The sequence below is a fragment of the Bos indicus x Bos taurus genome, chromosome 4 (genome assembly GCF_003369695.1).
Source record: "Bos indicus x Bos taurus breed Angus x Brahman F1 hybrid chromosome 4, Bos_hybrid_MaternalHap_v2.0, whole genome shotgun sequence".
Taxonomy (NCBI): domain Eukaryota; kingdom Metazoa; phylum Chordata; class Mammalia; order Artiodactyla; family Bovidae; genus Bos; species Bos indicus x Bos taurus.
The window spans coordinates 13672164-13733111 of record NC_040079.1 but is presented as its reverse complement, the minus strand read 5'-3'; the positions used below and the strand labels follow the sequence as shown (position 1 = coordinate 13733111).

The window sequence follows — 60948 nt, the reverse complement described above, 5'->3', positions numbered from 1 at the left end:
GGGGTGCCATCTCCTTCTCCAAAAAGCTGTTGGGTGCTATACAAATACAGCAGTATTGCCACCTCGAGAGGAGCCTGTCAGGGATTAGAGGGTGTGCAGCTCTGAGGAGTGGGTGTCCTGTCGTGGAGAAGCTGGCTTCCAGCTCTGCCAGGCACCAGACCAGAAGATACCCTGTGGGTCCCTCTCCACCCAAGAGCCCGCCCCCCCCACCATTTCTCCCTGTTCACTCTATTTCCATTTACTCTGTCCTTCCAGCCTACTTCCTGTCTTGCCACCAGACTTCTGAGCTTTTCTGCCTTTGTTCACCACCTTCAGAACATTCACTCATTTTTACCTTTCTGAGAGTACCTATATAGACTCTGCCCATTCCTGCCCAACAGGAGGCCCTGAGTTCAGAGGAGGTGAGCAGGAGAAGCCTCTTCATGGGAAGCTTGTCAACCTGGCTCACAAGGTTAGGTTCCAGCACAGACTCTAGTTACATCTCTATACCCCCCTGGCCAAGTGGTGCCTCATTAAATTACAAGAGTCTGTCTTGACAGGCATGGCAGGTTGCAAAGTGAGATAATTTCCAGGAAGATTCACTCTGCACTGAGCCCAGCAAAAGAGTCTCACTGCATCAAAAAAAAAAAAGAAAAGAAAATTCCAGAATCCCCCCACCTTCAACGTTGTTTTTAATCACTCAGTTTCATGGACAGAGGAGCCTGATGGGTTACGAGGCTGCAGAGTTGGATCGACTGAGCGCATGCGCACACATTCTCAACCTTTATCGCGCACCAGTTTCTCTACCTACCGCTGATTCCCTGATAAGGACTGAGATTTACCATTGTTCAAACCTTTTTTCTAAAATCTGATCCGGAACATATAATTCTGGCTCAGGCTGTCAGTTCCTAGCAGGTGTGGGCAATTTTCATCACCATTAGTGCAGGCTCCCAGGGTGACCAGGAGGCTGCTTAAAGAGAACCCAAGGCTGCGTGAGTGATGAGAAAGACAAGTGTCTTGATAGTGAGGAAGAGGAGGAATACGACACCGGTCTCTTATTACCCCAGTGCATCAGGTAAATGCCTACTTAATCCTTGGCCTCTCCTCCCTCCAAATGCCTCCCCCGACCCAGTCCCTCAAGCTCTGGTAGGAAGGAGAGCTAGCTTGAAGGCCCAGACTCACAAGAAACTCTGCCTCTCCCTTCTCATGACTTCCTGGTGTTGGGGTCCTGGTTGCCTAAGGCTTGGGCTTTGACCTTCTGACCCCGTAGTTTAGACTTGACCAGGTTCTTTTTGTGTACAGGTATGACATAGGCAAGACTTCTTTCCTCTCATGGGACCTCAGGATACCAAGCAGCCAAGTTTGCTACTAATATCAGCCCTTCCTTAAAGTAAGTTGAGTAAATCTCCATGAGGTCAGAGGATCCCCAGGGTCCCGGGTCATTCTGCTTTCCCTTCCTCCTCATTTCCATCATCCGCTCAGTTTAAGAAGGCTCAGCTGTGGGAAGCGGGGTCTTGGCTTCCCCTGTGTGCCTCACCCCAGAACATCCTCCTAAGAGTCAGCTAGTCTTCCTCTGTGTCCTCAGAAAGTAAGTTTCCTTATCACCCGGAGGTCATGAATCCACAGAGTGGCCAAACACAGCAGAACTGATGCAAGAGTCCAGGACAAGGGAAGCTGCAGGTGTGTTTGTCCTGGGAGGGGTGGTCCCCCTCCACCCCCTCCCTCTCCTCGGAAGGTATAAAGGCTCGCCACCAGCCACGCAAGCACACTTCTCCACCATGCATCCCCTGCTGATCCTTGCCTTTGTGGGAGCTGCTGGTGAGTCCCACGCATCGCTTCAGGTTCCACTAGCCCCTCTCCTGGCAGAGATACACGCTTCACCATTCCTCCGGCCTCTCCTGTTCTACCCCTGTGTGTTCTCCCCTCCCTGGCCAGCACCCCTCCTTCCCACTCTGGGGCTCTCTTTAACCTTCACTTCTCTCACCTTCTGCCCGGTTCCACTCCCATCCTCTCGTCCATCCATTTTGGGGCTTTGTTGGGAGAGGCGAGAAAGGCAAACCAGGTGGAGACGGTCTGTGAAATGAGCCAGGCCTTAAGTCTTGGCCGTGACAACCGTAGGTAACTCCACTCGAGCTGTTCCTAGCCTCGGATGCTCCTGGGGAGGCAGAAGGTGACTCACGGTGGAGTCCTGTTTATTGGCCTGAGGCTGTGACCCATGCACTGACTGTTTAAGCTTCCTGAGTAGTTTTAAGATTCCCAGATGTATAGCCACAGCTGCGAATCACTGTTCTATTAGCCAATAACAGTAACCACCTTTATCCTGCGCGAAGGGTACCTAGGCTCCCTGCTCAGGTGTGAGCTATGGGAGGAGCTGGTACAGCAAAGCCAAGGCTTTGTAGCCACATCTCCCCAGTGAGGCCAACCCATCGTGACAAACTTGAGCTGAAACTGCAGCGAGGAGTAGAATGGTGATGAATAAAAGGGAGAGAAGCAGCCAGTGGGTGAGAGGACCGCATTCAGACCCTACGATGCTGAGTGCACCATGACGGGGTTCACTGTCCTTGCCCTGGTGCCCCCAGGGAAGTCTGAGCCGGAGCCCCTGCAGGGTCCCTAGCTCTGTGCCCTGCAGACACACAACGACTCGGGAGAACTACCTGCTGTGAGACCAGCCAGGGATGCTCCCTGGTGGCCTTCCTCCCCTCCCTGTGCTCGGTCAGGAATCCTAATTAGCAGAGTCCAGCCACAGGGCTCCGGGCTCCACCCTCTTCCTGAATCAGCCTCTCCTCCCCTACTTCCACTCAAGTGGCTTTCCCCTCGGACGACGATGACAAGATCGTCGGGGGCTACACCTGCGCGGAGAATTCTGTCCCTTACCAGGTGTCCCTGAATGCTGGCTACCACTTCTGCGGGGGCTCCCTCATCAATGACCAGTGGGTGGTGTCCGCGGCTCACTGCTACCAGTAGTAAGTGCTGGGCCCCTGATGACTAAGCCCACTCCCCAGGGCCCTCTGGAAGAGCTGGGGTCCGTCCAGAGCTCAGAATGATGATGGGGAAGAGAAGAAGAAGTGGGCAATGGCAGCTGACTCGGCAGGAGCTGTGGGTGAAGAGGGGCACCTGCCAGGCTCCTCTGTCTATGGGATTCTCCAGGCAAGAATACTGGAGTGGGTTGCCATGCCCTCCTCCAGGGGATATTCCCAATCCAGAGATCAAACCCGGGGTGTTATGCATTGGCTGGCATAGGTTCTTTACCACTGGTGCCATCTGGAAAGTCCCATAAAAAGTAGGCACAGACTATTTTGAAGGTGGGAATAGCCAGTGGGAAAAGTGGGGAAAGACCTCACACAAATAATCTTTGCCAGTTGGCTGCATGTTAAAACATTGTAAGATATTTTTTTTCATTTAAAAAAATTATTATGATTCCTAGTTCCCATTTAACTCAGAATTTTTAGGGCGAGTCTGAATATTGGTGAGTTTTCAACACTCTCTGCCTCTGGCAATTCTATACTCCTGGGCAGAACTGAGAATCACTCCCAAAAGCAAGGGTTCTCCAACCTGAATGCACACAATAATCACCTGGAGGGCCTGTTACAACACATGCTGCTGGGTCCCTCCTCCAGGGTTTCTGATGCAGAAACCCTGATGCAAGGGTCTGGGCAGAAGAGAGAATTGGAGTTGCTAACTCGTTCCCAGGTGACTGATGGTGCCGGTCCTGTGGCTGTTCTCTGAGAAGTGCTGTATTAGATCACAAATAGAGCTAGTGGTAAAGAACCCAGCTGCCAGTGCGGGAGATATAAGAGACGCAGGTTTGATCCCTGGGTGGGAAAGATCTCCTGGAGGAAGGCATGGACCCCCACTCTAGTATTCTTGCCTGGAGAATCCCATGGAGAGAGGAACCTGGTGGGCTACAGTCCATGAGGTCACAAAGAGTCGGACATGAGTGAAAGACTTAAGATGGACAGACGGACAGACAAATCAGATCACACAGGATGGTGGCCCTTACCAGATCAAGAAAGGAGGGAGAGGTTGCAGAGGTTGAAGGATGTCTGGGGAAGTTGAAATGGTGCATTTGCACCCAGGGCACTGGGCACTGAATGCATGCGGGGTGTGGGAAAGGCGGCTGGAAAAGCAGATGGTCCCTAGCCGGACCCCTTCACTGTATCCCTTCTCCATTGCCAAGGCCCCTGAAGCACAAAGGTTGTTGTCTCACACCTGCACTGACCTACCACCCCTCTACAGCCCTTGACATTCCTACACGCCCTCCTGCAAGCAGGAAGAACCCCTAGGGGACATGGGCCTGTGGACAAAAAGTCCTTAACTGTGCTTACCCTCAACAGCCACATCCAGGTGAGGCTGGGAGAATACAACATTGATGTCTTGGAGGGTGGTGAGCAGTTCATCGATGCGTCCAAGATCATCCGCCACCCCAAGTACAGCAGCTGGACTCTGGACAATGACATCCTGCTGATCAAACTCTCCACGCCTGCGGTCATCAATGCCCGGGTGTCCACCTTGGCTCTGCCCAGTGCCTGTGCTTCCGCAGGCACCGAGTGCCTCATCTCTGGCTGGGGCAACACCCTGAGCAGTGGCGGTGAGTGGGACCCTCACGTCTTCACCCTCTGACCTACCCACACTGCCCAGAACTGAGCATCGCCTGAGCTTGGTTCCAGTCTTTGCTTCCAATCTACAAATTCCCATCAAGTACCTACTACACATACAGGACTCTGTGCTGGGTACGAGAGGGGCAAGTGTCCCGGACTTGAGCCCGAGAATCAAAAGACAGGACAGATGTGGCCCCTGCTCTTAGCACCTTTAGAAAGGGGTCCGCAGCCAGCCTTCCGGGAATTGAAACTCAGTGTTCGTTGGGGACCTCTCCTGGCCGCCCTCAGGGTTCAGCCCTGGGTTGCCATCCCCCTTCCCATCCTAACCCACGTTTTCCTTTCCTTGATCCCTTCCTGTTCCTCAAAGTCAACTACCCGGACCTGCTGCAATGCCTGGAGGCCCCGCTGCTGAGCCACGCCGACTGTGAAGCCTCGTACCCTGGAGAGATCACTAACAACATGATCTGCGCTGGCTTCCTGGAAGGAGGCAAGGATTCCTGCCAGGTGAGACGCCTGCCCAGGTGTGGCAGCCTCCCTGGGGGCAGGATGTGAACGCCCAGGGCTGTGGGCTGATGGTCCCCTGGAGAAACAGGGAGGCTCGGCTGTGGCCTCTCTTGACAGTGAGAAGGGCGTGGGGCCCAGAGCAATGGGAACAGGGTCTTGTGAGGTTCAGACTGTGTGTGGCTCCCGTTCCCTTTTGTTCTCTGTTTATGAAGCTTATCTCATCACTTCCTCCCCAGGGTGACTCTGGCGGCCCTGTGGCTTGCAACGGACAGCTCCAGGGCATTGTGTCCTGGGGCTACGGCTGTGCCCAGAAGGGCAAGCCTGGGGTCTACACCAAGGTCTGCAACTACGTGGACTGGATTCAGGAGACCATCGCCGCCAACAGCTGAAGCCCTGCCCCTCTGCCATCATTATGCTAATAAAGAGACTGCTCTACCTGCCCAGGTGTGCACCTTCTTCGTCAACCCCCACCCCTACTCTGGGAAACACCCTCCCACCTGAGGTCAGACAGGGCACTACCCCTTACAAATGCGCCCCCTTCCCAAATGTGTTCCAGGGCACACTGGTATAACAGCAAAAGTGAAAGTCACCCAGTCGTGTCTGACTCTCTGTGATCCCGTGGACTGTAACCCACCAGGTTTCTCTGTCCATGGGATTTTCCAGGCAAGAATACTGGAGTGGGTAGCCATTTCCTTCTCCAGGGGATCTTCCCGACTCAGAGACTGGGTCTCCCCCGTTGCAGGCAGATTCTTTACCATCTGAGCCCCCAGGGAAGCCCACGTGTAAAGAGAAGGAACGCAGAGAATATCATCAGGGGGAGGGGTCCCTGGAGAAACTTCATTCCAAAAAGGCTGCATTTGCCTTGGTTTGTCTCTGTGTCATGAGTACGGAGCTGATGCGTGTACATGCATGCACACATGTGTGGGGCGTGGTCTGTAAGATCCCACACCTCCGCTCACTGGTCCCCACGCCTAGGGAAGCACCTGCCAATCACCTTGGCCTTTTCTGAGTCCCCTCCGTGTCCCCAGCACGTGTTCCCTCCTGGAAGCAGGAGGCCCCGCTGGCCCCTGTTTCCCCAGGACCAGCTAATGTGTCTGAGGGAGATGAGACCTCCCCGGGTCTCTCTCCCTCCCTCTCCTGAGAAACCTGCCTTCTGTTCTTCCCACGTGATGATATGAACACCCTCCTGAGTCCTTGATAGGCACTTTCACATTTAGTTCCCTCTACCTCTGCAGTGTTTATTATTCCGGAGATACGGACAAGGAAACAGAGGTTCAGACGAGGTTGTCAGTTCACCCACATCCCTCGTCCAGCAAATGACAGATTTGGAGTTGGCCTCTATTTGCCCGGCCCCCAAGCTTAACCCCTGCTTCCTCTACCCTACCTCATGGGCCCTCCAGCTGCCGCCCGTCAGCTCTGCTACTCAACATCTCTCCAGCTCATCCCCTGCCTGCAGCACTTCCTAAGGGGCACTTATCTCCTTGCAGTCTTCTAAGCCTGTGCTCAGGGAGATCCTGTGTGTTGTTCACTTTCTGGTTAATACCTTTCCTGCTGCCCCACAGCTTTCGAAGTAGAAGCCAAGCTCCTCATCACAGAGACACACGGTTTTTCCTGCTCTGGCCCTGCCTGTGTTTCCAGCCTGGGTTTCCTCACCCCTCCCTTCCCCTGCAGTGCCTCAGGGCTCAGAAGTGCTGGGGGTTCTTCCAACATGCCGTGTACCTCTGACCTCCAGCTCTGGACACTACTGCTCCATTTGACACAATGCCCTGCCCACCCACCTGTTCACCCTCTTCAGAAAAGTCCTTGACTCTTCCTGCTCCCCATTCTCTTCCCCACACCTCTGCACTGGCTCCATGACCCCCTGGTCTGAGTAAGGAGTCCTCATTCTCTTCCACGCTTCCTTCTATCACAGTTCTGCTCATGTTGCTTAGTGTGTATGGATGTGCCTACCGTGGCCTTCAACCATGAGCTTCTTATAGAAGATATCTTGTCTTACTCATCCTGGTATGTCTAATGATTAAACAACAGCTGAGATATAATAGGCAGCCAGGGGTTGAATGAATGAAGTATGAGCTAGAAGAGGAAGAAAATATACTGAAGAAAAGGCCTTCCAGAAGAACAGTTCTCAAAGTGTGGTCCCTGGACCAGCAGGACCAGAATCACCTGGGAATTTAGGAGAAAGGCAAATTATTAGGCTCCACCCCAGACCTACTGGGTCAGGAATTCTTAGACGGAGCCCAGCAGCTTGCTTTTAACAAGACTTCCAAGGCATCCTGATGGATGTCAGAGCTTGAGAACCAATGTGACAGAGAAAGCTCTAGACCAGTACTGTCTGTGAAAACAGCAGTCACCAACACCTTGACTAACTATATGCAGGCACGTGACAAACCTTTCTGCATGTGTGCATGCTAACTCACTTCAGTCGTGTGAGTCACTTTTCGACTCCATGGACTATAGCCCGCCAGGCTCCTCTGTCCATGGGATTCTCCAAGCAAGAATACTGGAGTGGGTTGCCATGCCCTCCTCCAGGGGATATTCCCGATCCAGGGATCAAACCCATGTCTCTTACGTTTCCTGCACTGGCAGGCAGGTTCTTTACGACTAGCACCACTGGGAAGCCCAATAAACCTTTTGCTGTTCATTTGCTCAGTCGTGTTCAACACTTTACGACCCCATGGTCTATAGGCCGCCAGGCTGCTCTGTCCATGGGTTTCTCCAGGCAAGAATATTAGAATGGATTGCCATGCCCTCCTTCAGGGGATCTTCCCAACCCAGGGATCGGACCCAAGTCTCTTATGTCTCTTGAATTAGCAGGTGGGTTCTCTACCACTAGCGCCACCTGGGAAGCCATTCAATAAACCTTTAGATGTATTATTTATGTCTCACAAGAGGTCCGTAAGGTAGGTCTTATTTTATCATCATCATTCCCATTTTACACTTAAGTAGTGTTAGTGTTAGTTGCTCAGTCGTGTCTGACTCTTTGCGACACCATGGACTGTAGCCTGCCAGGCTCCTCTGTCCATGGAATTCTCCAGGCAGGATACTGGAGTGGGTAGCCATTCCCTTCTCAAGGGGATCTTCCTTATCCAGGGAACCCGAGTCTCCTTCATTGAAGGCAGTTAAGGAAACTGGAGTTTTTTAAAAATCCAGTAATTTGCCCAAGGTTTGAAGCAGAGGACATGGGAGGGAGCTCTCAGTCTGGCTACTGGAGGTGAGATTGCCTGAGGAGTAGGGCTTCAGGGCTCGAGATCAGCACCTAGGAGAGTCCCAGATTTTAAATGAGGAGGCCGGAGTGCTGGTTCCAGCCCTTTCTCCTTGTCTCCTGCCACTTTGGGGGACCCTTTAGCCTCTCCAGACTTCAGTTACATCTGGGAAATTAGGAGACAAAGTTTGGGTTAAAATGGATCAATTCACGTGCAAAAGTTTTAAAAAATTACATAGATATTATTTGCGGGTCTCCTCCCTACATCCCAACACCCACCTTGAGAAACGTAACCAGCAAGCTTTCCCTTGGGTCCCCTGAGCACTACGGCATTCTTGCCCCCTCAAGTGGCCACACTGAGTGCAGCTGGTTAAGTCGAACCAAAAAATGAGGAAAGGCTGCCCCCTGCTGTCGAAGATGAAGAAAGGCTTCACGTGGCATCTGCCTGACCTGTCTAAACTTTCACCAAACAAAAAGCTTCGTGGGCACTTAACTACTAACAGTGTGACAAAGTTGAGACAATCCCCATGAAAACAAAAGGTGGTTGTGGAACCAAGGCAGGGTGGTATTCTTTGTAAGTTTAAGTTGGCGTGAGAGTCCCCAGGTCAAAAGGAAACTCTAACTTAGGGAGTAAATTACTGAAGTGCAAATACCCAAGGCAATTTTGTGCCTAATTGTTTATTTAAATACGAATTAATAAACCTAGAGACTTGGAACTCTGAACATCCTGGGGATTACTCAGAAATATTGTTTTTCACCAGGCTCCTAGGTGACTGGAGATGCATTCAGCAAATTCAGTACCATGAAACAGCTTCTTATATAAACTGTTCTTCCTTGAAAAAAATGACTTTATAAATGAAACAAGTATTTTTTTTACGGTGGTCGATTTCAAAATATCACTTAAAGTAGTATTTTGTTGTTTTTCTTTTAAAATTTTATTGTTTTACTTTAACATAATATAGATAATAGCTCTATTACCCATTTAAAATAAAATCGCTATCTATGGCTCAAAAACCAACACTATAAAGTTGACACTGAGAAATGTCAATTTTACTTACACTCTGCTTCTGTCTCCTCCATTTATTCTTAACAGGTAATCGCTTTTACCCATCTCTTTTGTAAACTTCCAGTATTTCTTCATGTAGCATGAAACACAGAGAAGTGTAATTCTTATTTTTCTCCTCTGTTAGGCAAAGGTGGCATATAGAAACCTTATTCTACCGCTTGTTTTTAATCCAGTTAACAGTATATATTAGAAAGCTTTCCATAGCAGTATAAAGCGCTTTCATCCATTTTTAGCATTGAATAATATTCTGTTTTGTGAATGTGTCACAATTTATTTACCCAATCCTTTACTGATGGGTACTTGCGTTTTTCACAATCCTTTGCTATTCCAAATAATGCAAATATTTTACACACTTGTTTTCATTTGTATGCAAAAGTAATTACAGGATAAACTCCCAAAGGTGGAATTTCTGGGTGAAAAAGTAAGAACACTTTTTATTATTTATGGTGGTGGTGGTATTAGTCACTAAGTCGTGTCATAATATTTATAGATAGTTACAAATTGCTCCCATTAAGAGTTGCATTATTTAGAATGTCAGAGCGTGCTAAGTTGCTTCAGTTGTGTCCAACTCCTTGCAACCCTATAGACTATAGGCCTGCCAGGCTCCTCTGCCCTTGGGATTCTCCAGGCAAGAATACTGGAGTGGGCTGGCATGCCCTCCTCCAGGGGATCTTCCCCACCCAGGGATCCAACCTGTCTCTTTTGTTTCCTCCAGGGCAGGAGGGTTCTTTTCCCACTAGCGCCACCTGGGAAGCCCAGTGACAGAATGGTCTTCCACTATTCAGGTACTCAAATTGGTGAAAACTGACATTTCAATGCCGTTTTAGTTTGCATTTATCACTGCAAGAGTTTTTTTTCCCTGTGGTTAAGCACCATTTGGATCTTTTCTTTGGAACCTTCTCATTTTTATTGCACTGCTGGATTATTTTCTTATTGATTTCTAGAAGTTCATCATCATGAGATCAGCCCTCATGATGAGAATTGCTAATGCTTTCCCCATATTGTCATTTATCTTTGACTCTGTGTATGTTCCCCCTACAAATGTTATCATTATGTGGTCAAGTTTGTCTTTTTCTGCTCCTAGACATTGAGTCATAGTCTGAAAGGCCACAAAAGAAAGCGCCATCTAGTGAAATGAGATCGAGACTACTCAACTGGAGTTTCAGTTTCAAGGTCATCCTGTGCAGGGAAAATCAAATATCTGGCAAAAGTTTAAAATGTTTGCCCTTTAGGGAAAAAGAGGAAGAAGACCTTGACTACAATTACGTGACCAAGCGATTGCATTTCAATGTTCCCAAGGCTGTATTCACCCAGTTCTCCGCCTCAGTGTCCCGGAAAGCCCTTTACCGAACCCTGCTGTCTGAAGTCCGCAATGAGAAGTGAGGCAGCCGACGACACAGGTGGTTCCCCCCTCACCTCACACTGATTAGAAGTACAGCTCTCCCACCACCCTCATCGCACCCTCAAGGTCATTGCAGTGCACTGAGCTGAGCTATAGCTGATTCACGTTGCTGTACAGCAGACACAACGCAACACTGTCAAGCAATTATCCTCCAATTTAAAAAGAAAAAATGTTTTTAAAGTGAATGCAAAAAAAGAAAAGAAATACAGCTCTCAGCTATGACTTTACGCCTGGGAAAGCTCTACCTCTGTGTACCTGGTGGGTGTTCTCTGGACCACCCTGGAGGTTGAGTTGGGCCGAAGGGGCAGAGTCTGGATTCTGTGGGACCCCATTCTCAGATAAAACGTGTGATCTCTGGGTGCCTGGCGTCAGGGGCAGGCCAGGGATAAAAGGGGCTGCTACTATGAAGACAGCCTACAGAGGGGCGGATCCCGGGGCAACCAGCCCTGACACAAAGGCGCACAGCTCGGAGGATCCGAGAAGGCCCTGAAGAAAGGGCACGAGGTGAGGAGGGAGCCCCCGGCCTTGTCTGTACCCGCCACACACCCCCCACCCCCGCCACCCTTAACACGCACCCAGAGTGCTGATGTCACCCCTCGCCCTCCAATGTCCTCAGGGGGCACCTCTCTGGTGGATCCTCCCAGACTCCCTCTCCGAGGGGCGGGCCCATGGGAGGGGCCGTTTTTGTATAAAGCTGTAACGTTGTGGGGACAGCGGGGCCACGGTGATTCAACCCTATGGGAATCCTTTACAAAAACCTTTCTGCCTGTCCCAGTGCCCATCATCTTTCGCTCTTCTCCTGGGTCACCGGCCCAAGGGTGGCTTGGGTTGGAAGGCCTCCACCTCCCCCCACCATTTACCTGTCACGCCAAAACCATGGAGCAGGACAGGTCTGGATCAGAGCTGAAGCTTCCAGGCAGAAAGGCCAGATGTAAGAAGATGCCTCTGTGGCCTCAAGGATGAAGGACTCAGGGAGACCCTTTATCCCACTCCCACACTACCCGCTCCCTGCCCAGGGCAAGGTCAATGGGAAGGTGCGTGGGAGGTGACCCACTCTATGAAACAAGAAGTCAGCACTATGCCAGCACCCCGCCATGGATGCTCATGGATGTCTGGGACCCTGCCCACATCCCCAGGCCCACATCCCTGTGATGAACCCTCAGGAAGAATCAAAACAGGGGCTCAGGGCCCTGTGGATGGACTCTGTCCATGCTCCGAGGCCCCAAGAGTCAAGAGTCAAAAATATTCTTTCGTGCAATATCCATAAAGCACAGGAGAGGACTCCCAGTCCCAGAGTCCATCAGACACCAACGCAGACCCCGTCTGCTCTGCCCACCTCTAATTGCTTTCCTCCTTGCTCCGCTTCACTGTGTGAACACTGAGGTTTTCTTTGGAAAAGGCACCAGGCTCACGGTTGTAGGTAAGACACAGTCCGGGTCTTTCCTGGCCCTTCGGAGAGGAGGGCGGTCCCAGGTGTGAGTTGTAGGGTGGCTGTGTTCTGATGTGTTATGACTATCACTTCGGCCCAGGGACCAAGCTGACGGTTGTAGGTAAGGCTGGGGTCTCCAGGTGGGTACCATGAGGGAGCACTCCCTCCAGGGGAACATAGGAAGAAAGGGATGACCCAGGTCCCGGGGTCCGGGGGCCCTGGAAAGCTCTGGAAGGCTATGCGGGGTGTTTGAAGGGGGCTGGTGTCTTTGGGAGGGAAGAGATCCTTGAACGCCCCAACCTCTCCTCGAATCCCAGCTGTGCTCAGCAGAGGAGGGGAGGTTTTGAAGTGAATCCTGGAGTCTTGGCTTGGGAGACTTCTACTTTTTTTGGGGTGGGGGGCGGGGAGGGAAGACGGCTCGCTGCGGTAGGTAAGCCAGCAAGGACTGGAGGGCTGGGAACATGCAGGGAGGGGCAGAGTCCAGATGGGGCCTCTGTCTTGGGTGCCTAGGTTAAAGCGCGTGTTTATCAGGAAGATCTGAATTCCTGTCTTGGTGAGTTCTTGTCTTGATGAGGCGGGCAGCCTCCATCTCCAGTAATTTCATGGGCGGGCTCGGCTAAGCCTGGTTTCCCTACTGGGAGGCAAGTAATCTCAGAAAGGGGTCACCTTGTCCATCCCCTGTCTCCTTGGAGGATGACCATCGAAGCCAGGGTAGATGGGAGAGCCTCTGGCCCCGGAGCTGTCAGTCCTTCCATTTTTCTCCCGCCTGCAGAAAGGAGATGGACACAGGAGAGGCGGGTGGGGAGTCCCGCACTGTAGGTTGTAAACCCCCTCCACCCCGGGAGTTAAAGTTCTGCTAAGGAAAGGAACAGGAGAGCCGCAGGTGAATGGGGGGAGGAAGGATTCGGAGGTGCAGGCAAGTTTCCCTACTAGTCTTTAGGGTTGTGTGACTAATGATAGACTCTTATTTCGGCAACGGGACGAAGCTTTCCGTCTTGGGTGAGTACAGGTCTTCCCCGGGGATGGTGTGCTGTGAAGCTGGAGTTCTAGAAGTTCCCCTTAGAGAAGGCCGGGATTGAGAACATGGCAGAGAAAAGGCTGAGGGTAAGGGTGAGTGGAGAAGGTGTGAGAACCCCCAGAAGTTCTTGGGGAAGGTCGTCTCTGGAAGGAAGGACCCCATGTTACCAGCCACTCTGGGATTTGCCACACCCGCATTGTGCTGTGGAGCAACCAGGCACAGAACTTTGGACACGGGACCTGGCTCGCCGTCCTGGGTAAGATGCAGGACCCAGGGCACCAGAGTGTCTGTCTTTCCTCCCTGCCCTGACGGAAGGAGGTCAACTAAACTCTGATCCCCGTGGGGCTTCCGAGGAGCTGGGTCTGCCATCTCTTTATTTTTTTTTTAATATTAATCTTATTTATTTGTGGCTGTTGTTGCTTTGTTGCTATGCGGGCTTTTCTCTAGTTGCAGACAGCAGGGGCTACTTTCTAGCTGTGGTGTGCGGGCTTCTCATTGCGGCGGCTTCTCTCTTTGTGGAGCACCGGCTCTAGGCATTTGGGCTCAGTAGCTGTGGCGCACGGGTTTAGTTGCCCTGCAGCATAGGGGATCTTCCCCAACCAGGGATCAATCTTGTGTCCTCTACATTGGCAGGCGGACTCTTAACCCCTGGACCACCAGGGAAGCCCCCTGCCCTCGCTTTAGAGGCAGCTCGGTTGATGCCTCTGTTTCTCATCTGAGTCTTCTGCCCACAAGCTGCCTCCTCACACCTCTAAGCTCACCCCTCCTTCTTACATGCGTGGATCGGCTCCTCCGAAGTTTCTTCCTCTTTCCGCCCTTTCCCCAGAGTGTGCTTAGGCCTTTCTCCTAGTGGCATCCCTTTGGTCCAGCGCCATGAACCCAGGCAGGGAAAAAAATGGCCATTCCGGCTCTCGAGGACCTAAGACTTTTGCCCTGCCTGAGGTTTCTGGGGGTTTTGCCACAGCCACCTGCAGCTGTGGGCCTATAATTCGCCCCTCCACTTTGGAATCGGCACCAGGCTCATCGTGACAGGTATTGGGTGGGAAGTGGGGTGCAAGGGCGTGCGGGGTCAGAGCCACCTTTCCCTCCCAAGGGAGCACCTCCAGCTTGCTGCACTGCGTCTGATGCGGCTACTTGGCCCAGGGCTCTGAGGAGCTGTGCTTTGTCTCCAGCCTTGTCTCCCTCTTCTTCTTGTTCTCCAGGACTCCTCATCGCTCCTGTTTTGGCAGGTGTGCTGTTTGCTTTCCCTTTCTTATCTGATCGTCTCCATTCCCACCCCCGTTCTAACTCCGATCCTGCACTGTTGAGCCCCTTTTGGCGCATAGCCCTGTCTTCTATGTTAAAACCTACCCCCAGCACCTCCTTCCAGCTCAGAACCTGTCCTTGCTTTCCTCGTGCTTCATCTATCCTTGTCTGTCCTTCATCCTTTCTCTGTCTCCACCAGTCTCCAAGAGCCATGCGTGTCGTCCAGAGCTGGTTTAAGAGACCAGGAGGCAGTGGGGGAGCAGCTTGGTGAGACTGAGCTGGTCTGAGGGGGGCTCCTGAGCCCTGAGGGCAGAGGTCCAGGTCACAGCATCACTTGAGCTTGCAGGAGTGTCCCTGGGGAGCACTGTGCTTGGTGGGGTCAGAGGAGGTAAGCCTGAACAAGTTGTTACAACTGGAAACTTACACCCTTTTAGCAAGAGACAAGGCAGAATGAGGAGTAATAGTTTGGAGGCCCCATAGTGTCAAGCCTCAGAATCTGTGCTGAGATAATGGAGCCAGTGGCTCATGATTAAACACTAACACACCATCACAACCCTCGGGAGGAAGCGGGCAGGGGTGAGGTGGATCTGGGCTGGAGTTGTAGACACAGCCAGAGGAATGGGCCACCGAGCTCCTACCAGACTGGTCAGCTGGAGCAGGCTTTGCCCTGCAGATGGGAGCACATGCCAGGGAACGTGGTGGAGATTGGAAAGTACAGATCATTGGGATTCAAAATGCATGAGTTCTGGGGGAAGAGGGGCTCTCGTGCAATTTGCAAAGTGACCTAAACTGGCTCAGGCCCTCGGAGATGTAAATATAAAACAGAGATGACAATGGTGGTCTCTTGGAGTTCTGAAATTGTAAGGGACTAAATCCTTATGGCAGGAAGAGAAGGGGACGACAGAGGAGGAGATGGTTGGATGGAATCACTGACTGACTCAATGGACACCAGTCTGAGCAAACTCTGGGAGATAGCGAACGACAGGGAAGCCTGGCGTGCTGCAGTCTATGGGGTCACACAGAGTCAGACACGACTGAACAGCAACAACAAATCGTGTGCAAATCCTTTGTAGAGGACTCAGAGGATGCCGCTATCCCTTCCATTCCTCTTGATCCTCACTGTGTCACAGACACAAACCGGGGCTCGATTTTCTCAATAGAAACGTTCCCCGAACTTGGATAAAGTGGAGACATCTGGGTTTGCCACATTTCTGCTCCACAAACTCGCTCCCAGAACAGAGCTAAACACAGGTCTCAGTGCATTTTGGCAACACGGAGGGTGCTTGAAAGGTAGATGTGTTTTTTGGTTTTACTTTACTCCTCCACGTCCTCACACGAGGGCCTGCCTTCCAACAATTTCAGAAATTCTCTCCCATCTGTCAGGCATGTGAAAGGGCCTGGAACCCTCTGATGAACTGGCCTTCAGACTTTGGGGTTTGTTCATTTCAACACTTTTGCTGCTTTGAATATAATGCGTGACTGGAACTAGGATTCCAAAGTCAGTAGGGAGGTTTGGAAATAAGAAATAAGACAGGGTTCAACCTCAGAACAGTTTTTTAATGGGGTTCCAGCCATTCTGGGCAAGCTCCCACACACCCCAGCACCCGTGTAGGAGTCAGTTTGAAACATCAGATAGGATAATAGCCAAAGGCACATAGGCTTCCCAAAGCAGGTTACATGTAAAAGCAAAACAAAAGGTGGGTTCAGTATAATATAGAGAAAAGCATGTCAGCTATAACAGGAAAAGTATCTTTTCTAGGGAAGAATATGTATGCATGCTAAGTCACTTCAGTTGTGTCCGACTCTGTGCAACACTACGGACTGTAGCCTGCCAGGCTCCTCTGCCCATGAGATTTTCCAGGCAAGAATACTGGAGTGGGTTGCCATTTCCTCCTCCAGGGAATCTTCCCCACTCAAGGATCGATTCACGTCTCTTATGTCTCCTGCATTGGCAGGCACGTTCTTTACCACTGAGCCACCTGGGAAATCCCAGGGAAGAATGGCTAATTCTAATTAATATGTGTTATCACTCAAACAGGTAAACACATACACCCTGCAAAAACAGAAAAATAATTATTAGATTCAGTCAGTCTGGTTTCCAGGTCATATTGTTAGGAGGAATCTTCTGTCTCAAAATCCAGGCTTATTCAGCTCTCCTATAATTACTTCCAGGTCTGAAAATTAGATAGTCATGCACCAAAGAGGGATTTGAGCTAGGAAGAAAACAGATATACTCACTTAATGGATTTTCCAACACGGCTGCAAGAATAAGACATTTCAAACAAAGCCAGAAAACTCAGGATATGATGCCACCTTAGGGAGAGCAGGAGGCAGTCAGTAGTGTGTATCCACGAGCAAAGAAGGGGCAAAGTTAAGGGTGACTAATAGCAGAAGATTGGGATGGTGACCCCTAAACAAACAGAACCTCCTGCTATATAATTTTATGATGATGCCGTGTCCCCTTTCCTTGTTGCCCTCAATTCACACACACACAACCCCTGCCACGCCCAGCCAGCTCTCAGGCCGGTCCTGGCCCCCACCCCTGTCCTTCCAGATGATCTGAGCCAGGTCCACCCGCCCAAGGTGGCTGTGTTCGAACCCTCGGAAGCAGAGATCTCCCGGACCCAGAAGGCCACGCTCGTGTGCCTGGCCACGGGCTTCTACCCCGACCACGTGGAGCTGACCTGGTGGGTGAACAGGAAGCAGGTCACGACTGGGGTCAGCACGGACCCTGAACCCTATAAGGAGGACCCTGCACGGGATGACTCCAGATACTGTCTGAGCAGCCGGCTGAGGGTGACTGCGGCCTTCTGGCACAACCCCCGCAACCACTTCCGATGCCAAGTCCAGTTCCACGGGCTCACGGACCAGGACCAGTGGAAGGAGCAGGACAGGGCCAAGCCCGTCACCCAGAACATCAGCGCCGAGGCCTGGGGCAGAGCAGGTGAGCCGGCTGGGAGGGAGTCAGAGCTGACAGAGGAGAGATCCAGGGAGAGGAGAGGGAAGGCTGCACACAGAGTGAAGGGGTGGCAGGGGGGCAGCCCAGCAAGAGGGTGGACAGGGCACCTCCTCGGGCAAACTCCTCCCCCAGATCCAGATCCTCAGCCCAGTTCAGCTGTGCTGGTGGGTCCCCTCCCTGCCTGCCTGCACAGCTCAGGGTCCCAGTGGTGGGTGCCCATCCCCTCCAGTGCTGCCTCCTTCCATGACCCTGAGGATGCTGTGGCCACATTGGCACAGGCAGTGCTGGGACTTCAGAGGCTGCTCTGAGCCTGGGGGTCAGTGCTGACTAAAAGCTAGCTTAGTAGGTCTTTTCGTTTATTTGTTTTAAGCATCTCAAAATACCATGTATTTATTCTTGCATAGTTTTAATGTATCAGGAATCTGGGCATAGCTTAGCTGGCTCTTTTATCTCAAGATGCTACAATCAGATGTCAGCCAAAGCTGAGTCTTATCTGAAGGCTCAGCTGGGGCAGGATCCACTCCCAAGTTCACGTGGTTGTTGCCGAGATTTAGCATCTTGCCAGCTGTTGGACTGAGGAAGGCTGGCTTAGCTTTGAATCGGGTTTAGAAGATGCAGGCTCTCATCCATTTCCCTCCCCTTTTTTTCTTTCAGACTGTGGCGTCACCTCCGGTGAGTGTCCTTCTCCTCCTATGTCCCCATCTCCTATTATCTTTGCTCTGGAATCAGAGAATGCCGAACCCATGGACCCTGGTGGGGGCTATGAGGGCAGGAGGCCACAGATGACCAGCTCACAGGTACCTACCTGCTCTCCCTTCCTGCCAACAGCATCTTATCAGCAAGGCGTCCTGTCTGCCACCCTCCTCTATGAGATCCTGCTGGGGAAGGCCACCCTGTACGCTGTGCTGGTCAGCGCCCTGGTGCTGATGGCCATGGTAAGGAGGGGGCAGGATGGGGCAGGCAGGTTGGAGGGGACACTTGAAATGCAGCAACACAGACCTAGGAATGTAGAGACCCCACCAGGACCAGAGGTGGGCAGAGAGGAAGAGGGGGTTCACCCGCATGCCTCAGAAGACCCCTTGCACCTCTGTGATCAAGTGGAAGAGCCGTGCTGGGCGGGAGAAACTGGGGTCACCAGAAAACCCAATGGCTGGATGTTGGGAGGAGACCTGCTATTTGTCTTGTCAGTGGGACACCTGCTTCCTCTCGGTCCCCAGCACTCCTGGCTCCTTGTAACCCTCACACCTTCTCTTCCTCAGGTCAAGAGAAAAGAGTCCTGAAGCCAGCTTCCAGCCTGTTACTGCCCTGATGGGAATTCTGCTTTTCCCGTTCCTACCCAGTGCTTCTGAAGAGCTGCCCTCATCTCTGGACTCAGCGCAGTGTCCACGGCCATGTGAGGGTGCCCCAAACTCTCAGGACCAGGATCTCCCTAACCCAGGGCAGACCCTAGGGTGACTGAACTTCCTGAACCAATAAAAATGCTCTGTTCTGGCTTGACTCTGCCTTGTGAGGTATCTACCTCTTCTGTCCATCTCTGAAGTCCCATGTGACTCCAGTCAGGGTACAAACTGGAGCTCTTCAAGGACAGTCCCCTGCTGTCCTTTCAGGTAGGAGGTGTCACATGCTCCTCCTTGTCAGGGAAACTTAAGGACGTGTGAAAGGGGGTGACTGGTGAAGAGAGAGGCTTCCTCTGGAGTAGTCTAGAGAAATGCTGATGTTAACTCTAGGAATTTTCTGTCCTACTTAATCAAGATGCTCTGAGGTAGAGCTGACCTACACAGGTGTGTCTACCTGCCAAGTGGTCATGACCTCATGGCCAACAAAGCTCAAAGTCCTTTGTGTCACCTACGCAGCCTCCCCGAGGGCACTCACAACTCAGCTTGCTTCACCACCAAGGAGTGTTTCCAGGAGAGAAGAAAAGTCACTGACTTGGGACTCTGTTCTCAGTACCAAGTGTGTCTGCTAGTTTAAATTATAAAGCCAGTTAGAAATTTCACTCAAGTGAATTAAGCAGATGTGAAAATGTCCCCTGATGAGTCCTCAGAGGATGGAAAATAAAGTTCCCTAAAACCAAGGATCAGCCCTCTTGCTATTTCTAGAAATCCTTCCAAAGCTCTTTATTGTCACATGGTCACCATGGTGACTTAACCCAAAGCCCTCAAAATGGCATAAAAGATCCACTGTTGTCCTCCGTCTGTCTGCACTCACCCTCGCTCCTGTCACCCCGAACCCCCTGAGCCACTGGCTTGCAGGTCATGTTGCACTCCTCTACCTGGAATGGCAAATGTATAAGCTCCTACTGGTCCTTGAAGATTTACCAGTGATATCTTCCCTATAAGAAGCCTCTGTGCCTCTGCACCACCCCCATGATGTTGGAGGAAATGCACCATGCATTTTGATATCACAGTGCCCTGTGCCCACCTCCTTCTTACCACTGACCACACTTGGTGGAAACTACCCTTTTCCTGTCTGACACCCCTACTTGAAGGTCACTCCATGATGGCAGAGTTGTGTTTTATTACAGTAGCCATGGGATGTGGCTTAGTACCTTGGTTCAGTGTGTGTGTGTGAGTTGCTCAGTCTTTGGGACCCCATGGACTGCCACCTGCCAGGCTCCTCTGTCCATGGGATTTTCCAGGCAAGAATACTGGAGTGGCTTGCCATTCCCGTTCCCAGGGGATCTTCCTGACCCAGGGATGGAACCCAGGTCTCCTGCATTGCAGGCAGATTCTTTACCATCTGAGCCACATGGAAAGCCCATGTTCAGTGTACACATCCATTAAATTATCTTGGAATCAATGAATGAATCAGTGAGTTCACCCACAGTGACCCAGTTCAAGAGCAGATATCACCCTAAGGCCTGCCTGAAACAGACAGCGACCCTCCCCCTCCCAATCCCGCAGCACACAGCCTTCTTTATGGCAACACATGCGTGCATTCTAACATGGGTCTCTCATATACAACCACGTGCATATACACATATGTCTCTGTATATGTGTGCATGTGAATAGCCATCCGCTTGCTAAGCACATATCATTGCAATGTTTGCTATTAACCTCCAAGAAAATAAAGATATACAAGTCACAGTCCTCAAGAATCTTCCCTGTTCACTAGGGGATAATTCATGGATAGAAAGAGTTAATATACAAACAATGCGAGTTACTATAATGCAGGCAGAGGCTAGCACTCAGTTTCTGACTGGGACCATCAGGGGAGAGTCTGGGAGGGTGGCAGACTCTTCACAGGAAGAGTTGGTCTCAGTTATCCAAGTGGGAGAGAGGTCATGAGAATCAGGCGTATGAATGAGACAGGAAGGTACAGGGTCAGGGACCTTGCACTCAGCATTCAGGTCCTTGCACTCAGCTGGCTTCGAGGTTCAGAGATGACAGTCATAAGTCTGTAAAGGCAGATTGGGGCTTCCCGCTTGGACAGTGGACTCTATCCTTGTCGCAGCATGAGGCGGGCATAGAGTAGACACGCACTAAACATCTATTGGAGAAAGCAATGGCACCCCACTCCAGTACTCTTGCCTGGAGAATCCCATGGATGGAGGAGCCTGGTGGGCTGTAGTCCATGGGGTCACTGAGGGTTGGACACGACTGAGTGACTTCACTTTCACTTTTCACTTTCATGCATTGGAGAAGGAAATGGCAACCCACTCCAGTGTTCTTGCCTGGAGAATCCCAGGGACAGGGGAGCCTCGTGGGCTGCCATCTATGGGGTCACACAGAGTCAGACATGACTGAAACGACTTAGCAGCAAACATCTGTGCACTAGTGAAGGGAAAGGAGTTGGAGGGCAAGTGCAGAGCTGTGAGTCCTCCTGACCTGAGCTGACATCACCTGCTCTGTGGATGGTCCTCCCACCCACCTCTCTATAAATGCCAGTCTGCACCTGAGCACAGAGAGTCCCAGAGGGGAGCCCTGATGACATAGGAGAGCTCCTCAGGGTGGCATCTGTTCCAGGAGGGGCCTCTCTGCCCCCTCCCCCATCACTAGCACCCTGCCCTTCCCCAAGCCCCTCCCCACTCTCAGTGTACCCTGAGTCTGTCTCCTCTCACCCCACTCAATCAGACCAGCCTCTGCCACCTGCACTTCCTGCCTCTGCCACGCAGTTGGAGGAGGGGCACCAGAGGAGAGGACATTTTTGTATCACAGTGTAACATTGTGGGGACTGGGGGGTGGGCACAATGATTCAGTTAGAGGAAGTACTTTTACAAAAAGCCCTGCCTCAGAAAATAGACCCATGCAGCTCATCAGGAACCTAGCCCCGAGCTTAAGATGGGGAGAGTGACTGGAAGAAGTCCCTGGAGCAGGTCCCTCTGTGGTCTCACAGGGACCTGGACTCTGATCACCTCTGCCTCTCCCTGCTCCACACTCAGCTTCCAAGGAACACGAAGAATCAAGCCATCAGAGTGGGATCTTCACAAAACTTGATCTTGGACAAAGTACTTGCAGTTGTGTTATTTGTTAAGCACTCACAACAACCTCCTGGTGAAGATATTAACCCATTTTTCAGATGGAAAAACTAAGGCCAGAGAGGTTACAGGTCACAGAAATAGTAGGAGGCAGGGTCTAGCCTGAAACACTTCCCAGTCCAGCAAAACCTCCACCCCTAGTGCCTCTTCCAATTTCACAATCATGTCAGCCCCCACGTCAAGCTCATTCTCTGCAAAATTGGGGGTGACCTCATGTCCAGACCACTTCTCCACTAGTTCTGGAGGCAGATCCGGAGAAAGAAGCCAGGGAGGAGAAGGAGGGTGGCCCCAGACTGTTCCAGGGGAGGAGGGGAAGAGGGAGGAATTCTTGCCAGCCCCTTCCCACTGTGCTCCTATGAGGAGCGGCACTTCGGGCCAGGGACCAGGCTCACTGTGCTAGGTAAGAATGCTTCTCCAGGGGGAGGGAGGGTGGAATGCCCAGACTAGATGATTCCCCCAAACCCTGGCTTTGGGGGAGTGGGAGCTGGAGCCTCCCCGGCTGCTCGCCGAGAAGGCAAAGTTTGCGCCTGGGTCCCCAGGGCTGTGTGAACGCCGCGCAGCTGTACTTTGGAGCTGGTTCCAAGCTGACTGTGCTGGGTAAGGAGGGCAGTTGGAGTCCCTAAGCGTTCCCTCGGGTGGGATGCAGAAAGGCAGGCAGCTGCCATCTCCCTTCGGGGCTGCGCTCAGGGTCGGTGGGGACCTGGGCTGAGTCTGGGCATCAGAGAAGGGCAGCGCTGGTTTTTGTCCTGGGTCCCCGGGCTGTGAGCCAAAGCACTCAGTACTTCGGCGCGGGCACCCGGCTGTCGGTGCTAGGTGAGCGGGGACGCCCCCGGGGACCCGGGGGATGAGCGGCGGGTTTTTGCGCGGGGCTGGGGGGCCGTGACTCAGAGACGCTGTACTTCGGGCCGGGCACGCGGCTCCAGGTGCTAGGTGAGTGCGGGCGGCGCGCCTCGATTTTTTGTGGGGCGCCCCGGCATCGCCCTGACCTCTGGGGCCGGCAGCGGGCTGACCGCGGTGGGTGAGTGTCCGTGCGCTGGCCGCGGGCGGCGGGGTCAGGGCGGGTCGGATCCGGGCGCTTGGTCCTCTCCCTGGCTGGTGCCGGGCTCTGGGACCCGGAGGGCGAGCAGCTGTGCTCTGAGGGGTTTGCTTGCGGGACTGGGACTCTGTGAGCCAGTGAGCGGTATTTTGGCGCCGGCACCAGGCTCACGGTCACAGGTGAGATCTGAACGCCTCCCTGCCTTCTCTTCGCGGCCCCTCTTGTCCCCGGAGATGGGTGGGGTGGGCTGGAGCGTGTGGCCACGTTGTCCACCTGTGGAGTCAGCTCTACAAGGGATGAGGGGCCATGATTGGGGTTCTCATAGTCCTGGAACAGAGAGGTAGGGCAAGGGGGGCTTTAGTCTTTTTGTTTTTTCCCTGAGATATTAGGGACCTTGTGAACCATGGCGAAAAAGAGAATTTATTAGGACTCTGAGAGCTGCTTGATTGGAGAAAAAGACTGAGGAGGGCGATCTGGGCTGAGAGGAGAGTAGAAGTGGGTGTAGCAGCTGCAAAGGGGAAAATGAGCTGGGGGTGCGGGGCAGGAACAGGCAGGATTGCGGCCAGGAGGGTGAGCCCCCTGCAGAGCTGGCTCCAGGCAGGAAGAGATGCAAGCTTCCACTGAATCGGCCAGGAGGAAAAGGATGATGGAGGAAAGTGGAACAGAGACTTGAAAGAGACAGACAAACACGAGGCAGTGAGGGAAAGAATTCAAACACGTGAGGGTTCGTTGATTTACTGTTTGGAAGTTTGGATTTAAATTTAGGTTTCGAACCTCTTCCTCTCTTCTTAAGTCCAGACCCCTGCCGGCCAGGCTGTGTGTACAGCACACTCGGGCTGAGTGGGAACCTGGGCTACTGGGGGCATTTACTCATCATATGGAGCCGCCTCACCGCACCCCCGCCAGCCTGAAATTCCCCTCCTCACACCAGGTCTTCTAGGTTAAACAGCCAGATGGTGCAGGACACACAATCAAATAGACATATTTTCCTGCTGAGACCAGGAACATTCCCAAGGGGATCTTAGCGCTGGAAAGGGATCTTCAGTGTCTCTTGGTGATGGAAGCACTGAGCTTCCAGAGGGGAACGACCCCTCAATACTGATGTGTTTACTGGATGATATGGTAACAGCAAGTGTCTGTAGTTAGACTGGTTTGGTTGGAGCCAGTGGGACTCCGTTCGAGGTGTTTGTTCCCAGTGACAGCTGGGTTCCTGTGATCAGCCGGGATGGAGAAGAGCAGGAGACCTCAGAACAGGTACACCTGGGTCCCAAGCCCTGGTCCTTTAATGATCTGATGACCTTGGGCAAGTGAATCTGTGGGAAACTTCCCTTGGATTGAAAATCATCAACAAGACCTACTGCTAACACTGCTCTGAGGCTTACAGGAGTAGCTGTGTGGGGAGTATCTTAGAGTATCTAGCAGACCTGTTGTAATTCAAGGGTCTCCCCCCGACCCTCCCCTAGGCAGTCACTGGGGCAGCAGGGGAACCCAGTGCCAATGGAGGGGCAGGATTAGCATGGGAAAGAAGCCTGGCTATATGTAAGAAGTGAGCTGGGAGCAGGACAGGTAAACTTCAGAGTTCTGTCTGAGGCTGTCCAGCCCGCATCCAAGCACACACCACCAAAGCTCACCAGGACACACACAGGTGCACCCACATGGGTGAGCCCACCCACGGGGACTCACCAACAGGGAGGGGAAACTGACTTACCCCTCATCGTGGGGCCATGTAGTCAGTGCTTCAACGTGTATGGAAGGTCCTGCTTCCTTCTGTGCAGCACATCAACATCACAGGGGGCATCGCACATGGCTCAAAAATGTGTCTAATTTTCCCAGTAAGTGCTGAGTGTTTGCTGGGTGAGGGGGTCAGAGGAGTCAATTCTGTAAGGCCCCTGGAGGGCTGGTAGAACCCCAGAGGCAGGGACTCTGCAGGAGGGTGAAGAACCAGGCCGAGCGGCGCAGAAAGCCTGATGGAGCCAGTGCAACAAGGCAGGACATTTCCATTTCAGCTCCGGTCCGCCAGGAAAGTCCTCGGGACAGAGGGACAGTCACAAGGTGGGAAGTGCAGCACAGGGCCACCGGCCTGATGGAAGGCAGAGAGTGAAGTGAAGCGAAGTCGCTCAGTCGTGTCTGACTCTTTGGAACCCCATGGACTATAGCCCACCAGGCTCCTCTGTCCATGGGATTCTCCAGGCAAGAATAGTGGAGTGGGTTGCCATTTCCTTCTCCAGGGGGTCTCCCTGATCAACGGATCGAACCCAGATCTCCTGCACTGCAGGCAGATTCTTTACTGAATGAGTACCAAAGAAGCCCAGAGCTACCTCAAAACGAACACCTAAGACTTTGTTTAAAAAGTTATTTAGAATTTCACAGTGGTGACACCAGCACATTATATCAAGCAGGGGGGCCTTCTAAGTGTGGGGTCCTGTGTGACTACACAGTTCACACTCCCACGAAGCCAGCTCTGAGGTTAAGTCACGTCCATGGAAATAGCAAGTGTCAGAACTTTTTGTTTTAATCTTCCAGGCTAAACTACATCTCTTTAGAATGAGATGTCTTCCATTTAACAGAATTTCTCAGAAACAAACAAAAACAAATCAATACAAAGCAAAGAACAGGATACAATAAAGGTTTAGAGGGTCCAGAAGCAATAAGATAGTCAGATGAGAAGTCCTCAGGGGCTTTAACTGGAATGCCTTCACCTGGGACCCTCCGGGATGCCACACACCAGAGGCTTAGCTGGATCAAGATTGCTCTGATGACCTCAGATGCATACTTAGGAAGCTAGCCAGTAGGGAAAAGTAGAACATATGGAATCAAAGGGGCAAAGAAAGTTGAAGATGCCTGAATTTAAAACAAGGTGAGACAGCAATTTCTCTGAGCTGAGGCAACTCAGAGGTACCTGGAGGCAGAGGAATGGCTAGGTTGACCTGAAGCACTGGAAACAAAGAAAACCTCCCATTCTGATGAGTATGCCCTAAGACAAATGCTGACTTCACATGAGTATGCAAAAATATAGTATCAGTACATTGCCATCTGAAAAAATAAAAAACATCCATCAAATAACTTCCTTATCCCCAAGTCATCTTACTGGTCAGCCCCTCAGGCTCACTCCCAGCAGAGGGCAGGGCTTTCGGCATCCATGGATCAGGTCATGTCCACCCCCGCTCCAGACAGTCAGTGTTGACTTCTCCCTTCACAAGCAGGAAAAATGATGCAGAGACATCCAGAGACTACTATCTAAAGCCACTTCCAAGCTTCAATTCTATTATTCATGTTCCATCCAGTGCTCTATTTAAATAACTACCATATATTATGGTGAGAAGCAGAGAAATAAACTTCCCATGTTGAATAACAAAACAATAACATAAGAGAAGAGAATTTGCTCAGAGGTTGGATCATGCCATTTGTAAGGCCATCTTTGGGGCTGGAGACACAGGAGACAGGCCTGTGGCAGGGTGAGGACGGGCACAGGCAGGCAGAGGGAGGCTGAGCACACAGGCGTGGGGTGGTGACTCCCAAACAGGCAGGCCATACTGCTTGCGTGCACCCTCAGTCACTCAGTTGTGTCCGACTCTTTTGCGACCCCATGGACTGTAGCCCGCCAGGCTCCTCTATCCATGGGATTTCCCAGGCAAGAACACTGGAGTGGCTTGCCATTTCCTTCTCCAGGGGATCTTCCCAACCCAGGGATCGAACCCACGTTTCCTGAATTGGCAGGTGGATTCCCTCTGAGCCACCGGGGTAGCCATATTGCTACATGATTTTATTTTAGGATGACCCTGTGGCCCCCTTCCCTTCCTTCTCACACTCATGTACTCATACACGAAAACAGAGACACACTCACACACACAGCCCCTACCACGCCCAGCCAGCTCTCAGGCCAGTCCTGGCCCCCACCCCTGTCCTTCCAGATGATCTGAGCCGGGTCCACCCGCCCAAGGTGGCTGTGTTCGAACCCTCGGAAGCAGAGATCTCCCGGACCCAGAAGGCCACGCTCGTGTGCCTGGCCACAGGCTTCTACCCCGACCACGTGGAGCTGACCTGGTGGGTGAACAGGAAGCAGGTCACAACTGGGGTCAGCACGGACCCTGAGCCCTATAAGGAGGACCCTGCACGGGATGACTCCAGATACTGTCTGAGCAGCCGGCTGAGGGTGACCGCGGCCTTCTGGCACAACCCCCGCAACCACTTCCGATGCCAAGTCCAGTTCCACGGGCTCACAGACCAGGACCAGTGGGAGGAGCAGGACAGGGCCAAGCCAGTCACCCAGAACATCAGCGCCGAGGCCTGGGGCAGAGCAGGTGAGCCAGCTGGGAGGGAGTCAGAGCCGACGGAGGACAGATCAGGGAGAGGAGCGGGAAGGCAGAATGAAGAGTGGGGGGAGCCCAGCAAGAGGGGGGACAGGGCACCTCTTGGGGTGAACTCCTCCCCCAGATCCAGATCCTCAACCCAGCTCATCTATGCTGGCGGGTCCCCTCCCTGCCCACCTGCACAGCTCAGGGTCCCAGTGGTGGGTCTCCATCCCCTCCAGTGCTGCCTCCTTCCATGACTCTGAGGATGCTGTGGCCACATTGGCACAGACAGCGCTGGGACTCTGATCAGAGGCTGCTCTGAGCCTGGGGGTCAGTGCTGACTAAGACTGATTTAGTTTTGAATCGGGTTTAGAAGATGCAGTCTCTCATCCATTTCCCTCCCCCTTTTTTCTTTCAGACTGTGGTGTCACCTCTGGTGAGTAGCCCTCTGCTTCTTTGTCTCCATCTCTATGGTCATTGCTCTGGAACCAGAGACAGAGAAGCCATGGACACTGGTTGCGGGGGAGGGTGTAAAGCGGGTGGAGGCCAGAGATACCTGCTCACAGTTACCTACCTGCTCTCCCTTCCTGCCAACAGCATCTTATCAGCAAGGCGTCCTGTCTGCCACCCTCCTCTATGAGATCCTGCTGGGGAAGGCCACCCTGTACGCTGTGCTGGTCAGCGCCCTGGTGCTAATGGCCATGGTAAGGAGAGGGCCAGGATGGGGCAGGCAGGTTGGAGAGGACACTTGAAATGCAACAACACAGACCTAGGAATGTAGAGACCCCACCAGGACCAGAGGTGGGCAGAGAGGAAGAAGGGGTTCACCCACATGCCTCAGAAGACCCCTTGCACCTCTGTGATCAAGTGGAAGAGCCGTGCTGGGCGGGAGAAACTGGGGTCACCAGAAAACCCAATGGCTGGATGTTGGGAGGAGACCTGCTATTTGTCTTGTCAGTGGGACACCCGGCTTCCTCTCGGTCCCCAGCACTCCTGGCTCCTTGTAACCCTCACACTTTCTCTTCCTCAGGTCAAGAGAAAAGAGTCCTGAAGCCAGCTTCCGGCCTGTTACTGCCCTGATGGGAATTCTGCTTTTCCCGTTCCTACCCAGTGCTTCTGAAGAGCTGCCCTCATCTCTGGACTCAGCCCAGCGTCCACGGCCATGTGAGGGTGCCCCAAACTCTCAGGACCAGGATCTCCCTAACCCAGGGCAGACCCTAGGGGGACTGAACTTCTGAACCAATAAAAATGGCCTGTTCTGGCTTGACTCTGCCTTGTGAGTATCTAGATATCTCTTCTGTCCATCTCTGAAGTCCCATGTGACTCCAGTCAGGGCACAAACTGGAGCTCTTCAAGGAGAGTCCCCTGCTGTCCTCTCAGGTAGGAGGTGTCACATGCTCCTCCTTGTCAGGGAAACTTAAGGACGTGTGAAAGGGGGTGACTGGTGAAGAGAGAGGCTTCCTCTGGAGAAGTCTAGAGAAATGGCAATGTTGCCTCTAGGAACTTGCTGTCCTACCTGGACAAAGGTGCTCTGAGGAAGAGCTGAACCACACAGGTGTGCCCACTGCCAAGTGGTCATGACCCCAGAGTGCTCATTTCAGCTCTCTAACCAGGAGCATTACTAGGCTTCCTTCACCACCAAAGAGTGTTACCAGCTGGAAAGAAGAAACATCACTGACTTGGAAATCCCTTCTCAGTAGCAGATGTGTCTCCAGGTTAAGTTACAAAGCTAGTTATAAATTTCACTCAAGTGAATTACGTAGACGTGAAAATGTCCCCGATCACTCCTGTGCTGTCACTCGGTCGTGTTTGACTCCTTGTGACCCCATGGACTGTAGCCTGCCAGTCTCCTCTGTCCATTGTAATTCCCAGGCAAGAATATTGGAGTAGGGTGCTATTTCCTACTCCCGAGGGTATTCCCAACCCAGGGATCGAACCCTCGTCTCTCACGTCTCCTGCATTGGGAGGTGGATTCTTTACCACTGTGCCACCGGGGAGCCCTGCAGGATACCTGGGAGGAAGCCACCTGCGAGGATAGAAAATAAAGCACCTAAAAACAAGGGTCAGCCCTCTTGCTAGTTCTAGAAATCCTTCCAAAGCTCTTTATTGTCACACAGTCACTATGGTGATGCAATCCAATGTCCTCAGGATGGTATAAAAGACCCACCATTGTCCTCCGCCTCTTTGTCCCCACTCACCCTCACTCCAGTACCCCTGAGCCTTCTGAACCACTGGCTCTCAGGCAATCCTGCACTCCTGTGCCTGGAACGACACCTACACAAACTCCCACTCATCCTTACAGACTCAGCAGTGACATCTTCCCCAGCTAGCACCCTTCTCTGGAGCATCCTTGCCCCTTACTCCATGAGACTGAATGAAATGCCCTCTGTGTTTTTCTGTCACAGTGCCCCGTGCCCACTTCCTTCCTGCTACTAACCTCACTTGATGGAAACTACCCCTTTTGTTGTCTGACACCCCCACTTGAAGGGCACCTTAAGGACCAAGGAGTATTTTATTACAGTATCTTTAGGATGTAGCATAGTATCTTGGTTCAGTGTACGCACCCAATAAATCATCTTTAAAGAAATGAATAAATCAGAGAGCTCACCCGAAGTGACCCAATTCAGGAGCAGATATCACCTTCAGGCCTTCCTGCAACAGACAGTGACCGCCCCCTGCCCCCACCCCAGGCCTGCAGCACACAGCCTCTCAATCTATTGCATGCATGCATGCATTCTAGCACAAGTGTTTGCATATATAGCAACAAGCATGCATACATATTTGTCAGCATGTGTGTATCAGCAGAGTAGACTACATATTGAGTACATGTCATTGCAATGCTTTTCATTAACATTCAGGAAAATGAAGATTACTGAGCCACAGCCCCCAAGAAGTTTCCCTATTCTTTAGGGGGATAATTCATGAGTACAAATGCTTAACATACAGCAGCAATGTCTACACTTCACACTTGAACAGCAGCAATGTGAGTTGTGTACTGAAACGCAGGCAGAGGCTAGCACTCAGTTTCTGACTGGGACCATCAGGGGAGAGTCTAAGAAGGTAGCCAGCTCTTCACAGGAAGAGTTGGTCTCAGTTATCCATGTGGGAGAGAGTTCATGAGAGCCAGAGGTACGAATGGGATAGGAAAGTACAGGGTCAGGGACTTCTGGTCCTTGCACTCAGCGGGCTGTGAGGTTCAGAGATGACAGTCATAAATCTGTAAAGGCAGGTTGGGGCTTCCCGCTTGGACAGTGGACTCTATCCTTGTCGAAGCATGAGGCGGGCATATAATAGACGCGCACTAAACATCTGTGCACTAGTGAAGGGAGAGGAGTTGGGCCCCATCCAGGAAGCCAAGGGCAAGTGCAGAGCTGTGAGTCCTCCTGCCCTGAGCTGACATCACCTGCTCTGTGGATGGTCCTCCCACCCACCTCTCTATAAATGCCAGTCTGCACCTGAGCACAGAGAGTCCCAGAGGGGAGCCCTGATGACATAGGAGAGCTCCTCAGGGTGGCATCTGTTCCAGGAGGGGCCTCTCTGCCCCCTCCCCCACCACTAGCACCCTGCCCTTCCCCAAGCCCCTCCCCACTCTCAGTGTACCGAGTCTGTCTCCTCTCACCCCACTCAATCCTCTGCCACCTGCACTTCCTGCCTCTGCCCAGTAGTTGGAGGAGGGGCACCAGAGGAGAGGACATTTTTGTATCACAGTATAACATTGTGGGACTTCGGGGGGGGCCACGATGATTCAGTTAGAGGAAGTGCTTTTACAAAAAGCCCTGCCTCAGAAAACAGATCCACGCAACCCACTCAGAACCTAGCTCCCAGTTTAACATGGGGAGAGTGGCTGGGAGAAGTCCCTGGAGCCCGTCCCTCTGTGGTCTTGCAGGGACCTGGACTCTGATCACCTCTGCCTCTCCCTGCTCCACACTCAGCTTCCAAGGAACACGAAGAATCAAGCTGTTAGAGTGGGATCAAGAACCAGTGCTTTCCATAAAACTTGCTTTTTGAGAAAGTGCTTGTCGCTCAGTCACTAAGTCATGTCCGACTCTTTGCGACCCCATGTATGGCAGCATGCCAAGCTTCCCGAGTTTGCTCAGACTTACGTCCACTGACTCAGCGATGCCTTCCAAGCATCTCCTTCTCTGTTACCCTTTTCTCCTCCTGCCCTCAATCTTTCCCAGAATCAGGGTCTTTTCCCATGAGTTGTCTCTGCATCAGATGTCCAAGGTATTGGAGCCTCAGCTTCAGCATCAGTCCTTGCAATGAATATTCAGGATTGATTTCCTTTAGGATTGACTGGTTTAATCTCCTTGCTGTCCAAGGGACTCTCAAGAGTCTTCTCTGGTAGCACAGTTTGAAAGCATCGCAGGTGTAAAATTCATTAAGCACAACAATCCTACGGGAAAGATATTATCCCATTTTTCAGATGGAGAAACTAAGGCCAGGGAGGTTACAGGTTACAAAAGTAGTAAGAGGCAAGGTCTAGCCTGAAACACTTCCCAGTCCAGCAAAACCTCCACCCCTAGTGCCTCTTCCAATTTCACAACCATGTCAGGCCCCAAGTCAAGCTCATTCTCTGCAAAATTGGGGGTGACCTCATGTCCAGACCACTTCTCCACTAGTTCTGGAGGCAGATCGGGAGAGAGAAGCCAGGGAAGAGAAGGAGGGTGGCCCCACAGTGTTCCAGGGGAGGAGGGGAAGAGAGAGGAATTCTTGGCAGCCCCTTCCCACTGTGCTCCTATGGGGAGCTGCACTTCGGGCCAGGGACCAGGCTCATTGTGCTAGGTAAGAATGCTTCTCCAGGGGGAGAGAGGGTGGAATGCCCAGACTAGATGATCCCATGAACTCTAGCTTTTGGAGAGTGGATGCCTTACCCTGTCCCTGCTGCATTCAGGAAGGCAAAGTTTGCGCCTGGGTCCCCAGGGCTGTGTGAACACCCAGCCCCTGTACTTTGGAGCTGGTTCCAAGCTGACTGTGCTGGGTAAGGAGGGCAGCTGGGGTCTCTGAGTGTTCCCTCCGGTGGGATGCAGAAAGGCCGGAGGCTGCCCATCTACCTTCGGGGCTGCTCTCAGGGTTCGTGGGGACCTGGGCTGAGTCCGGGCTATCCGGAGAGGGTAGCGCTAGTTTTTGTCCTGAGCCTCCGGGCTGTGAGCAACAACCCTCTGTATTTTGGAGGGGGCACTCGGCTGTTGGTACTAGGTAAGTGGGGGTGCTCTGGGGCGCTAGGAGAGAAGTGGGGCGATCAGATGTCAGTAGGGTCGCTGGACCGATATTTTTGTGCTGAGCCCTGAGGCTGTGAGCACAGACACGCAGTACTTCGGCGCGGGCACCCGGCTGACGGTGCTAGGTGAGCCGGGAAGCCGCCAGAGACCCCGGGGGATGCGCGGCGGGTTTTTGCGCGAGGCTGGGGGGCCGTGACTCAGATCCAGTACTTCGGGCCGGGCACGCGGCTCCTGGTGCTAGGTGAGTGCGGGCGGCGCGCCTCGATTTTTGTGGGGCGCCCCGAGGCTGTGCTTTGCAGGCGCCGCCCTGACCTTCGGGGCCGGCAGCTGGCTGACGGTGGTGGTTGAGTGTCCGCCGGCTGGACGCGGGCGGCGGGCGGGACGGGAGGCGGCGGGGTCAGGGCGGGTTGGATCCGGGCACTTGGTCCCCTCCCTGCCCTGGAGCTGAGCGCTGGGACAGGGGAAGCGAGCGGGAGCCTCTGGAAGCTGCGGGGGGGTTTGAGTGCGGGGCTCTTCTTCCGTGTTCCTATGAGCAGTATTTCGGCCCAGGCACCAAGCTCACGGTCTTAGGTGAGATCTGGACTTCCCTCCTTTCGGCGCAGCCCCTTGCTTCCCCGGAGATGGGTGGGCTGCGCTGGGGCTGGGGCGCCTGGCCAGTTATGCCTCTGGGGGGTCCGCTCTGCAAGGGAGGCGGGGAGTATTGGGTAGGCGGTACTGGGGAGGGGTACTCTAGTCCGGGAACGCGGACAGAGGGCAAGGGGGGCTTCAGTCCCTTTTTTCCTGGGGTATTTGGGGACCGGGCGAGCAATGGAGAGAGGATTAATTAGGACTCTGAGACTGGCTTGATTGGAGAAAAAGACTGAGGAGGGCAATCCGGGCTGGGGGAAGGGTAGGAGCCGGTGTAGCTGCTGCAAAGGGGAAAATGAGATGGGGAGAGGTGAGGCAGGATGAGCTCAGGATGCTGGGCCCACTGCAGAGCCCAGCTCCTGGGAGGTGGAGATGCAGGCTTCTGCTGAAGGGAGAACCAAGATGACCAGCAGGAGTGGAGAAGAGACATGAAAGAGACAGACCCACCGGAGATAGTGAGGGAAAGAATCAAGACAAGTGGGGTTTGTCGATTTACTGTTTGAAAGTTTGGATTTAAATTTAGGTTTCGAACCTCTTCCTTTCTACCTAAGTCCAGACCCCTGCTGGCCAGGCTGTGTGTATAGCACACACGGGCTGGGTGGGAACCTGGGCCACTGGGGGCATTTACTCACCAAATGGAGCCCCCTCACCGCCCCCCAGCCTGAAGTCTCCCTCCTCACACCAGGTCGTCTAGGTTAAACAGCCGGATGGTGCAGGACATACATTCAAATAGACATATTTTTTTCTTCTGAGGCTGGGAACATTCCCAAGGGATCTTAGTGCTGGAAAGGGATCTTCAGTGTCTCTTGGTGATGGAAGCACTGAGCTTCCAGAGGGGAACAACCCCTCAATACTGGTGTCTTTACTGGATGATACGGTAACAGCAAGCGTGTCTGTAGTTAGACTCATTAGGTGGGATCCAGTGGGGCTCCATTCGAAGTGTTTGTTCCCAGTGACAGCTGGGTTCCTGTGATCAGCCAGGGTGGAGAAGAGCAGGAGACTTCAGAACAGGTACATCAGGGTCCCAAAGCCCTGGTCCTTTAATGAGCCAGTGACCTTGTGGGAGTGAATATGTGTGCATAAGTCACACACCCAGGAAGCCAGCCCTGAAGTCAAATTGTTGTTGTCATCATTGTTCAGTCGCTAAGTTGTATCAGACTCTTTTTCGACCCCATGGACTGTAGCCCCCACCTCCACCCCCCATCCAGGCTCCTCTGTCCATGAAATTTCCCAGGCAAGAATACTGGAGTGGGTTGCCATTTCCTTCTTCAGGGAATCTTCCTGACCCAGGGATAGAACTGGTATTTCCTGCGGCTCCTGCTTTGCAGGCAGATTCTTTCCCACTGAGCCACCGGGGAAGCCCATCCATGGAAATGTGGTGTCACAGGAACTTTTTTTTTTTTTTTTCATTTCTTTCAGCCTAAACTAGATCTCTTTAGATTGAGACGTCGTCCCTTTAACAGAATTGCTCAGAAACAAACAAAAAAATCCGTATAATGCAAAGAGCAAGATGAAATGTATGTCGAGAGGGTCCAGAGACAATAAGCCAGTCAGATGAGAGGGTCACAGGGGCTTTAACTGGAATGCCTTCACCTGGGGCCCTCCGGGATGCCACATTCTAGAGGCTTAGTTGGATCAAGACAACTGGGAGCAGAAGTTGCTTGATGATCTCAGATGCATATTTAGGAAGCTTGCTGGTAGGGAAAAACAGAAGATGTGGAATCAAAGGGGCAAAGGAGGTTGAAGATGCTTGAATTTGTGATCTGTCCGAGCTGAGGCAACTCGGGGTACCTGGAGGCAGAGGAATGGCTAGGATGACCTGGTGAGACATCAGAAAGAAAAAAGCCTCCTATTCTCATGAGTACATCCTGAGACAAAAGGCTGTCTTCATGTGAGTGCACAAAAATATGTCATCTGTATGTTGTCATTTGAAGAAAAAGCCTCAGCCCCATAATGAGCCCCTTACACTCAAATCCCCTCTACTCCTCAGCCCCCCAGGCTCACATATAACTAACCCAGCTGATGGCAGAGGCTTCCTGCATCCTTATGTCAGGCCATCTCCACCCCTATTCTGGACAGTCAATGTTGGGATGCTTCCTTCACAAGCAAGAAAAATGATGCAGAGACATTCAGGGGTTGTCTAAAGACATGTTGGTGGGCAAAGTCACTGTCAAGCTTTGACTTCTATTATTCTGGTTCCAATCCAGCTCTCTATTTAAATAACTAATACAAATTATGATGAGAAAAAAAAAGACAGGTAAGTTTTTCTTGTTGAATAAGAAATCAAATAACATGAAAGAAGAAAAATTGCTCAGATGTCAGGCAGTGCCATTTGTAAGGCCACCTTAGGGGGCTAGAGACAGACGAGACAGACTTGTCGTAGGGTGAGTACAAGGGACAGGCAGGCAGAGGGAGAACAAGAACACAGGAGTGGGGTGGTGACTCCCCAACAAACAGGACATACTGCTACCTGATTTTATTGTAGGATAACCCTGAGCCTCCCTTCCCTGCCTTCTCATACTCATATACTCACAAACACACACACACACACAGCCCCTACCACACCCAGCCAGCTCTCAGGCCGGTCCTGGCCCCCACCCCTGTCCTTCCAGATGATCTGAGCCGCGTCCACCCGCCCAAGGTGGCTGTGTTCGAACCCTCGGAAGCAGAGATCTCCCGGACCCAGAAGGCCACGCTCGTGTGCCTGGCCACGGGCTTCTACCCTGACCACGTGGAGCTGACCTGGTGGGTGAACAGGAAGCAGGTCACGACTGGGGTCAGCACGGACCCTGAGCCCTATAAGGAGGACCCCGCGAGGGATGACTCCAGATACTGTCTGAGCAGCCGGCTGAGGGTGACCGCGGCCTTCTGGCACAACCCCCGCAACCACTTCCGATGCCAAGTCCAGTTCCACGGGCTCACAGACCAGGACCAGTGGGAGGAGCAGAACAGGACCAAGCCCATCACCCAGAACATCAGCGCCGAGGCCTGGGGCAGAGCAGGTGAGCCAGCTGGGAGGGAGTCAGAGCTGACAGAGGAGAGATCCAGGGACAGGACAGGGAAGGCTGCACACAGAGTGAAGGGGTGGCGGGGGGGAGCCCAGCAAGAGGGTGGACAGGGCACCTCCTCAGGCGAACTCCTCCCCCAGATCCAGATCCTCAGCCCAGCTCAGCTGTGCTGGTGGGTCCCCTCCCTGCCCGCCTGCACAGCTCAGGGTCCCAGTGGTGGGTGCCCATCCCCTCCAGTGCTGCCTCCTTCCATGACCCTGAGGATGCTGTGGCCACATTGGCACAGGCAGTGCTGGGACTTCAGAGGCTGCTCTGAGCCTGGGGGTCAGTGCTGACTAAAAGCTAGCTTAGTAGGTCTTTTTCATTTATTTGTTTTGTTTTAAGCATCTCAAAATACCACGTATTTATTCTTGCATAGTTTTAATGTATCAGGAATCTGGGCATAGCTTAGCTGGCTCATTTATCTCAAGATTCTACAATCAGATGTCAGCCAAAGCTGGAGTCTTATCTGAAGGCTCAGCTGGGGCAGGATCCACTCCCAAGTTCACGTGGTTGTTGCCGAGATTTAGCATCTTGCCAGCTATTGGACTGAGGAAGGCTGGCTTAGCTTTGAATCTGCTTTAGAAGATGCAGGCTCTCATCCACTTCCCTCCCCCTTTCTCTCTTTCAGACTGTGGCGTCACCTCCGGTAAGTAGCCCTCTGCTTCTTTGTCTCCATCTCCATGGTCATTGCTCTGGAACCAGAGACAGAGAAGCCATGGACACTGGTTGAGGGGTAGAGGGGGAGGAGGCCAGAGATACCTGCTCACAGGTACCTACCTGTTCTCCCTTCCTGCCAACAGCGTCTTATCAGCAAGGGGTCCTGTCTGCCACCCTGCTCTATGAGATCCTGCTGGGGAAGGCCACCCTGTACGCTGTGCTGGTCAGCGCCCTGGTGCTGATGGCCATGGTAAGGAGGGGGCAGGATGAAGAGGGTGATGAAAGGAAAGCGTGGAGCATCATGCAGGGGAGCTGAGGGGTATCGGAACTGTGTCCTGACATCTCCGTGGAGTCACAGTGGGGCTGCAGACTGGGGAGAAAGTACAGAGATCATCGCAGACAGAACGCGGCTTTGAAGGATGGGGAGAACCCTCCCAAAAATCAGACCCCAGAATCAGCATCCTCTGACCCAGTCCTACTGTTCCATGGCCCCTGGCATCCTGACGACGTCCTCTCTTCCTCAGGTTAAGAAAAAGGATTCCTGAGACCAGCTCCAAAAGTGCATCCCGAGTCATTCTTTATCGTGGCCCTGGATTCTCCTTAACATCTTTCCAGTCTGTGTTCCTCAAGAGTTTCTCTCTCTCTCTCATCTCCTTCCTTTACGGATGTCTGCCCCTTCTCTGAGCTTCCCTGCAGGTGGAGTGCCGCACCCCAAACCTGAAATTGACTGAATCAATAAAAGTGTCGTGATGGGCTTGATTGTGTCCAGGAGTGTCTGTGGTATCCTGCCCTTCATTGATCTACCTCTGATTTGGGGAAATCACCACCCCTCAGGCTCGGTAAAGAATCTGCCTGCAGTACAGGAGACCCAGGTTCAATCTCTGGGTCGGGAAGATCCCCTGGAGAAGGGAATGGCAAGCCACTCCAGTATTCTTGCCTGGAGAATCCCAAGGACAGAGAAGCCTGGTGGGCTACACGGTCCATAGGGTCACAAAGAGTCGGACATGACTGAGTGACTCACACACGCGCACGCGAGCGCTCGCGAGCGCGCACACACACACACACACACACAGGCATATGGAGTGATAGATCCTCCCCTCTGACCAGTGCCGCTTCCTCTTGTTCATCCTCATGGGATGCTGTGGTCTACATCCAGGCACTCTGGGCCCCCATGGGTAGGGCTAGTCTGAAGGGCAAGAAGTTGGGCTCTGGAAAACCTGCATATTGAGGGCAGATAATGGCTCAGATGGTAAAGAATCTGCCTGCAATGCAGCTGACCTGAGTTTGGGTCTGCTGGGTGAAGAAGATCCCCTGGAGAAGGGAATGGCTGCCCACTCCAGTATTCTTGCCTGGAAAATTCCACGGACAGAAGAGCCTGGCAGGCTACAGTCCATGGGATCACCAAGAGTCAGACAGGAATGAGCAACTAACACTTTCACTTTTTTCAAGAATCAATGGAGGGGAATCATAACCCCCACCTCAGTGCTGGACAGAGGACGGGGCCACCTGTGGGTTGGAATGTCTGGTCATTTCTCAGTTCCAAATTCAAGTTTCACTTTCTGTGCATTTAGGGTTTATCTTTGTTTCTTAACACTTCCACCTTATCTGGTTTCAGAATTTGGGCTTGAGATTTAGTTCTACTCTGCCGGTCTGGGTTAGAATCCTAAAGACAGCATAGAGCTGAAAACACTGAAGCATTAAACCTGGAGATTTCAGAGGCAGGACACCTGGGGGCAGACATGGGGAGAGGGTCCAGGGTGCTATCCCCTGGGGGCAGACATGGGGAGAGGGTCCAGGGTGCTATCCCCTGGGGGCAGACATGGGGAGCGGGTCCAGGGTGCTATCCCCTGGGGGCAGATATGGGGAGCGGGTCCAGGGTGCTATCCCCTGGGGGCAGACATGGGGAGAGGGTCCAGGGTGCTATCCCCTGAAGCCCTTCCAACAGAAGCTCCTTCTCACACTGGGATGGAGGCCAGGCCACCCTAAATGGAGCGTGTTGAGTGCAGACAGCTCTTCGGGGAGACAGTTCTCTTACTGGGGCAAGTGCGACCTGCAGGTTACAATCCCTGTGGTAGAACACTGCGTCAGACATGGGGCAGGGATGGGGAGGGAGGAGAGGAATGCCATCAGGGGACAGAGGCAGACCAGTGAGAGGCCCTGGGCAAGTTAGCTGAGGCAGAATGTCGGGAACGAGAGAAGTTCCGAAATCTAGAGGATGGTGGGAAAGATGGAGTCCTCATCACCTGCTTTGTTCCAGGCTGGGCCCTGGCACACGCGTTGTCCCAGCCAATCCCCACACCATCCCACGAGCAGGTATTTAAAACAACTTCATAGGTGAAGAAACTATGGGTCAAATGACTGGTAGGCTGTGAAACTGTAGCACATTCTTCTAAAGAGGGCAGATTAGGAGGCTTTGCCCAAGTGGTGACCAAGAGCATGCGGTCGCTCACAAAACCTCTGGGTGATCCTAGAGCAGGTGCTCCTGAAGGCCAGGGCAGAACCCACAGCAACAGACTGGGGACACCTTGAATCCTCAGCATGTATATTCCTTAGCGCTGCTAAGAACCACACACCTGATGCTTTAAAGCAATCGAAATGCGTCCTCTCACAGTTCCAGAGGCCGAAAGTCAAAATCAAGGTGTTGGCAGGGCTGCACTCCCCTCCAAAACTCTCAGGGAGAATCCTTTGCTGCTTCTCCCCAGTTCTGACAGCTCCTAGCCTCCTGGGCTGAAGGCAGCATCACCCCCACCCTCTGTCTCGGTCTGCATACATCCTTCCCCATATCTGTGTGCAAGTCCCCTCCTTTTACTTATCAGAACACAAGTAGCTGGATCTGGGACACACCCTCAGTTCAGAAGGATTTCATCCCAAGAGTCTTAACAAATTACATCTGTAAAGATCTTATTTCCCAGTCAGGTCACAGTCTGAAGTTCTGGGTGGGCGTGAATTTGGGGTGACATTACCCATCCCCCTAAACTGCGTATCAGGAACGGGAGATGAGGGGTTCTCTGGACCTGACGCATACAGGGCAGAAAGGACATGGCCCCAGTGAGGGATGGCCTGGGAGGCTCATCACATGCTTATAACTTCCCAACAGTCAGGAGTATCTCGAGATTTCTCAAACCACAGACAATTTTTTTTTTTTAATTTGCCATTGCTATTGTTGTTTGCTTGTTTTGGTGGTGACTTTAAAAAAATCCCAGAACAAAGTTTAGTCTCTAGACCAGCACCCATAAAAGCAGCACCTTCCACGCTTTAGACACGTGGTGGTTCCTCACAAGGGTCAGACGGGGAGATGAGCAGCTACACGAGGAACAAATGCCTTGGAGAGAACAGGCTGTTTTGTGGATCAGGAGTAGTGGACTGAGCAGGGAATGCTGGAGGCAAGGGTTTGCGCAACAGACCTGTGAGGAGAAACCTGACCAGCTGTAGGGACGAGATCGGGGTGCGGCGGGGAGAGATGGCTCTGCGGGTTCGGTGGCTGTCATCTTTGGGGTGCTAGAAGCAGTGGTATTAGCAGGTGGGAGGATGGGGGGGTTGATGGTGGGCACCTGGGGTGTGTCAAGGTGAGGAACGAATATCCTCTGGAGGATGCATGACTTGGTGCTTGTCACCTTCTCACTCCTGGAAACATCGCAGAGATGGAGAAACTCCACATGGGCCCACCCTCCCTTGACCCAGGGAGGCCCCCCAAACATTTACAGTCCTTTCCTCATCTCTCTCAGACAACCCTGCCCCCAGCATTCAATTCACAGGCACTGGGAAGTTAATCTCTTCTTCCTCTGCCTCTTTCTCTAGAATCTAAAGAGATCCTTCTGGATCAATTTTAGTCAACCCCTCTTCTTCTTCCTCAGGTGAAATTGAGCACAGATGGCTTAGATACAGGGCAGTCACACTGCTTATTGTGCAAATGGGGATGCTACTGAGGGAGAAACATAAGACGCTGGGACAGGAGGGGTAAGCCAGGATGGTCCTGGCAAACCAGGACCCACGGCCGCTCCAGTAAAAGGGGCTCAGGGGGAGTTTCTGAGACCAGAGTCATTTCTGGAATGGTAAAGCAATTCCTCATTGACCTGGGCCTGTCAACTTTTCCAATCTCAAAGCTAATCCAAGACTCATTCTGTTAGGGAGATTTGTGGGCAGAGTGTAGACCAGGGGCAAACTCCACAAGTCACACACAGCCCAGGGGCAAAGCATGCTTATTGATTGAAGAGACTTACAAGCCAAGCGTCTCTAGAAGAATCCTGTGATTCTCCGGGTTTTTGCCATTCCAAGGGCACAGCTGGACTTCCCATGGGTAGCTCTCAAGGAGAGGAACCTCAACCCTGTGACCTTTAGAGATTTCCTCAGAAATTAGGCGAGGAAGGAAAGCATCCAGCTGGTCCTGGTGGGGGACAGGAATCCTGTGGGAAGGGCACTTGAGTCCCTGTCACTTGCCCGGAAGAAGAATGTTCCTATTAGCACAGTTCAGTTCAGTCAGTTCAGTCACTCAGTCCTGTCTGACTCTTTGCAACCCCATGGACTGCAGCACACCAGGCCTCCCTGTCCATTGCCACCTCCTGGAGTTTACTCAAACTCATGTCCATTGAGTCGGTGATGCCATCCAACCATCTCATCCTCTGTTGTCCCCTTCTCCTCCCGCCTTCAACCTTTCCCAGCATCAGGGTCTTTTCCAAGGAGTTATTTCTTCCCATCAGGCGGCCAAAGTATTGGAGTTTCAGCTTCAACATATCCAGTGAATATTCAGGACTGATTTCCTTTAGAATGGACTAGTTGGATCTCCTTGTAGTCCAAGGGACTCTCAACAGTCTTCTCCAACACCACAGCTCAAAAGCATCAATTTTTCGGTGCTTAGGTTTCTTTATAATCCAACTCTCACATCCATACATGACTATTGGAAAAACCATAGCCTTGACTAAACAGACCTTTGTTGGCAAAGTAATGTCTCTGCTTTTTAATATGCTGCCTAGGTTGATCATAGGTTTTCTTCCAAGGAGCAAGCATCTCTTAATTTCATGATTGCAGTCACCATCTGCAGTGATTTTGGAGCCCCCTAAAATAAAATCTGTCTTGGTGGGTGATCTGTTTCCATTGTTTCCCCATCTATTTGCCAGGAAGTGATGGGACCGGATGCCATGATCTTAGTTTTCTAAATGTTGAATTTTAAGCCAACTTTTCCACTCTCCTCTTTCACTTTCATCAAGACGCTCTTTAGTTCTTCTTCGCTTTCTGCCATAAGGGTGGTGTCATCTGCATATCTGAGGTTATTGATATTTCTCCCAGTAATCTTGATTCCAGCTTGTGCTTCATCCAGCCTGGCATTTCACATGATGTACTCTGCACATAAGTTAAATAAGCAGGATGACAGTACACAGCCTTGACGTACTCCTTTTCTGATTTGGAACCCGTCTGTTATTCCATGTCCAGTTCTAACTGTTGCTTCCTGACCCTCATACAGATTTCTCAGGAGGAAGGTCAGGTGGTCTGGTACTCCCATCTCTTTCAGAATTTTCCACAGTTTGTTGTGATCCACACAGTCAAAGGCTTTGGCATAGTCAATAAAGCAGAAATAGATGTTTTTCTGGAACTCTCTTGCTTTTTTGATGATCCAGCGGATGTTGGTGATTTGAACAATGGTTCCTCTGCCTTTGATAGTTCGGTTAGTAAAGAATCCACCTGCAATGCAGGAGACCCCTGTTCAATTCCTGGGCCTGGAAGATGCTCTGGAGAAGGGATAGGTTACCCACTCCAATATTCTTGGGCTTCCCTTGTGCCACAGCTGGTAAGGAATCTGCCTGCAGTGCGGGAGACCTGGGTTCGATCCCTGGGTTGGGAAGATCCTCTGGAGAAGGGAAAGGCTACCCACTCTGGTATTCTGGCCTAGAGAATTCCATGGAGTGTATAGTCTCCATGGGGTTGCAAAGAGGCAGACACGACTGAGTGACTTTCACTTTGTCACTAACAAAGGTAATAAATGTATCTTTATTCCTATTTTAATAAATTTACAATAAAGGTGAGCCCAAACCACTTCATATTACTACTGTAAGGATACAGGGGAAAAGATAATTGATATTAATTATAGATATTCAAAAGCTACCTATTTCCATATACAGACTGTAATTAGTGTAAGTTTTTGTTTAATACAATCTGCAAGTTCACTTGGTATCTCGGTATCTCATGCATAAGCCACCCGTATGTAAGCCAGTGATATTAGACTACCTAGATCCTGGGTAAAATTTACTCTGATGATTACCATCTCCAGTTTGTCCTTTGTCATTTTGTAGTGCTTCTCCCTTACTTCCTTGAAACTTTCTTGCTTCCTGGAAAGACATCTTTACATAAGCTCCATAAGGATAAGAATCTTTGAACAATGCATAGTACATAGTAAGTGCTCAATAAATCTTTTATGAAAAAATTTGAAAAAAAATCTGTTTTCCCTTTATAAATCCTTATCAAATAAGATGATGAGATCTGGTACTATAAATCCCACTGACCGCTTCTTAAACTTTCATCACCAAGTTCCCTTTTTCCATGTCCATGGAAATGGCCCTGTAGCCATATAGGAAGAAGACTCACAGTGCAGAAGGCCACCAAGCCTGGCAACAACAGTAACTGCAATTCATTCTTGCTACTTGGGACAGAGTCCCACAGTTTCCAGAAAGGTGGTCTCTGGGCCTTGAGACCCCATAATGTGACATGTCATCCTTCCCATCCCGGCCACCCAAATAAAGCATTTTCTGCCTCAGTCTAGCATTGGATATCCTCCCCTCCCATCCTAAGGACTTTGTTCTCTTGTGGATCTGAAGTCCCTGGGTGCTTAGCCACCACGCTCTTTGCCTCTCCTGGGGACTGACTGTGGCAGTGCTTAGTTGAGTCCTGAATCGCCGCCCTGCAACACACATGTTCTTTGCTCACCATAGCCCTCCTTCAAGGTCCCACTGTGTGTCTTTCTCCTCTCTCTCCATCAATTGTTGTAACTGGACTCCTAGGAGGGCTTCTTGGGGAAATGGGGTCCCAGAGATGTGGATGGGTCTATACATCAGCAAACAGAACTGAAAAAGAGCCAACAGCTATGACTATTTCCACGAAAGTTTCCTCTACTTATCTCAGCTGACCTCTGTTAGTGTGAGGGCTGGTCTTGACAGGAAGACTGCACTATAGGACTTCCCATTGACCCACCCCCACCACAACATGCCCAGACTTGCTGACATAAGGAAGTGGATTTTTAAATAGTGACTTGATAGTGATCCTGAGTGTGACACCCCTACCCAAGCTGTAGGTCACTCCAGTAGCTGCTGCTCAGCCTGCTGTACCCTCACTCCCACCATGGGTCTTGACCTTGACTGGATCTTGGAATCATAGATACTCTGGTGGTAAAGAAGCATAAATTGCAGAGTCTTGAATTCCCCCTGGTTATGCTTGATCTGTCCCGGGACAGAGAACTCTCGACCTGTCTGGATAGGTCACTTGATCACTGGACAGCACTATGAAGAATTTTGTCCGCTTTAGGTTTCCATAAATCTCATTGTCGTGCCAAGCATTGGTCATAATTATACTCTTAAGAAAGTTCTTCTTAAGACAACTAGCATGCCCATCTCTAGTTGAGTCCGCGAATCTATGAGAGACAGAACAAGCAGAACCTTTAAAAGTCTGACTTCGCAGAACGGAAAAAGGATGCAGTAGATAGATGAGAACATTGTGACAACAAAGAACACGGACGTTAAAGCCAAAGAGACACAGTTCCAAGCCTTAGATCTGCTTTTACAAACTATGTGATCTTGGGCAAATGACCACCTCTGAGACTCAGCTTTCCTGCCTATAAAATGGGCCCAATCACAACCCCAACTTCGTAAGGTGATTTCATCTTATTTAATTCACACAACAGGAATAGCTGTTATCCACAGTGTCAATAAATATTAGCTGCTATTATGATAATTATTAGTCTAAAACTTCGTTTCTCAAGCTAAACATTTCCAGTTCTCTCAATTTTTTGTCTCATATGGCACAGTTTTGAGTACTCCTACTCTCTCCACAGCCAACCACTCTCTTCTGCAATGTTTCCATTTGTTTCTATCTTCCTACTGTGCTTTTCTGACCTACAGAGGGGCAGAGGGAGCTGCACTTCCTGTTCACCATACGTTCTACTTTGGTCCCGTTAGGGCAACTCGTCAGTGTCTGCACCCACTCACCCCATTGACTCACAGAGCTCACTTTTGACTCAAACCCCGAGTCTTCACCACATGCACTGCTTGTGAACACATGGTCCCTTTCCTGTGTTCAGGTATTCGGATTTCTCTCTTTTGTTGGGCAGGGGGAGGGGCAAGGTGTCAGGGAGTGCTTGACTTTATCACGTTTCTTCAGCTCATCTCTGCAACTCTCTAGTTTCTGCAGGATTCTAACTCTGCAGTTCCTCATTGTTACCTCCCCATCCTCAGGCCACCTCAGATCTGATCATTGTAACTTGTTTATTCTTACACAAGTGGTTAGTAAAATTCATAACAAGATCACTGTTTAACATTCAGTTAACATTCCCCTAAGCTTTGCCTGAGATCCAGGAGCTGCTACAACACAGGGCTTTGGCTTCTGGCCCTCCATAGCTGCATAGCATGGACAACTCATTTTTCTTCTCTGGGCTGCAGTCGCCTCCTCTGTGAAGTGAGGAGACTGGATAAAGTGATCTCTAAGGAATCTGGAGCTCTGCTCTTCAGATTCAGTGGTTCAAAGTCTATAGGCCCTAAATCACCATGATAAAGGTAATTCAGGCAATCTAAATGGCACCCCACTCCAGTACTCTTGCCTGGAAAATCCCATGGACAGAGGGGCCTGGTGGGCTGCAGTCCATGGGGTCGAGAGGAGTCGGACACAACTGAGTGACTTCACTTTCACTTTTCACTTTCATGCATTGGAGAAGGAAATGGCAACCCACTCCAGTGTTCTTGCGTGGAGAATCCCAGGGATGGGGGAGCCTGATGGGCTGCTGTCTATAGGGTCACACAGAGTCGGACACGACTGAAGCGACTTAGCAGCAGCAAGCTCTTCCCAGACACAAACCATTCACATGCATGACAGTCTCTGACCCAGGAATCCCAGAGTTAACTAAAGGCACCTGGAGCCCTGGCACCTGGAAAGAGGCCCAGCTCCTTGAATGAAGAGAGAAAAAAAAAATTGTGTTTAAAGGAGAATGGGCTTGAATCAAAGGCCAGGAAGTAAAAGCAGCAGGTTGGGGTCTTTTAGAAGACAGCGAGGGAAGAGATGGGGTGTCTGAGGCCAGCGCTGGCTGTCAAGCTGTTTATCTCTGAGTAAAATCAGTATAAGCAGCAACAGCCACACACCTGCCCCAGCACTGTCCCGGGGACTCACAACAGGATGTGGTCTGACATTTACCAGGTCCTGCATCTGGGGCGCCTGTGAAAGTCCCGCCCCCACCCCCCACCTTCTGAGCTTCTCCAACACCACGCTTACCACATCCTGCCTCACCCTCTTCCCATGCGGTCCTTTCTGCCTGGGCCTCTGGTGAGCACCCAGGCAGTGGAAATAGAACTACAGTGGGAGAGGGGAGGGTCTCTGGAGGGAGATCCAGGCACCTCAGCTGCACGTGCAGACCCCCGCCCCCAACACAACTCGCACACCTGCTGGAGGTTACGCCCTACATCAGAGGCTGCAGGGAGCATCTTGGAGACACCGAAGGAGGCAGAGCAGCTGCCATAACTGCTGGGACCCCACTGGGGTGCCTTCTGGCCCCACATCTCTCAGGCAACTCCCTCCCCCCACCCTCCACACACACCCTCCCACTTCCTTCCACTCATCTCAAGAGTGGGTGCTAATGACACAGAGGAAAGGGAGCCCTAGGTCATCAACAGACTGAGAAAGGGACGGTCCCTGGCTCTCTGCGCTGGTGTCTGTGTGCCCTAGGGACCGGCTTTCCCTCAGCATCGTCCCTACTGCTGAGGCCTTGTGGGTCTGTGTGATGGGCAAGGTCCATCCCATCTGGGCAAGAGGAGGAGGGAGAACACAGCCCAGAGAGAACAGAAAAACACTCAGCCATACACAACACCTCCAAGGAGAGAACGGGACACAAACGGATAAGTAACAGGGCAGATGTGCTTTGCAGCAGCTCAAAGAGCCATAGCATCCTTAGCTCAAAGCATGTAATCCTGGGCACAACCAGGAAGTCACCCAATTTTATCTCATTAGCTTCTCAAACCAGGGCCTTCCCCAGATTCCCCAAGCCACTTAGAGCCCCCAGGGTCTCTCCCTATGAATCCCACAAGTGGCTAAGATCCAGATGTGAAGGGAGTTCTGGCCACCAGCCTGTGGCCCTGGATCTTCCACGTGCCAGTGGCCGGGGAATGACACGTATGGGAAGAATTGTCCGGACACACCTATAGAGTCAGAGTCAGGGGTACTGGAAGGTCTGCTCAAAAGAGACAGTCCCATCTCTCCAAAGGGGTGAGTGAAATTGGTGAATTCCAGGCAGGAGAGCGCATTTCTGAGTAGTAGCCTCTGTCCTGTGCTGGTTTCATTTGTCTCCTGACATTACAATGGTTGTAGATTTCTGATGCCCAGTTCCCATAACTGCAGGAAGCAGTTATAGGAATAGGACTCTTCTTTAGGAATGGGGCAGATATCATGGCAGATAGTAACTTGTTCTGATGAATTTGGATGGCTTGTAGGCCTCTCCTGATCTAGCCTGCCTTTACCAGTGAATGCAGTCCTATCTCTCTATTGCCCTGTGTTGTGATCCGGACTGCTTCCTCACTTTCAATATTGATGGAGATCTCCGCATTTCTATTCAAACTGATTCTCCTGCTGGGAATGTCATTTTGCTTATCTAAATACTAGCCTCTCCCCAAACTCAACCTCGAGATAAAGTTCTCTCCTTCTGAAGCTTTCCAGAACTTTTCTGAATTTCTTACAGAAAAAATCTGTTTTAGACCTTCTACCAACTCTCCTTGAATAGTACAACACCCCTTGAGTAGTAGTGAGTCCTGGAACACCTCACTGTTAAGAAGCATTCTGGGTCTACATAAAGGTCCAGCAGAAAACATGACTGAACAAGAACAGCATAGGGTACAAGTTTCATATTTTTACTATTAAAGTATATTTAGCCCTTAAAAATACTAGTAATTACTATAGAGTTTGAATTTAAGAGAGTTTTTTTTAAAAAACAAGTCTTTCAGGATTTCCCTGGTGGTCCAGTGGTTAAGACTTTGCCTTCTCATGCAGGGGGTGTGGGTTTCATCCCTGAGATCCGACATGCCTCATGACCAAAAACCAAAACATAAAATAGAAGCAATATTATAACAAACTCAGTCAAAGACTTTAAAACTCAGAGAATTAAAAAAAAAAAAAAAAAGGCAAGTCTTTCTTTCTTTTGGGTAAAGTAAAAGTCACTCAGTCATGTCCGACTCTTTGCAACACCATGGTCTGTGTAGTCCATGGAATTCTCCAGGCCAGAATACTGGAGTGGGTAGCCTTTCCCTTTTCCAGAGGATCTTCCCAACCCAGGGATCAAACCCAGGTCTCCCACATTGCAGGCAGATTCTTTACCAGCTGAGCCACAAGGGCAGCCCAAGAATACTGAAGTAGGTCGCCTATCCCTTCTCCAGGGGATCTTCCCAACCCAGGAATTGAACCAAGGTCTCCTGCACTGCTGGTGAATTCTTTACCAACTGAGCTATCAGGGAAGCCCTCTTTTGGGTAAGCTGTAATCCAAATATCTTGTAAACTCAGAGACAGAAATAATGTCTGTTGAAATGTAGACCCTATAATAGGGCTTCATAACATAAATGCCATCTAATTCAACACACTTAATGATCCAATAAGGAAATTTTCACAGGAGAGGAAGATGAATTCCAGAGAAATTAGAAAATGGACACAAGGTCATAAGAGCTGGTAAATTTAAACTCAAAACCCAAAGGCCTTAAAATATAGCGACAGTGAAAGATTGGTGGTTACCGGGCTTTGTAGGGAAAGAAGAGACAAGTTAGTAGACAAGCCCAGGGCATTTGTCAGGCAGTAAAACTCTTCTGCATGACGGCTGATGACAGCGGTAATGGTTAATAAAAGACACGACATACTTGTCAAATACCACAGAAATGTACAACACAAAGAGTAAGCTCTAATGTAAACCATGGACTTTAGTCAATAATAATATATCAATAATAAGCATGCCACACTCATATAAATAAGATATTAATAACAGGGAAGGCTGGGGAGGAAATGGACATATATGAGAACTTTATTATCTGCTCAGTTTATATTAATCTAAAACTGCCCTACATATTAAAATCTATTAACTAAACCTGTTTCAGGGAGAGATCTGTTTCTACTTATAGTCAATGATCAACCAACATCCAAACATTGGCTTAAGATGCTGTTTATTGCTAAATATGAACCAAACTTGAGTTGTAAATACATCTTTATGTTTATGGCTGTAAGCATTGCTGATTGACTTAGTAAATTTAAATTTTCACACATGGGGGAGAAAAAAAAAAGTGCCTTGATTTTTTTTCCTGCAACTTCTATTTTTTATTCTTTTGCTTGAAGTATAGTTGATTTACAATGTTGTGTTAGCTTCTGGTTACAGCAAGGAGACTCAGTTATACATATATATATTTATCCTTTCTCATATTCTTTTCCATCATGGTTTATCATAGAATATTGAATATAGTTCTCTGTGCTGTACAGTAGGACCTTGGCATTTGTCTATTTTATATGTAGTAGTATGTATCTGCTAATCTCAAATTCCGAGGGTCTTAACTACGCCATGCTGTGACCATACCCAGCACCATCTTGAGTGTATTCCATTTCTCTTTTTAATCCCTGTGTTGGCTCTGAGTGTCCAGCATATGTATCTGCTTAATACATGGTGGACCGAAGGTGCAACAGGACCCTTGAGTGTTATTCAATACTGACTTGATTGCTTTGTGTCTCTGTCTGATTTTATTCTGCAGATTAAATGGTACTGAAAACAAACACATGTCTGAATTGTCCTAAATGAAATGATGCCAGGAACAGAGTATTTTAAGACTTCTTGTGCCCCCTCGTGGAACAGAAGGGACATTAGAAAAGAAAGTCTTTTTAGGAATGACGAGGAGGAGGGAGGGATGCGGGGCTGTGGGCTGAGGAAGGAGGCTCAGTTGCCAAGGTAACTATGGGATCTCTTTCCAGCCATCCCCATGAGCCTTTCTTCTCCTTTATTTCCATCCAAGTAATTTCTCTCTTTCAGGGTTTTGCCTTTACACACACATGCTCTCTTTATCCGGTCTCTTGCATCTCTTTGATCACCATCTGCTTCTCTGCTCCCTCCATTGCTATAAGGAGAGTCAGGAGACACAATAGAATGGGAATTTAAAAAAAAATCTAAAACTCAAAACAATCATCAATGTTCCTAAGTACACATTTCTGATACTAACAAAATCACTCTTGTAGCCCCTACAATAACATCTTGCTCCTTCCCTGGCCCAAAGCCTCCACAAGATGTCTATTCTTCACACAAAGAGTAAGGACAGGAGACTTTTCCAGGTGATGAAGAGTAACTAATTAGGTAACCTGAGTTGGCATCTGCAGAGTTGCTCACTGGTCCCCCATCACATCACACCCCAGTGCGGGTGCATGCTATTCTTCTCGTCTCTCGTCACCATAGGCACAGCCTCAGCTCCCAGCGTAGACCCACAGGAATGTGGGAGAAGAAGGTGATGGGCAAGGAACAGCACACTTTCAGGGCTGAAGCATGATAGCCTAGGCGAGACATCAGCACGTCAGGAATGTGACCGTGTGCCTGCATGTCACAAGTTCTCCACACATAAATCTTTTCCCTTCTCCCTACAAACGTGGTGGGCCTTCCCTGGCAGCTCCGTGGTGAAGAATCCACCTGCCAATACAGGAGATGTGGGTTCAGTCCCTGGCTTGGGAAGATCTCCTGGAGAAGGGAATGGCAACCCACTCCAGTAATTCTTGCCTGGGAAATCCCATGGACAGAGGAGCCTGGCAGGCTGCAGTCCATGGTGTCGCAAAAGAGTCAGACACGACTGGGTGACTAAACAAAAAACAAGAACGTAGTAAAGTTCTTTTGGAGACTCTGGCTTGAGTCTGTTGCCCTCATGCTGGCTGACAGTCAGAAACCCAGTGACAGACATCCTCTGCCTAGTCCCTGAGTGAGGGCTGCTGCAGGGGGTGAGGAGGGCATGGGACAGGATGGGGTTTCTGCACAGATGTCTGCCCCACCCAGCGCAGTGTGAGACTCCAGGCGCAGAGGTAGAAGCCAGAGTTATTGAGCTGCAGCTTCTTAGAACTCAGGGTAAACTGGCCGTCCTGGGGCCTGGAAGCTTTGAAGTTCTGGAACTCCCTAGGTTCTATCTGGCCAGCACTAACAGAGTAGAAGAGCTGCTGGAGGCTCCCCCCTGCCTCCTGCCGGTACCAGTACAGGTTGGGGCTTGATGTCCCCTTCACGGTGCACTCCAGAGAGAGCGGGCTGCCTGCAGGCTGCACCCTGGTGGATGGCCATTGATGGATGGTCTGAGCTCTGACACCTGCGGGAAGCATAAAAGGCCATTTAGATGGAAGAAACCCACCCAGCTCACCTTCCCATCCTGAGAGAGCGATGGTTCAAAGCCCTTCCATGGCTCAGGCATACAGAACTCATCATGGGGAGTAGACTGGGAAGGGTCCGTGGGCAAGAAGAGACCAAGAAAGCAAACTCCTTCCTGGAGATGGAGAAAACCAAGACGCAGCACACCAGCCACTAAGACTAAACTCCCACATTCATTCCAGACCATTGAAGGCATGTACCAAATGGAGTCAAACCAAAAGCTAAGGCTCTGGATTCAGAGAGTGAGCTCTTGAGAGGAGAACCCACCTAAGAAAGTGCCCAGAAGAAGGGCCAGCAGACAGCAGGGCATAACTACAGGCAACCTTCAGTTCACAAGTGTGGTTGACACTCCTTCTCCGGGCCCAGGGGTGGCCAAGTCCCTCCCACTTGGAGATCACAGAGTACAGAGCATGTATCCCCTCAAGCTGGGGAGGAAATGAGGCTTGTCTTTTCTTAAACGTGTGATGAATCATCCATCCTCCCTGGGAAGCAGCTTTACCTTGTACTAGTTATCTTTATTGAAATCTTGCTGAAGTCCTGGTATGTAAATATATTTCATGACTCATTATTTACCTGTAAACACGAGATGACTCCCTGGGTCCCCCAGGAGACCGGTGGTCTCTGTAACCGTCAGAGAAACAATGCCAGCAGGATGATTAAAGGGGATTTTAGTCTGTCTGAAGCCAGAAGCCAGCTAGAAGACATGTCACTTGGGTAGCTGAAAAGTAGATAAAAGCAGATGGAGGCTCTAGAGATTTAGGTCTTCAGGGTATTCAAAGCAGAAAAGCTCAGCTCTGAAGGGAAGAAGCTGCTCTGAAAGCCAATCAAGGGATCTGCTGCTTCTTCATCTCCAGCAGACAGGACTGGAGACCTGAATGGGCAGATTAAAGTTGGCTTCTGTGCTTCATGTGCCTCTAACAGCCTCACTAGATCGAACTATCCTCTAAGAGCTGACTCATTGGAACAGACCCTGATGCTGGGAAAGATTGAGGAGAAGTGAACGACAGAAGATGAGATGGTTGGATGGCCTCACCAACTCGATGGACATGAGTTTGAGCAAGCTCAGGGAGACAGTGAAGGATAGGGAAGCCTGATGTGCTGTGCAAACTCACGTCCTTTGAGTTGGTGATGCAGTCCCTGGGGTCACAAAGAGGTGGACATGACTTAGCAACTAAATAACAGCAATTGCAACATGGGGTAGAGGAAAATGGAGGCCTTGGAATCACATAGATCTGGGCTCTTAGGGACCCTCAGGAAACACTCATCCTCAGTGCTCTCAACTGTAAAATGGAAAGGACTGTAATACAGAAAGTCCCCTACGTCCGAACCTTCAAGTTGTGAACTTTCAAACATGCGAACCTGTGTTCCATCAGCATTAGGCATGAGTGAATCTGCAGCCTGCCCTCTGTCTCCTATTGCCGATGACCCTTCAGCTCTACCATCTCACGCCTCCTCTTCCTCCTCCAGCCAGTTCACTCCCTCCTTCCTGCCTGTTCACTCAATGCCAGCCCAGGTATGCCAGTGTGGTACTGCACTACTGCACCTTTCAAGGTACTATACTGCAAGATTAAAAATGTTTACTTTAACTGCATTCTCTTTCTTGTGGCTTGCTTTTTTCTTTCTATTGTTTTCATTCTTATTCTTCTGCAACAACCGTTTTGATTTCAACTTTTGAATATGGATGATTTGGTTTTTTAAAGAATAAAGTCTCAAATTTTAAGACAGCTAATTTTTTGTGTTTGTTTTGATGTATTATATGTGTGAAAAGTATTGTACACCTATTACAGTGCGGTATCATATAGCTCATTGTGTTACCCAGCTACCTAGGGTAACTTTGTTGGACTTACGAACAAATTGGACTTAACAAACATGCTCTTGGAACAGAACTTGCTCATATGTCAGGGACTTACTGTACCTACAAATGGTTGAACATGCATCTTGGCTGAAGCACTCTTACAAGTGCTGGCTGTTTGGGGTACCTCAGTGCCTTTGGTAAAGAGTGGGAGACGGACCATGGGATGGGATGGAGGGTGGGGCTGGGAGAATGACACAGACATGAGAAGCATTGTCAAGCCACCATTTCACAGCAGCTAAGGGTGAGAATCTGCTTGGCAGCTGGTATAACCTCATTCTACTGAGGTCCTAGACATAGGACCCCAAGATCCCTGGAGGACAGCTAATGGGTCCCTGGGAACCTCCACTTCTCTCTGCCTTTTCTAGGCCTGTCCTCCAAAGGATTCATTTTCAAAACGCTTACTCAGTTGGGCTGGATGTGGTGGAATGGTTTAAGGTGAGTCCCTGGGAAAAGGAGCTGTGGAAGTGGCCTAACAGAGAGAATAAACCCGAAGCCAATCAGGCATGTGTGACGCTTCCCCATTTCATCAGGGTCTAGTGATACACGGAGTTCCCTGGTGGCTCAGCTGGTAAAGAATCCACTTGCAATGTGGAAGACCTGGTTCAGTTCCTGGGTTGGGAAGATCCACTGTAAGAAGACACGGGAATCCACTCCAGTACTCTTGCCTGGAGAATCCTAATGGACAGAGGAGTCTGGTGGGCTACAGTCCATGGAGTCGCAAAGAGTCAGACATGACTGAATGACTAATCACAGCCCAGCACAATGATGTACAAGATTTATTATTGTCACTGAAGCTGCAGGAACACAATTTAAAATTAATGTTGGGGTTCTTGCTTCTAACAGAGTTACAGCCACAGCACGTGTTTTTGGTTGGCATTTGAATGCACCATATTTGTGGGAAAGTGTTTTGGCTTTAGATCTTTTCCAGATTTAATGAGTCCTTTAATGCTATTGACGTACATGATAATCATTCAAGAGATAAGCATAGTGTGGATTCCATGAACACTTGGAACATACGATGAAAAATAGCTATAGCCAACTACAATTGTTCAATCTCAGTTTTTATCAGCCTGTTAATGGGACTCAATATGCCTCTGTGCTTGTCAGGTTGGCATGGTTGAACCCAAGAGGTGGTATGTGCCCACATGCCCAGACACAGCCTCTTCTCTCCTTTTCTGTACCCTTCTGCCCTTCATCTTTGCTCCTGGGATTTTTGTTGAGTTATTCCTGAGTGGGGCGGTGGGCAGAGGGAGGGTAGATGGAGGGTGTCAGCAGATATAGGGAGTGGAGACTTGTTCTTGCTTTGGATGGGACCACGTCATGCCCTCATTCGGCTGGCAAGCTCTCACTCCAGCAAAAGCTGTGTGGGTCCTGCTGAGCCCACGAGAGCTGATGTAACTCATGGGCTGCCTTGGCTCCGTGCCACTGCCAAGCATAGAAAGTGCTGCGATCTTCCTCCCTCGAGATGGAGGCAGATTGAAGAGACTTATCAGTCAGATGAGAGTAGCCAGCTGGCTCCTGACTCCCTAATCGTTGTCACAGCTTAGTAGCTTGGAGCCCCTTCCATATGGCTGATGCCATAGAAAAATATCTCGTCATTCTCCACTCCCATCTGCAATACTGCTTATTCATTCAAATTATCCAAGTCATTCATATATTGAAATGTGGATGAGGATACGGTCCCTCTACTCTGACAGGAGATCTCCTAGAGGGGGGAGCCGCATCTCTGGCTCCTGAAGATGGTCAGCCTGAGAAGCTGGGCTAAAGGTCACTTTGAGCTCTGACAGCTCTCTCCTTGCCCTTCCCCTGGACACTTTCTTGGACGGGTGTTCTTCTCTCTGGCAAGCCTCCCTCAAAGCCTTTGGTTACCATGTTGGGTTTCTCTCCCCAACACTGAATTCTTAATGACAGGATGAAGTGCTATAGATGAAGAGAATGGTAATACATTGAACTCTTCCCTTTTTAATTTAAAAACTGAAATCTGTCTCTAAACAACAGAGTTGGAAGATATTGGAAGATACTCTGAGGGTCTGTTTGTTCCTGTACAGAAGAGGTAAAAATTATATGGGCTGAGGGAAAGACAGGAGAATCACCCAAGGAGATGTTTGTCAGTCTCCCCAACCTCTGTCCTCTCTCTGTGCTGCCCTTACCTGGCTGTATCTTGTTTTGTTTTGGGTTTTTGTGTGTGTGTGTGTGTGTGTGTGGATAACTTTTATTTCTTTTAAATGATGAAAGTATGATAACACATTGACAGGAGATGTAGACAATACAGAACAAGATTATATATAGTTGCATTACATACTACAATTAATTTTTAAGTAGATAAATTGAGTTTTTTTATTGGAGATTTAATATCAAACCCTCAAAAATTAATAGAATGAATATACAGATAAGTGGAAGGATATTCTGTGCTGTTCTTAGTCGCACAGTCATTTCTGACTCTTTGTGACCCTGTGGAACCTGCCAGGCTCCTCTATCCATGGGGATTCTCCAGGCAAGTATACTGGAATGGGTATCCATGCCCTCCTTCAGGTGATCTTCCCAACCCAGGGATAGAATCCAGGTCTCCCACATTGCAGGCAGATTCTTTACTGACTGAGCCAACAGGGAAGCCTAATAACACTGGAGTGGGTAGCCTATTCCATCTTTAGGGGATCTTTCCGGCCCAGGAATCAAAACAGGGTCTCCTGCAATACAGGCGGATTCTTTACCAGCTGAGCCATCAGGGGAGCCCATAGAAGTATACAGTAGACCTTGAAAGCACTGTGAATCAATTCAACATAATTAAGATCTATACAATTTTCGCACAACAGTAGGATACAAATTCTATTCAAGTTCCCATAAACCATAAACTACGACACACTGGAACGTATCCAGTATTTTATGTACAAGGACATAAAACAAAGTGCAAAACTTTCATGGTCTAAAGGCACTGAAATCATACAGAGTCTGTTCTCTTAGCACTGTGCAATTATGTTCTGGCTGCATCTTTTTTAATATTGATTTTTATTTATTTCATTTGTCTGCACCAGATCTTAGTTGTGGCACATGGATCTTCGATCTTCATTGCAGCGTGTGGAATCTTTTAATTGCGGCATGTGGGATCTTTAGTTACAGCATGCAAACTTAGTTGCAGCATGCCGGATCTAATTCCCCGATCAGGGATCGAACCCAGTCCACCTGCAGCGGGAGTGCAGAGTCTTAGCCACTGGACCACCCAGGGAGTCCCTGGCTACATCTTGCTCAGGGAAAGAGATGGGAGAGAGGTGAGGAGGGCAGAATCGGAAGCTCAGAAGTTCAGAGGGCAGATAATTATGCTAATATCCAGGGTGGGGAGAATAAGACTCTGGGTTCCTGTTTGCCACACCAGAGATCAAAGCAGAATAATGCCTCCCAAGGATGCAACCTCCTACTTCCCAGAACCTGTAAATATGTTGAGTTACACTGTGAAGTGGAATTCAGGTCGAAGGTAGAATTAAGACTTCTAATCAATTAAGTTTAAAACAGGGGAATTATCTTGGATTATCCAGGTGTGCTCTATGTAATCGTTGATGTCATTAAGCCCCAAACCTTTGAGCAAGAAAGAGATTACTCCCAATTATGATGATCTTACTTTCCTGTAAGAGACAGACTGAGTCGGCATAAGACTGAGAAAAACAAGAGAGCAAAAAACAGGAAAGGAGGAAAGGGTTGACAAAGATACACAGGCTCAAAGTACAGGACATAGGTGAAGAACAGGAAAAGATTGGTTTAGGGAGAGCGGAAAATAATGCAAGAAGATAGGCTACAGTAAAATAGTTTTGAGAAATTGGACAACAGGTGGCACAAGACAAGGATCCCTAAGAGAAATGAAATAAATGGGGTGACCCTATGACTGTCTCGAGAACTATTTCAGGTAGCAGTGCTGAAAACAGGAAAGTGCCTGTCTCTCTGAGTTAAGAAGACTCGAGTTTGGAGCTTAAAGAGTGGCCAGAATCTAAAGTGGCTAAAATCCCAGGACAGAGAGAGGAAAGCTGAAAGAAAAAGAGGTCCAGAACCCCAGAGGGCTCTTAGTGATTCCTCAGCTGCTGTGATGAGTGCATGCCTCTAAGGAAACCGCTGTGAGGCAGGGACAGGCCACTGGAAACGATCAGGCAGAACCGTCCCAGAGCTCGCATCGAGCTCGAAATAGAGGACGTTTCCACCAGCAAGGGTGGAGGGCATTGAGTAGAATTCTCAGAAGAGTATTGCTCAGTAGTGGATGCGAATTAGGTTTCGACTGAAGTCTTCTCTAAAGCTATGACAAACCTAGACAGTGTATTAAAAAGCAGAGACATCACTTTGCTGACAAAGGCCTGTATAACCAAAGCTACAATTTTTCCAGTAGGCATATACTGATATGAGAATTGGACCATAACGAAGGCTGAGCACTGAAGAACTGACGTTTTTGAATTGTGGTGAGGAGACTCTTGACAGTCCCTTGGACTGCAAGGAGATCAAACCAGTCAATTCTCAAGGAAATCAACCCTGAATATTTACTAGAAGTACTGATGCTGATGCTCCAATACTTTGGCCACCTGATACGAAGTACTGACTCATTAGAAAGGACTCTGATACTAGGAAAGATTGAGGGCAGGAGGAGAAAGGGGCAACAGAGGATGAGATGGTTGGATGGCATCACCGACTCGATGGACACGAGTCTGAGAAAACTCTGTGAGATAGTGAAGGACAGGGAAGCCTGGCATGCTGGGTTGCAAAGAGTTGTATATGACTCAGAGACTGAACAACAAACAAGGCTTTTCTAGACACAACTTACAAAGCTTCAAAGCTAGGCTTGGAAACATCAAACTGTTTCCATAGAATTTAATTGAGTCACAAAACAAAGTTCACAATTTTTAAAAGAAATGCAAATATACCAGCATCTAGCAACATAAAGTTCAAATATCTGACATCCAATATTTAAAAAAAATCAGACCCTCTTCAGAAGATCCACACATTTAGTATTTAGCAAAGTACTCTCAGAGCATAAATGTAAGAAAACTATCTGAATTTGGGAAAATAACTCCCCCCAAAGATTAAGGAAACCAGGACCTGAATTTAACTTAGGGCCAAGAATATTACATATACTAGCCAAAGTATTAGTTGCTCAGTCATGTCTGACTTTTTGCGACCCCATGGGCTGTAGCCTGCCAGGCTCCTCTGTCCATGGGATTTCCCAGGCAAGAATATTGGAGCGGGTTGCCATTCCCTTCTTCAGGGGATCTTCCCAACCCAGGGATGGAACCTGTACGTCCCACACTGCAAATGGGTTCTTTACTGCCTGAGCCACCAGGGAAGCCTGACTACACTAATCAGCCAGACTAAAAAAAATTAAGATTCATGGGGCATCGGGTAGAGAACTCAGAAGTGTTTTGACTTAGAAATGGAAAATATCCTAGACTATATGCTGCTCTGGTCCCACCTAACAAATATTTAAAGCCAGACAATTAAAAAACAAATCACATTGTTTCCAAGTGACTTCACTGCGTTCTAAAACAGAGCCCAAAGATATGTATAGGAATATAAAAATGCCAACACGAAGGTAAAATTCAGTGTGTGGTATGCAATAAAAAATTACCAGGCATGCAAAGCAGAAAAATAGAATTCATAATGAGAAGACAAATTAATCAAAACTAACCCAGAAGTGACACAGATACCAGGATTAGAAGACAAAGATGTAAAAATGGCTATTATAACTGTGTCCCATATGTTCAAGAGGCAAGAGGAAAGACTGAACATGCTAAGTAGAGACATAGATATTTTTTTTTAAGCATCAAATCAAGTTTTCTAAAGAGGAAAACTACAATGTCTGAGATGGGAAAAAGTGCACTATATGAGATTAATGGCAGATTAGACAATACAGAAGAAAATATAAAACTTTAAGGTAAAGCATTAAAAACAAGCTATAATGAAATAGAGTTTTTGAAAAGTAAATAGGCCATCCAGAGTGGTAGGACAACTTCAAGTAGCCTAATATACTTGAAATTGGAGTCCTAGAAAAAGAGGAAAGAGATGAGAAGAAAGAAAAGCTTCAGAAGAAATCATGACTAAAGAATTTCCAAACTGGATGAAACTATAAATCTAAGAAGTCTGACAAAACCAAGGACAAGAAACACACATATGCACCAAAGAATACCACAGTCAAATTGCTCAAAACTGTTGTTAGAGAGAAGATCTTAAAGGCAGCCAGAGAATAAAGACATGTTTTATACAGTGGAACAAAGTAAGGAAGACAAAAGAATTCTTGTACTATTTCTTAAAATAGTACAAGTGAGAAGACAGCAGAGTTACATCTTTAGGGTGCTGAAGGAAAAATATGGTCAATCTATCATTCTCTACCAAGTGAAAAGCTTCATAAAATCCTTCTTAAACATATCTGTTCTTTTGCCAAATTTCCATTCTGGATACCAGCTGCCTGTTCCCTCCTCTTTCTTTCCATGGCCTCTCCCATCCTGAATTGTTTCATCCTGAACTTCCCCAAACAAAGAGCTCTTGAAGAGAATAGCCAGCAAAACAAAAGTGTGATGGATCAGTCTCACTTAGAAATTAACTTCATGACCAACTTTTTTTAAATATAAGCTTGATCTTTTCTGATGTTACCTTCTCATCTAGCCTCCTTCAGGGAATGTGAGTCATCAAAGTGTTTAGTAGGCAAAATAAATCTCTATGAAGGGAGAATTCTGTTACTTGGATAATAGTATTTTCTTCTTCTTGTTCCCTACAATAATTTATAAAATCACAAGGATTGATTTAGGAGAGAGGGAAATAATAAGTGTAATTTAGTGCTCTGAATTTGAAGTTTCGAGGTCTGACTCGAGGGGGAAAGCACAATGAAAGAGTGGATTTTTAATGACACATTCCTGGGTCAGGAAGATCCCCTGGTGAAGGGATAGGCTACCCACTCCAGTATTCTGGCCTGGAGAATTCCATGGACTGTATATAGTCCATGGGGTCACAAAGAGTCGGACATGACTGAGTCACACTTTCAGGATTGGGGATAGTGATTTGAGAGTCCTTTACATGGAGACAACAGTTAAACCTTTGGGAATGGGTGAGATTTCCAAAGTAACAGGTGAAGGTAGAGCACAAAGTTACAAAAACAGGAATGGCTAAAAATCCATGCTTTTTTGGCCAAGAAAAAAAACGCTTGAGAAAGAAAGAAGGTAATCCTAGGGGTAAGAAAGAATGGGAAGGTGTCATGGAGCTAAGAGAAGATGCTAACTAAAAAGAGATGGCATTGGTACTTGCTGCTGCTGCTAAGTCGCTTCAGTCATGTCCGACTCTGTGAGACCCCATAGACGGCAGCCCACCGGGATCCCCATCCATGGGATTCTCCAGGCAAGAGTACTGGAGTGGGGTGCCATCGCCTTCTCTGGGCATTGGTACTTAAAAGGGCATAAAAGCATCAACTAAATCAGGACTGAGTGAACTCATTGGCATCACTGACTAGAGGAACAGGTGTGGAGTGTTCATCAGTCAAGCAAAGGGGTGGAGAGAACAAGACAGGACTTAAAGGGGAAGGTACAGCCTTTTATCCCAAGATAATTGCATCTGATTAGGTTTGAAACGGAGAAGGCGATGGCACTCCAGTACTCTTGCCTGGAAAATCCCATGGACAGAGGAGCCTGGAAGGCTGCAGTCCATGGGGTCTCTGGGAGTCGGACACAACTGAGCGACTTCACTTTCACTTTTCACTTTCATGCATTGGAGAAGGAAATG

The 60948-nt window shown here is 50.0% G+C and overlaps 1 protein-coding gene and 4 gene segments (V, D, J or C); 4 read left to right on the top strand and 1 right to left on the bottom strand.

The window, feature by feature from the left end:
* Positions 1 to 1281: 1281 nt before the first annotated feature.
* On the top strand, positions 1282 to 5521 carry PRSS2 (serine protease 2). Its single transcript, XM_027538799.1, has 5 exons — positions 1282 to 1369; positions 2783 to 2942; positions 4314 to 4567; positions 4945 to 5081; positions 5318 to 5521. Coding segments are annotated over exons 1-5 (705 nt in total). The 5' UTR covers positions 1282 to 1368; the 3' UTR covers positions 5471 to 5521.
* Positions 5522 to 11471: 5950 nt separating this feature from the next.
* LOC113891083 lies at positions 11472 to 18899 on the top strand. The segment is given in 5 exon segments: positions 12663 to 13179; positions 16998 to 17387; positions 18057 to 18074; positions 18231 to 18337; positions 18662 to 18899. Coding segments are annotated over 5 exon segments (582 nt in total).
* A 3414-nt stretch (positions 18900 to 22313) lies between these two features.
* Positions 22314 to 28480, top strand: LOC113890845. The segment is given in 6 exon segments: positions 22314 to 22476; positions 22729 to 22809; positions 26827 to 27216; positions 27626 to 27643; positions 27805 to 27911; positions 28238 to 28480. Coding segments are annotated over 6 exon segments (780 nt in total).
* Positions 28481 to 32143: 3663 nt separating this feature from the next.
* Positions 32144 to 37522, top strand: LOC113891086. The segment is given in 5 exon segments: positions 32144 to 32406; positions 35669 to 36058; positions 36735 to 36752; positions 36907 to 37013; positions 37288 to 37522. Coding segments are annotated over 5 exon segments (711 nt in total).
* Positions 37523 to 49126: 11604 nt separating this feature from the next.
* On the bottom strand, positions 49127 to 51832 carry LOC113891838. The segment is given in 2 exon segments: positions 49127 to 51297; positions 51624 to 51832. Coding segments are annotated over 2 exon segments (429 nt in total).
* Between the last annotated feature and the right edge of the window lie 9116 nt (positions 51833 to 60948).

Coding starts and splice junctions, on each gene's coding strand:
- PRSS2 (XM_027538799.1), top strand. Junction 2,943..4,313: donor GCGGCTCACTGCTACCAGTA/GTAAGTGCTGGG, acceptor TACCCTCAACAG/CCACATCCAGGTGAGGCTGG. Junction 5,082..5,317: donor GAGGCAAGGATTCCTGCCAG/GTGAGACGCCTG, acceptor CTTCCTCCCCAG/GGTGACTCTGGCGGCCCTGT.